This window comes from Manacus vitellinus, unplaced genomic scaffold (assembly GCF_001715985.3).
Source record: "Manacus vitellinus isolate BGI_N305 unplaced genomic scaffold, ASM171598v3 scaffold_39_pilon, whole genome shotgun sequence".
Lineage (NCBI taxonomy): Eukaryota > Metazoa > Chordata > Aves > Passeriformes > Pipridae > Manacus > Manacus vitellinus.
Window position 1 is genome coordinate 5,239,653 of NW_021940534.1, and position 72,089 is coordinate 5,311,741.

Below are 72,089 nucleotides of genomic sequence, written 5' to 3' on the forward strand. Positions count from 1 at the left end.
CATGTATCCATATCTAAAAATCTGCACTCTTCCTGTACACTGATTTTTTGTTCCTTTTTTTCCCCCAAGCTAACCCAGCAGGAGGTATTCTTGCTGAATATTTTACCTAATGCTGAGGTCTAATCTGCATCAGCTCCTCTGCATTGGGTTTTTTGGGGTTTTTTTCCAAATTTTGCTTGTCAAGAGAGCTCATTGTTAGAAGAGATATCTTTGGCATTAGCTGTATGTGGTGGGAGAGAGCTGGCATGTCTCAGTGCTTTACCTCTTCAACATGAGCTATGTGCTGGTGTTACCTGCTGCCAGATCCCAGCCTCCCCTGACATACTAGGCTGTGCTGGAGAAATCCTGGATTTCAGTTTGTTATCCTCTGCTGCCTCTCATACAGCAGCCATACACACCGCTGCAGGGAGGTCTCCCACCTATGGGCAATGGCATCTGTGACTGCACCCTGCCAGCTGTGGAAACACAAGGCAGCTTCACTACATCCTATCCTGAGTTCAGACCTTCCCATGCTCGAGTGTGACCTGCCACACATAGCAGATCAGACACTGTCTGCTTTAACTTTAGCTATTCCTACAGCCTCTGGCAGAGGCTTTCTTCCCTTTCTCTTCCCTCTTCCCCAGCCCTTGGGAAGGGGGAGGCTCTATACACTGTCAGAGATGACATGTAGGAGGGTGAGATTCAGAGATAGTTGACAGGGAATTAGCACTCAGGCTAGTCTGGTGAAAGGCATATTTTAAAGCAACCAAGAAAAAAGGAAGAAGATAAAGTACATTGCTTCATACTGTGGGGGGCATTTGGACAGAGATCTGTAACAGGCCCAGTGAACCAGGATTGTTCCAGTTCAAGAAATGGGAAAGCAAAACTTCCCCTTCCAGATGCATCATGAACTCCAGGAAGGGAAGACTATAAATTATAAATCCTGGACATATGCTGGAAATAAAAACGTAAGTCTAGTGCAGAGAGTGCACTGTTCAAATGGAGTGTCAGTCACAGCCCTACACTCTTTAATAGCCCCACCGCTGCTATTTATAACACCACAAGCACTCTTGGAGCTACACAAAGTCCAAACACCACTGGGACAAGTATTTTCCCACCCATGAGAGGAGAGAACCTGTTTGTGCAATGGCAGTGACTCAGCAGTGGCTGGGGCTGTTCCATTGCCTGTTCGCAGAGTGATGGCAGGAGAGAGACCTTGTGTGCACCAACCTGCAGTTCCACAAAGTACAACATCTTGTATATAGACTTATAGAGCAGTTTTATTCTAAGCACTAGAAAGTAATCAATTTTTTTTCAGGGGATTTTCAATTTAAAAAAATGATCGTGGGAGAATTTCTGAATAGAAACCTGTCCAGAAAACTATTTCTGCTGTTTGATGATCAGTCATCTACTGTCTGTATTTGTGACAGGAGCTTTTAGAGGTTTGTCCCTTTCTTTAGGAAAAATTCTGTCTCCTTGCACCCTGAGGTTGCGTGCCCTTGAATATTCCCAAACAAAATACTATCTTGTGGCTTTGCCGAGAATTTTGTTTGGCCACTTCGAATTTACCATTTCATGTGCTCCAGTCAAGGGGTTTATATGCAAATTCTCCTGTAAGTTTCAACCTTTAGGAGTAGCAGTAACACTCTTGGCACTGGAAGTATTCAGTAAGCAAGCCTACTTCTTTGGTGCGAAGGGGTGCACAACCATGTATGAAGTTGAGCCCTTCTGAGAAAGTCTTCTAATTCTCTTCCTCTAAACTCTAGAATGTGTGGTTCATCTGAACATGTCTAGAAGATATCTAATGCTTGAGGACGAGAGGATTTATGTGGCTGAGCTTTGTGCCTTTTGGAAAGTTTCAGCTGTTGCAGAAAACAGAGTGAGTGGTGGTGTGCAACTATGACTTTTTTTTTCCTGCTGGGACCAAAAGTCAGGATTTTGTTTGGTATACGGAGATTTTGTTTTAAACAGGGATAGCACCTAAGAGGAAATAAAATTCCTGCTCCAATCTTAATGTCAAATTAAAACATGTAATCTCTACTTCTTGAGAGCACCTTGACAAGGTAGAGCCACCACCACATTTCGGAGTAAGTGTGTAGGTACACCTACCTGCCAGGGACAGTGACTTAGGAAACTAATCTTCAACTGCAGAAACCACAACCTCCAGCTCTTGCCCCTTGGGGTCAAATTGTGTAAAGAGAAAAAGGCAAATGTCACATTTCCCTGCCAGCAAAGCTCCCAACCACCCAGAAGGCTATTCAGCTCAGAGAGAGGCAAGCAGTTTTTTACGCAGTTTCTGTAATATCTCCTCTCAACCCCATTTATACACCCACCAGGCCTCTACAGGCGACTAACGGACTTTGGGGGGGTCTCACAACATTGCCCATGGTGACAGGCCTTACAGAAACCCATAACAAGAGGTAATACTTCTCCTGAGGAGCACCAGAGCCTAAACAGAGAGAGGAAAAGAGAAGCCCATCTCAGTGTGCCCAGGATGACTCAGTCCAGCAGTTAAAGAGAGGACAGATCAGACATAGAATCATAGAATCGTTTAGTTTGGAAAACACCTTTAAGATCATCAAGTCCAATAGTAAACCTAACACTGACAAGTCCATTGTTAAACTATCTCTCGTTTCAGTGATCCTCGTGTGTTTTTATATTTTTTCCTGGATCCATTTGTCTCTGACTGTCTACAAACCACACTGAGGTGGACAGGACAGGGGCAAGGTAAAATGAAGCTGTGTTTTCTGTGGCTTTTTTGGCATGGCCTCTTCCTCTGTGCATTATATGGGCATTTACCTGCTTTTCTGGTCTTGACCCAAGCCTGATCTGAAGCTTATCATCCTCAACACAAAGGAAAGCAGCTCTCATTCTGGCAGAAAGGCACATTCCAGTAGACAGGCTCACTTCAACTTCCCTCTCCAAATCAGGCAGATTGGGGATTTCAACATGGGCCTTCCCTAGTGATGCCTGAACCACAGGGCTGACGGCTGTTCTGACTTAAGGTTCAGTGTTTCCAGTTTGAGCTGTTCCACTTTGTGACAAACAATTAAGTGTGAACAAACCTGATTCAGTCATTCTCATGAAGCTTAAGGAAGAATAGGACAAGAGAAGAGTTTTCATGAAGACAGTCATGAACCACATCACGTCATGTCACTAGGAGAAGCTGCAAATTTCCTCCACATTAAAAAAAGGAACTGAAGTGGAAAGCACAAACCCTGGACAACCTGTCTTGGTCCAACCGCAGAGTGAAACAGAAACAAACACAATTTAAGGAGGAAGTGATGTGGCAAGCATAATGTCGCGTCAGCACTTCTGGTCTGGAAACCTCCTAACCCAGGTCTGCCTGCCTGTGGAAGGAAGAAAGCTGAATGAGGCAGTGGAGAAAGACAGAAAATTTCTGCTTGCTCTGCTTGACCTCAGCTCAGAAAGGTTTCTGAAAAATTCCTGGTACAGTCTGGATGTGCACATCTATTGGCATCCATGGCCTTGCTCGGGGAAAACTCTCTCAGATGTTTAAGATCTGAGCAAATTTCTCAGGGATGCAGAGAAATCAAATGATATGGGGATGGCCCTGGCAAGGGGAAAATGTAGTAGTTTGAAAACTACTCCCTCACACAACTCAGTTTAACGTAATCTGTCTCCTTGAAGATCTGTGTCTTGTGGTTGATTTCAAGCTCCTGGGGGAGCTTTTCCTGTGGTTGGGAAATTTATAAAGTCTCTCTTTCATGTGGGTATTCCAGCAGTTAACAGCATCTGTGATCATGTTGCAGACATTGCCTGAACTGAGGCACAAATTTTGCCTTTTGTTTTTTTATTTTTATTTTATGGGGCTCTAATTTTCACATGACTGATGGAATTTATTAATGCCTCAGACTTTTCCACCTCTGAAAAATGTGCTTAAAAATGACCAAGAGTTTCAAACACTGAGAGGTTCAAGCCAGGCAGCCAACATGATTGCATAAGACTTGATTCCTAAGGAAAACCACTCCAGAAAATAATGAAATTCCAAGTAGCTGCTTTTCTGTTCTCTCAATTCTCTAATTCTAACGAACTAGTCTGCCAATAGGATTGGAAAATTTTTCATTCACAGAAGTCATACAGTCTTTATTTGTAAGATCCTAGGGATTCAAGGCCTTTGCCTCAATTTATGGGTGCCCTGTGTTCTACAGAGATATGGAAATCAATCCTTTGTTTAGCAAAACCTTCCCTTGTTTGTCTCTTTCTTCTGATGAGGATTATTTATGTAAAGTCTGTTGACTATTTTCACACACCAGTTGAAAACCATATACAAATCTGTACAAAACTGAGCAGGCTTCTCTTCAAAATATTCTCTTCTCAAGAAAAAAAATATTAAAAAGCAAAAAAAATGTTGGTTGGTGGTGTTCAACAGTCTATATAGCTGAGGTGAGAAAAACAGATCGCTTACAGACTGGCACTGTTTTGAAAAAGTGGAAGATGACAAGGCAAGGGAAAGGACCATGTTCCATACCTACCATATAATACTCAGAGAAGGTGGACCTGCTTCCTCTGAAGAATCTCAGACAAATGCCACAGAAGCACCTGGGGGAGTGGGACTGTGTTGATTTTTCAGGGGACCATCCCTACAGTGTTGGACAGCCTAGCTGGTATTTCCCACACCACTTACAGCCTCATCACCGCTCAGAGGCGTTCCTCTGAGCGAGGCATGATGCACATGTGTTGCTGGCATAACAAGAGACATGGCTGCAGGTCCAGCACAGCCCAGGCTGGCAGATAATGCCAGCCTCCCTCCCTGGGGGCTGGGAGCACAGACATTTGGGAGGAGGAGGAGAAAGAGGAAGGTGGTGTCAGTGACATCTCACACCAGGTGTGGCAGCAACCGCAGCAGTTGAGAAGGTTCCTATGCCAGGAAAGTGGATTGCAGATAATTGTGAGAGGTTTCTCCTAGGTATTGTGGGTCTATAAAACTCCATGTGGGTGGGTTATCTGCCTGGGAACATGCCCTGTCCCTTGACTGAACTGGGCCAGTAGCCCATCATATCCACTCGTACCCATCTTTACATTAAGAAGCAACTTGTGGTTTGAAAAGTGACTCTGTCATCCTATATATAAATAACAGACACAGCACAAGATGTATCACGTCTAACTGGAGGACAATAATAGCTTCTATAGATTTATTGTTGAATGTGTACACACTAGTATGAAAATACTTTTTTAGAAGTCTGAATGCAGTACATGTTTTCTCAGTTTGTGTTCTTAAATTGATAAAATACATCTGCTCTGAAGAGCTATTACAGCTTATCACAGAAATTTGGATCTAATTTATTGCCAGCGAAAAGCTTTCTTAAAGCCTCTCTTTCTTTTTCAGATGCTCTACCATAAAACATGATAATTCACATTAAGAATGCATTTAAACACTGCTGAAAAGACAACTTGTCCTGAATAAAAGGCAGCATTCAGGGTGATGGTTAGGATAAAACATAGCCAAGATTGGAAATGCAGGCTTTAGTGATTTGGAATACTTCGAGTCTTGCCTAATGACCCTTATATAGCCGAAGTGGTCTAGAGCCTGCTGAAAACCATTGGTCCTTAACTCAGCTCCCTTTTGAGTCCTCAGAATCACCCACCAAACTTTTGAGAAAACCAGACCCATTGCTTTCACCCAGAATACTCTCTTTATCCTCTTTAGTGGCTTTGGGAATGCATCCACCAGGGACAGGCAAAACTTGTTGCTCCTCAGAGGTTTTAAAATCAAATCAAATCAGAGGGGGCACAATACCAAGTATGTGCTAACTGACTGTGGCCATAAACTGAGGATAGGCGCACTGATGGGTAATCTGAGCCCTCCTCTGCCCCAGGGTTGAGCAGATACCACTGTGCTTCCAGGGAAGGTTAGGAGGAAGAGCTTACAGAAAGAGCCTGAGGGGTCAGTAGGGTATACATGAAGCAGTCCTGATGGTCCCTAGACCAGTCTTACCTGGCCCTTTGAGGGGTCCCTACCCACCAGGGGATGCTGCCATAGCTCATAGGTGTTCCACGATGTTCACCCAAGTTCCTCTTCATTCTTCACAGATTTTTTTACCCTCATCACGCATTCTCCACCCATCCCTTGGCTCTTTCAGTTTCCTTCCCTCTGTGGATAGTGGGGTGAGCACAGAGCAGTTGCTGTGGAAAGGTGATGTAAAAACACCCCTGGCATTCCTGAGCAGCATATAATTCCCTAAGCAAATTGTGTTACAGCAGCCATTCTCCTTTTGCTCCTGCATCAGGGATGTCCTCCAGCTCGAGCACCTTTCTGCAATGGCTTTGCTGAATTTGGACAGGGAGGGCTGAACTTGCCTGCTCCAGCTGGTGCTTGTTCATCTGTCCAGGTCTTCTCCTCAGGTCCTTTCTCAGTGCTTGTGCCATGAGTGCCATACCCTAGAGCTATGGGGTAGAAACTCTCTCTTTCCCAAAGAGAGAGGCTGAGAGTGAATGGTTAATGGCCAGTCTCTATCCTATGGTGTCAGGACAGATCCAACTTTCTTGATGATCTCAGGGATTTCCAGGCAGCTGGCAGCTTTTTTGCATCCCTGTCTTAGACAGCGGTACCTGCTTGCATACAGAAATGAACCACTCACCCCAGGAAACACGCAGTGCTGAGGTGTTGTCCTTGCACCATGTACACTTTGATGAGTGGATCCCTTTTCCTGTCCAATGCTCCCCTATCGAAGGTGCTGGGGCAGGACAACCCAATGTGCGTGAGACCACTGGGACTCACCTGATGGATGGCTAAGGAGATGCTGAGCAGTGTCATCCTCTTACTCCAAACCTACTTTCAGAGCATTCGACAATCTCCCTCCCTATCAACCATCGGCAGAGCAAAACAACCACCCTGCTGTGGCCTCTTGAAGACCTGGTAAGACCGGAGTATTGGGCTTGGCCACACTTGTAAGTTTGTTTCTGCTTCTGTGTTAGCTCCGTTAGCCCAACAGCTGCTGTTCAGACAGACATAGCTTTGCTTTTTTATCTCACTGACAGCATCAAATAGCTCCAACGCCTCTGCTCGGTGCCACTGGCAGATGCACTTTTGTGCAAGACTATCCTGCTAACATCAGTGCTTCTCTGAGCACCACCAGCAAACCACAGCTGCACACAAGCAAGGAGGCTGTAGGAGACGAGTAGATGTTTCACGTTAGAAGTGCAACTCCATGAATCAGCAAAAAGAAGGGGGAAAAAAACCCCAAACCACCACATAGGTAACTTTGTTCCCTCAAAAGGAACGAATTCACTGCAGATTCAGAAGTTTTAAAGCGACCAATGCCCTTGCATTATTGCTTGAACAACTTGGCCCGATCTTCCTCCCTCTGAGCACAGCTCAGACTTTCCTGGAGATGTCTCTGCAGCCATAGGTGAATCCTAGTTTTTCGTCATTACTTAACCATCACTGGGGATCTCTTCATGCATTCAGCTATCATGCAAGAACACCATCAAAGTCTCCAGTGCTAAGCACATAGCAAAAACTGTGGACATCTATGTTATATGCTTTGGAAATGCCACTGTGGAGCATGCTCCTCCAGACACCGACTGCCTGCCATTAGAAAAGGGTCTGCTCAGCCCAACACCCGCAAATCCAGAGTGTTGTGCAATAATGCAGCATTGTTCACTTTCTTTTTGCAATTAAAAAAAAAAAACAGATTTCATTGCTTCTTTGTGTGTTACAGTTGTTTAAATGAAAGACTTTGCTTCAAATTTTCCTGCAGTCATTTTCTGTCTTATTTCTGTTATGCTTCCAAATAACAGGCATTCACTTGGGAAACACAAGAAAAAGGAAAATGTTGAAAAGCTATTGATCTGCCAGGTGGAAAACTCTACATTTCATTTCCAGGGCTTTTTTTTTTTTTTTCAGCTTGGGAAACAACACATTATCCCTTTGGTAAAATTCTGGAATCAAAAAATTGTTTTATAACAAGAACAATCACATAGACAGTTGTTCTTTGAATTTTGCTTTCAAAGATCCTGCACATTTATTGTATGCCATGCTTATGTGTATAAGTCAGTTGTGAATACAGTTTTTTGGGACTTGTTCACAGTGCTGATTACAACCAGAAAAGAAAAAACTGCTAGCAAAGCTGACATTCATTTTTATGGAAAAAGCATCTCCCTAAAATAACTACTCATGTGCCATGGAAGATGCCAAACTAGAGTACCTCCCTTTCCATTAGTCATTCCACAACACTGTTCCCTGTTGCCACATCTCATACTTCCCCCAGCAAGAAAGCAAAGGCACCACCAGACTCTCCACTATCCTTAACTGACAGATTAAAAATATTTCCTTTTTTTTGGTCTTTTAGGAAAAGGAGGAAATGGGCCATTCATAAGGTTAGAAAAGAGTTTGAGGTGCTGCAGTTCTAGACTTCTACAAAACATTTATTTACAGAACTGTGAGAACCAAGAATTCTTTGCTTTTAGGGGGGTTTCAACTTTTCACCCATGCTTCAGATATTTTCTCCAACTATATCTCAGCTTATTGTGTCACTTCTCTCCAAAAAAAAGTGCCTGCCCTGCACTGTCTTTGGCAAAGCCTACTCTAATGTCTCCCAGGCCTTCAACAAACACAGAAGCAGCAGCAGGTTCCCGGTGATTACCTACCTAAGCCATTGTTCTTGTCAGACCTAAGGGGGCTGACATGACGTCTTTCTCTAACTTAATGAACCGTGTGTGCACTGCAAAGGTCAGAGGAACCCTAAACAGACAGCATCTGATGTTGTAAAAAAGCTTTAAAAAAAAAAAAAAGTCAAAATCTTGCTTTTCTGTATTTGCTCCAGAGTGGGTAAAGTTGCAGACAAACAGCTTTTTAAGGAACGAAGTGGATTCTGGCATGTGTCTCCCTTTTGTGTTCCAAGCTTTGGGTTGGAAAAGACTGCACTGAGGGTGGAATTGTTTGTTAGTTTAGTTGTGCTGCTAGACATATATTTAATCTTTTTCCCTGATATTCCTGTTATGAGAAGTCTCAGCCAGAGTTAGGGAGACATTTATCAATAGAGAAAGCACACACACAATTACTACAGCATGGTCTAAAACAAAGAGAATTCACTTTTCATTACTCTAAGGCATTGAAAAGGCTCTGCTGTTCTTCGCTTATTATTCTCTCTCTGTCTTTCCAATATTAAGTTTTTGGAAACTGGCACCCACCATTTTCCAATGAAGACATGGACTCCTCACAAGCTTTAAGTGAAAACTCTGGAGGTGGACCACATCAACCTGGTTGAGGTGAGAAGGGACCTGTGGAGATCATCTGGTCAAGCTCCTCTGACCAAGCAGGGTCACCCAGAGGTAGTTGCCCAGGACCATGTCCGGAAGACTTCTGAGTATCTCTAAAAATGGATACCTGTGCACTTAGAAGCCTTCGTTTTCCTCATGTAAATGCACAAAAGTGTTTTATTTTCCCCAAACCATCCTTCCACAAAAAAAAAAAAAAATCCTGTAGATGATGGATAGGTCCCCATGTAAGGGAAGATCAAGCAAGCCTGAAGATACTGCATGGTCCCATGACACCAATCAATCCTTTCACTTCTTATGACAGAAACAAATAATTCCACTTTCTCTTTCCTCGACCCTTTATCTTTTTGCCTCTCCACACACCCACACTTTGCCTGTGGCACTGGGCCTTCAAAGGGGATTACCAAGACGGAGGGATCCCTTTTCTAGGATGCCCAATAACAGCACAGACAACTTTCTAAATATCCCATCATGAGGATTGTAAGGATGACAGACCTGGAAATTTTACATGGGTCAGATGGGTGGTTTTGTGGACAAAGGAGTGACTAAGCAAGTTTCACTTCAGCCAGCTTGCTGCTCTTCCCCTGGGGAAATACAATCCCATGTATGAATGAAGAACTGGTTAAGTATGGGATTACCTGACCAGATCTCTCACCAGTCTTCAACACATAGGAGTTCTTTCAGTTACCCTAACACACATTTCTGAAGTTTGATAACATACAATAGCGCATTTCTGCATATTCTTGTTAATTAAGTAACTATTCTGTGACTGGTTTTTTTTTGGGGGGGGGGGTTGGTGTGGAACTTTTTGTAGTTGGGTTTTTTGGTTTGTTTGGGGTTTTGTTTGCTCGAGGTTTTGTGGTGTGTTTTTTTGTCTTGTTTTGTTTTGTTTTTAATTGAAGCTTACTATCTTTTGGACTTTACTGGCTTGTGGTGGTTACAAGCTTTGTAAAAAATTGCCTCATATTTAGGAAACCTTTTTCAGCATATGTACAACAAAGTACTCTTTGGAAGCTAGTACAGATTCCCCAGAACTTTCCAATTTTCCTTTTAGGTGTAATAACATCCCTGTTCCAGGATCAGTGGAAATAATTAAGAGCCATCCCTCTGGGCTTCAGCAGGCTGAGAATGAAGTCTCCAATTTTGTCTCTGAGACTTTTGGTAAAAGCATACCATAATGAGCTAACCTGAGGTGTGAGTGAGTCTTCCTCAAGAAAGTGGCTGAGGCAGCAGGGGACTGAAATTATGAGTTTCTCATGAAGGACTGGGGGCTCCTGGTCTTATTGCTAGCAGTGAGATCTACAGTGCTGTGTCACTCTGGTGATTGCACCTTTTAAACAATCTTGTCTTGTATTACAGGTTTGCTTATCCTGATTGCTACCATATATAATTCGTCATCAGAAGGATGGTGTGACTTTAAGAGCCCAAACAAATGAGCTAATAATAAATGTACTGGCTGATGTTAATGATTGAAAATCCTATTAATGAAAAAAAACCCAGCATCATCCTTTAGGTTTGTGTCAGCTTATACTTTTCATTTGCTTTGTATCTCAGATTGGATAATCAAGTTTATTTCATTTTTATGCATAGTTAAGTTTCACTGGTGGAATCAATTGCAAAGGCTGAAGCAGGGAGGGGACAGAGCCCTGTATGAAAACCAGCTGCTGACATTGGAATTTAAAAAGAAAAAAAGAGAGAGAGAAACCTCTTTTTCATTTCTTTGCCTATCATTGCCTAATTTGTGGCAAATCACAGACACATTCCTACGGATGCAGATGATGACAGTGTAAGAAGACTCATTGTTCTGGAGGTCACAGGAAGTCAATGGCAATTGGAGAACCCAGGATTTCCCTACAAAGATATTTCTAGTGTTTTTAGGATTTTTCCATAACAGAAAGCTAGGGTGAAATTTAATTTGACAAAACTACTTCAAAATTAATGCTTTGGCAAAGATATTGTGTATGCTTTCATTCCTACCATATACATTTGATTGCTATGTCAGGTTGTTTTCAGACTTTTTCCACAAATTGCGCCAAAGCATGAAATTCTCAATTAACTGTGCAGTCAATGCTGTAAGCAATCCAAGTCCAACTCACAGCATTACTCTTGTCCTTAAACCTTTAAAATACATTAGAAAGTCTGAATTAAGGTTTTTCAAACTAGCTCATACCTTAGAGATGGGCTTGGGCTGCGATACATTAATATCATACATAAAATATCCCTGCTTCATGACACTAACCAGCCGAGGGGCACGAGTGAGCAACACAACAGTCATGCACACATATGCAATGAGCCGGAGGGGAATTGCAGTAAGGCATAGACACAGAATTTGTCTGCCTCTACTGGGAAAAAATACAACCTACAGCCAAATCTCAGGGGTGCTAAAATGCTTCACTGCAAGGAAAGGCCATCCCAGGAAAGAAGTCAGGCAGACACTGGTAAAGCACCCCACTAACAACCCAGTGAGAGTACCTCAGCCATACTTTAAATAACACACCTTTTAACCCACCTCACCCAGCTCTGAGTGTAGCACCATAATGTTTACATCTTTGTCCTGAGGTCAGCAAAGAAGCTGTGGATGCCCCATCCACACATGCATCCATTACTTGCCTCCAGGTATTCAAGGCCAAGTTGGATGGGGTTTTGAGCAACCTGGTCTACTGGAAGGTGTCCCTGATTGTGACAGGGGGTTGAAACCAGGTTATCTTTACAGTCTCTGTCCAACACAAACCATTCTGTGATTCCATGACTTAGTGCTTTCATATTCACTCTTGGTCTATCATTGATTTAGTTTCACATTCTGATGAAGTCCTGCATTTTACTGGCTCTCACCTACCAACTCAGTTTTGTTTCTTTAATCAGGCCATTGCTTCTCTCTGATTCAGCAAGCCGGTTTCTAATTCCTAGTTCCACTTGATTAACCATCAGCTTTATATACTTAAGGCTGTTTGTTTTACTCCTGTAATTTCAAGATGCCAGTGACATTTTCACTAGCTCTGCCTGCCTCTCTGGGCTGCATTTGGCAGCAACATGAGGAGATACAAGACACAAGCAGACCAAATAGGCTGTAGCTACACAGCTACTGGGAGGCAGTTCTGCAGTGTAGAAGCAGATACCAGGTTCTGACACCTTAACTTTGAAGGGAAATGGCTCCCCCTTAAATGTTACCCAGCAAAAACTCAATGGCTATTGCTGAAAAATTAAGACCTGAACATCTTGGAATCAAATTCAGAAAAGAATAAATTATCCATAGGAAATTATGGCAAGTATTCCTTCACACCCATCACTTTCTCTGTTTGCAGATTGTCCACCAACATGTCCCAACTTTTAGACATGTGTTGTCTGACATAATTCATCAAATAACTTAATCTACATGATAAAAATTATGCACATAATTTGTTAGCAGACTCCACAAACATTTAATATTCAAAATCCAAGCTGTGGTGATTAGTCATGATTGAACACACGAATCAGCCAGTGTCTTACTGCATTTGAATGAATAACTTGTTTTTTTTGGAAAAACACCCACACTTATGCTTATGATGAATTCAGAATGTGCTTTTTTGGGACTATTCTGATATTTGCTTGTGATTTTATGCTCCCTCCCCTTTTTTTGGTTTTAATTCTATAGTTCTCCCACCAGCCAACCCATTTGCAGACAGTAAACAGAAAATGGGGATGTATTCCTGGAGATTTTGGTAGAAATCTGGAAATTACTTTTACAAAAGCTTTCTGCAACACTTGCTCTGACCTCTGATTTTTCAGGCAACTAATGAGTTCATGCTGATGAACAGTGGACATTCTGCTGTCACCAGGTCAAAAGTGCTTTAGAATTATTTTTCTTCCTCCAGTCTGTCTTTCTTTCCTAGGATCAGATCAGTACATGTGAAAGACCATAATCTGTGTGTCTTCATTTCACTATTTTCAGTGGAACATCTTGAAAGTTTCCTTTCTCCTTCTTAAGATGAAAAGTTCTTTTGAACTCCTTGGCACTTCAGTGCTAGTAATGAGATCAAAATGAAAGGTTTCTTACTTCTCCCTCTCAGTGAACACCTGAGAGGTGTTCTGGAAGAACACCAGAGGTTATCTGATATTCTGAATATCTGCCAGATTTCTTCTGGTGGCAGATGTTCTCTTCGTCCTCAGACACTGCTGTCCTTTACTACACTTAGAAGCCCACAGACAAGGAAGAATGCTCTAGAACAAAAAAAATCAATTACTGGAATGCAAACATCAGTATAATTACCCTACTACCAGCCTTATTTTAATCGGCTTTATTGTATTGTTCCAGCAAAATACACAATTCACCTCCATGTGGGAGATGACTGAAGCAGTAAGTATCCAGTAAAAGAAAACCACCATGGGAAGAGCACAAGTTCCCCTGGAAAACAGCCTTCCAGCAAAATCAGAGAAGCACAAAATCATGCCAAGACATCAAGTTTTGATGACATTTTGTTTTGGAAATAACATCAAAAAGTAATTGTTGTCAATACCAAAAAGGAATCTGATAGCAGTATTTACAGTTTCAGTGTACTAAAATAAAGTTGTTTAACTTCATTTCAAAGCCACCTTTGCTTCAAATTTCAGTCAATCAGGTATCATGACTCAATAGATACAATCCCTACCTATACTGTCAAGAAAAAGAGTGGGATGGAAATGCTTCAGTTACTCTGAAGCATGCCAGGAGGAGGATTTGGGATAAGTTTTATTATTGCAATTATTTTGGGCAAGAATACTGCAATTTGGGAATCTTATTTCGAATTAACATGAAATCATACCCAGAAAAAGAATTCAGAAGTGATGGTGAAAGAGCACCTCAATCTGGCACTCAGCTCCTCCTGCGACAGCAGGGGGAAAGTTGTTCAGATGCTGCACATATTCAACATCTTTCCTTTGCCTTGCATGGAAGATCTAAGGATCTTTTGGATTTTGAAGTTTTTACCCAAGGGGGAAGGAGATGCTCAGCCTCCTACTGCCAATGACAGAGCAACCATGGGGCAGGGACCTCTGCGACAGAAACCTCAAAAGGGCAGAAAGGGTAGCAAGAAAGTTGGTGGGTGTGTGGGAAAGGGAAGGGCAAAGAGGGCAGCTGCTTCTGGGTATAAAGATGTTTCACCAAGATTTCTGCAGGAGGGAGTTCCCCAGCAGCTATTTATTGACATTTCTGACTTAAGAAGACAGGACTTGGGGAAATACAGCACATGGGTAAATGACACTGAGAAATACGTAACTCTCCATCTCCCATTTCTCCTTCAGATGAGGAAACTAACCGGAGCCTGCTTCTGTTCTTCCAAGCAGCTGCATCAAACACATACACAGGCTTTATATACATCTTTTATGCATCTTTTCTCATGCCCAGGAGGAGGACAGGGAAAGGGGAATGATTTCATTTACAGAGATTTGCCTAGATTTGTTTCCTGGGAAGAGCAAGGTGAAGTCAGACAAGGTGCAAATTGGCAGAACTATGCCTGTTTATGCTACAGAAAATTTTTTGCAGATCTGAAGGGGAATCCCAGTTTCAAAGTGAGCTTTATCCTACAAACAGGAGCTATCTTATGATGAGGAGCTCATCTCATGAGTGCTTGTAGGTAAGTAAGAGTCACAACACTCCCCAGGAAAGAGATGCCTCCAAAACTCAGGGAGCTGCAAGGAGAAGAAGGGGTTCCACTCCATCCTGAGGGTTCCTAACAAACACTACAAGATCGAGCATGGATGGGACCCTGTGCTGCCACCATCATGCTCAGTTAAAGGATGGTACCCAGCAGTGTTACTACAGCATCCTTTTAGGATGTTAAATCCCAAACCAGCCACTTTTCACCTCCCTTGGAGAGATAGGGCTATACTGTAGCCAGGGATGGGGGTGCTCTTTCCCACGGCAAAGGCAGAGCCTTTCTCCCAGAACAGTCATTTCATACACTGAGCAACCAGATGGCAAAGCTCAAATGTCATGTTAGCCTGTTTCAGAAAAAAAAAAAACACAACCCAGGACAAAACTGGCAGACCAGAGGGAGCATACCACGTGAGCACACACACCCACTCACCAAAACACAGCTGGCTGGGATTATTTTTAGAGCTGATTTGACAGGGTCCCTTTAAATTTCACTGGCTTTTTTTCAGTTTGTATCACAGAGCTAACGTTGTTTAAACAGAACACATTATTTTTGGCCCATGAATCACAGGACCCGCTCAGCAGCCTTTTCATGCAAACCACCAAGAGGCCTCTGTTTTCGCTGCACCAGATTATTGCAAAAAAACCCCTTAATCACCAGGTACAGTGATTGGCTTCAAAGATTTGCAAATGAGGAGTAAGCTATCAAATAGCTTCCTAGGGGCTGTGTGCCACACAAATCCCATTGCCATTAATGAGGGCTTATGCCACTAAATAATATCTTTCTATGTATGCACACACACACACATATATATATATATATACACACATACACAGTGTACAGCTGTAGAGGAGACACGTGGGATTTCCCCAATGTAGAATTCTTGCTAAACCTAACTGGCAGACAAGCGGGGAGATCTCCCTGGGACCCTTCACTGATCCCTCCGGGAGCCAGCACCCTGGGAGCAGCAGTGGTAATTGCTTATCTGCAGTTTTAAGGGAGATGCTGGCAGAGGAGCTGTGGGAGTGTTATGAAGGAGGGGGAAGCACCAGGGGACTTTTAAGTATTGCAGGAGGAAAAAAAAAAAAGGAAAATCAAGGGAAAGCAGTTTGTTTTTCAACTGTATTCCCAAAGACCTTTACAAATACGTGTGCCTTGTGCCTAACTACTGTCAGTGGTGATGGGGATCTTCCTGGCTCCTCTGTGGCGGGAGGAGAAACATCCCCATCCCTGAGCTCGACGCCTATGTAGGATCATGGTTCCCCAGTCACACCGGGCTGCGGGCAGCCCTCCTTCTGCCATGGAGCACCACCAGCACACTGACTCACAAGCTGCTGGGGCTAGATGCCTCGGCCAACAGACTGCAGCCTGCACAATGCTTGGGGAAAGCAAAACAAAAACAAGCCAGATGCTCCCCTCCCCTCCGACCCAAAGATGGGTTTGAGATTATTTGCAGCTGTTGCACAAAACCATCAACTTTCAGATGCATCAGCCCCTTCACAGTGCCCGAGGGACAGGAGGGCAAATGGAAAGCAAAGCCCCGAGGACAACATAGCTCTGGGAAACTCATTCCTCCTGCTGAGCCATCCCAGTTTTACTGGCTTTCCCCAGCTTGTGCACATTAAAACTCACTATTTTAGAATGGCAGGATTATCCAAATCATGACATATGTGTGAAAATGAAAGGAATGCAAGTGTTTGGGTGGGTTGTTGGTTTTTTTGTTGTTGTTGGTGGTGGGTTTTTTTGTTTGGTTGGTTTTGGTTTTTTGTTATTTTTACTTGGATCTGGAGATTTGCTTCTATTGTAAATGAAAAGTGGAGAAGGAAAAGAAAAAACATGTAGCTTGCATGTCCCAGGTTGAAATAAAATAATGAGTTTGCTCTTTTCCACTGGGAATTTCCAGGCTCTTTATTCCTCCACGAGGACCAGCCCCATCAACACTGCTGGTCTCCCTGGCACAGCTGGGGCCTGTGTCAGGGCCCGGGCAAAGGGCAGGGGACCAGTGGGCTGTCTCCAAAATAAACTCAACTATGACCACATTTACTCCTCACTGCCCTTTCTGTGACAAGTCAGAAGCCCTGCCCAACCCTGTCTAGCCCAATTTTTCTTAACCAAGGCAAGCTCTACCACAGTTTGTCCAAAAGGGGTAAAGGGAAGTTGGTGGGGAGGGATGTAGCAGAGCCCACAAAACAATGGAGGCTGGGAGGGACAAGAAGCAGAATTAAAACAGCAACAATCATTCCCAGAATAAAACTGGTAGTTCCTGAGAAATGCTGGCTTGGAGAGATGCCAGACAGATGCAGACCCTCAGAACTTCCTATTTCTTTATTAAAAAAAAAAAGGAAAAAAAGAAAACAGAAGGAGAAGCCTTGCCTAGCCCTCTTCATTTTAAAGACCACTTTCCCAGTGTGGCAGCAGCAGTCATTATCTTCACTGGCTGAACAGCCCTGCAGAGGAGGCACTTAATACCACACCACAGCAACATGTCCAAGCACAGCTCCTCTTCTCATCCATTTCAATTTACACAATCATTCAAGCATCCAAAATTCAACCATTCCAGAAGAGCCCAACACATAGGGCAGCACCTCCACAATACCCGTTGTGGGAAGATCAGGACAGGGTGGCCTGAGGTTGGAGGTGAGGCACTGGCCCTACCACACACAGGTCACATCACATCACCTTTCCTCACTCTCCCCACCACAAATGGTGAACTAAATAAATACGTTCAAGTCTCAGAGGAAATTCTGTAACAAGTACTTGTCAAGGGCTCAAAGCGACAGTAAGAAGAGGTGCATGAAAACAAGTTCAGAGTTCAGATGGTTGGTTCTTTCCCCAGAGCAAACATTCTATTTTGTTCACCCTCTGATGATGCTTTCTTACTTTGTACAGTAATCTTGGAATCTTGGCCCTCTTCAGCATCTTCCTTGCAAGACATATCATCATCTGGGACTTGAGGATAACTTATCCACTTACCAAAATACATATTACATAAAATTACCACTGTAGCTTAATAGGGATTGTATTCTCTCCAAAATAAACATGTTGGGCCATTGAGCTTCAAGTGACTTTCAAACAAGGTTTACCAAAACAGAAACAAAACCACGCTTACTTTCTGTATCCCAACCCTTCAAATAAAACAGATTTTTCCCCAATGAAATATTCTACCAGAAGCAAGGAAAGATAGGATTACATGGAGAGAACAAAGCCTCCTTCATTGGGGAGGGTGGTGGTGGGGTCTATTTAGAGGGAGGAAAAGACTGATTACTATCTGCTATTTCATATCAACAGTTGAGAAACAAGAAAGGAAATGAGTTAGTTTTGCCATTGAGGACACATAGAGCTTAGCAGGTTCCAGGGAGTAACAACAAGAGAACTTCCCATGAGGTCCTTGGGGAAACAACAGAGCAAGTGAGGGCAAAGGAATTAACACAGAGCAAGCATCCACACATGCAGCTGCTAGGATCATCTAATTTTGGGGGCAGGTCAGGTTATGGGTTTGGGGATAAGGCTGATAAATGTATGCTTTATCATTTTCATTAAAATCTAAGAGCTCCCAGTTACAGCTACAGATCCCAATCAGCACATTGGAAATATACTGGATTTACTCAAGCTTTCAATTCATCCTGCTTTGGGTAGGGGCTTAAGCACAGTATAAGCAACCTACAGGCTAAATGTGGGTTCTGACTGAAGAGTGGTTATCACCACGGTCTCATACAGAAGTCCAATACAGACTCTTCCTTCCATCATAGCACTCTTCCAACAGAGATGAAGCAATCCATGTAAGGCCATTCATCATATTTTCACCAACATTTTGTATATATATATATATGCACATGCACAGACATTATATGTTAAAATAAATAAATTTTAACATATGCCCCTCGGTGCTTCACTAAGCCTTAGCAGTATATCCTCCTTTAAGGAGTCAATGTCCAAATGTAACAAGGCCACTCTGAACCGATGTAGATACCTACGTGCACTGGTGATCTACTACATTTGAAAAGCAAAACAGATTGAAAAAGTTATGCTCCGGCTTCCTGGAAACTGTTTACTGTTTCTTCTTTCTATTCCTTCAGTCTACTTTCCCCCTTGCCCTCCTACTTTCTTCCCATAGTTCGTATGATATTTTTCATTCCTTGACTTCACCTTTTTTTACCAGCCAAACTTCTCTGAGTGACCTAAATGCGAAGCTGACCATTGAGGTTCATTGAAAGAGAAGGTACACTCAATGAAACCATTTACACAGAACAGATGGTTTATCTCTCCACTGCAGAAATACCCTTCAAGTAACTTTTTAAGGGTCCATACATGTCCCACAGAATTACGTGGCTAGCTTCAGATTTGCAACAACAATCCTCAAACTCATCATTTAAAGATGCCCAGACCACTGCACTAGTGAGTCAGTTCAGAGCTCACTTAAATCTATGTCCTCCTAATTGTTTCCATATGAATTTCTGGCATTTTTTTCATAATTTCTACAATATATCTAGAACAAAAAGCCAAAGAGTAAACAAGATATCCTATTTACTGTTAACTGTATGTATTTAAAGTCACAACATTGAAGTACAAGGCTCCTGTTGTAGACTGAAAGGAGGAATTCTGTTCTTGTATCTTGTTTTCTCCCCACTGTACGAGGCTTTTTTGGCAAAATCTGTTATCTTCTCTCTCCTGTAAGCTGGAGCCGGTATTGGAGTGGCTTCTGCAAGTCTAGCATAGCCATGAATTTTGTGGAGTCACTTGGAAGCCACAAAAACTAGTTTTGTTGAAGGAACAGTTTTGGGGCACTTAGCTTTTTTTTTTTTTTTTTTTTAAATTATCTGATTATTCCGCATAGATGACATTTTCAATAATCTATAGCAAAGTCCTCACGTGCCCTGACTTTTGTGTTGTTGGGAAACAAGCTCCTATTCCATGAAGGTGCAAGACATCTTTGTTGCAGATCAGATCTGCTCAGTATTCTACACTTTAATTTCACCCTGCTCAAGATCTGCTCTGCAACAGGCTTCCACCAGAACTAGGCAAAGCTGCACTAGTCAATCCCTCTGCCAGCTTCGGGTCCTAAACCTTCAAGCTATCCTGGGTAGGAGCCCTTCTGGACCTTTGAAGGACTTTTCATAATTGACTATTGCTAAGCTCATGGAAACTGTCTCCTGTATGATCCAGCCTTTGCTATTTCCACTCTGTTTTGCCTGTGTGCACACATACCATCACAATGTATTTCATGGCTCCACTGGAATGAGACTCAGGCACGTGACAGGAGGGAAGTTAAATAGCAAGCCTCATCTAGATAGCCAAGAGAGCAGGGCTGTGGAGTGCACCACAGTTACTACCTCCCACACAGTACAGATGCAGCCCAGATGCAGGTGGCTCAGTCTTTATTACTGCACTGATGGAGAAGCTTTAAGGAATGCAGCTTTGGACAGCCTGAAAGTCATTATCCCAGTGCACTGTCTTTAGAATAGCGTTCTGCCTTGAAGAAGACTCTCTGAAAATGTAAACAGCCTAACTCTTATGCTTTAATAAGTGAAATACAACTTTGCCAAAAAATAGCAGTTGCCGGGGTATATAGATTACTCTTTGAGGGGAATACACATCTGCTGAACTACAAGAACTTGTGGAAAGTCAAAATGCTCTGCTCGAGGTTGTTACTTAATATCTGCAAAGAACCACAGGGGCCTAACCTCATTCAGCACAGACCTTCGTTGTGCTGTGCAGACAGCAATATTCACGTGATACTTGGCCTTCCTGAATTGCATGTTTTACAGCTCATGTTTGTTGTTTTTGTTTTTAAGAAAAAATAAAAGCAGAAAAGGCACTTCAAAGCATCCTTGGCATGTGCTGCAGTCATGTGCAACATCCTAGCTACAGCTAGGGGGATTGAACTAGACATTTTCAGCAGACAGTAGTTTGATCCAGTCACCGGCATTCTCAGCAAAGTCTTTTATTCTAGCAGAGCATCAGCTTGCTTCAGCACCAAGCTAGCTAGCAGATTACAAAACTTACAGCCCTTTATACATTAAGAGTATATTTTTCCATTTTCCAGTCACATACAGAGCAAAACTTCTTTCCCCTTTGAGTGTCTTAAAATAATATTAGCTTTTAAATTTGGGAATTTACATACCAATGGAGAGGAGTGCAAGACAGAGAAAAGGGTAAGAGAGGAAAATATGTGAAAATGGAAAGGCAGTCTCTGTCCCTGCCATTCTGATGTGAGCCGTAAGTCCCTTCCTTTAACCAGTTACATTTGCTATTTGGTTATTCCTCAGTTTTCATTCACTACTACAGCCTGTGTGGATTCTCCACTGTTTTGTTCCTGGTTTAGTCATGAAGAAGTACTGTCCAGTTTCCTAACACCAAGCCCACTTAGCTGACAACATTACCTTTCATTGCAGCCAGGGTAGACTGAAGCAGGCTGTTCTATTCCATAATGACTACAACGCATAATTAGAAGAGCATTGGCATCTGGATTCATGCTTATTGTACGACTGCACCAGCAGACATGAGGAAAGAAACACAGACTATGCTTACTTACACTGATGTAAATGAAAGCTTCTGCCACCAAAGTCAGTTAAAGCTAAAACCAAGGGCACAGGCAAGCTCCAGGCTCTCAGTAGCTGTGCAGCATCACCTACTTTTTCCCCTGTGCTTTCTGCTTTCTGCATACATGCTGGGCTGAACTCCAGGGATTAATTTACCACCCACTGTGCAGTTTTGCAGAGGAGGAAGGGATCAAAGACTAGTTCAACAACATGAAGTTGTCACTAGTGACGCAGAGGCCCTTATTTCCTCTTGGCAGCCCCAAATGCAGAGAAAGGTGGCGCTGGCACTTCATTAGGTGACACCAGCACCGCTTCCATGCCAGCATGGCACCACTGGAAGGCAGCAGTACCCAGCCTCAGATACATTTGGCTGCAAAAAAGGCTCCAGGCTTGGCACGCTGGAAAATCACCACCTCGGCTTGCATGGCTGGTGCTGATGGTTCCCAGGGAAAGCCTTATCCAGATCTGGATGAGGTGAGGCTTTTTCACTCTCGTCCTTTTTTCCCCCCATGTATTTTCCTGCCTTGATCACCAACACTGAAAGGAGTCATCACAAGTAGACTCCCACTGTCAGACATCTGCAGCAGCACCACTCAGCATCAATGCATGTTAGTGTGGGGCAACATTTGGGAAGAAACAGAACTCTCTGAACTCCAGACTGTTCTTTGTCTTTTTACCAGCTTCCGTCTAACGTATTGGAACCAGCACCCCTGCACTGCTTGTCTAGAAACTCAGGTTTCCTTCTTCAAAGCAAGGGCAATGATACCCTCCCTCTTTAAAAGGTCTCGAAACATGAAAGTAGAAAGCAGTATGGCACATCGCCACTGAGTGTTACGATTAAACACCAGCCGAAAACTTCTGAAGAAAACAAGGCAGCTCTGTCCTGCACTCTGCAGATGAACTCAAACTCACTGCCAAACACAGGCAGTTCTTTTGCTGTGTGAATTGTAAACAGTAGGATTAGCTGATAACCAGCATCTTGAATTTGGCTAGGGCCCATTTTTTTCCCACCCCCACTTTTAGGAAGCAAGAATGCATGAAAACTCCAAGCCTTTGAGATGGGAAGCTAACAGCAAACACTGCCTCCCCCTACCAGTTGATCCCAGAAACATAAAGGTGTACAAACCGCCTATGTTTTCACTAAGCAGCTAAAGCATATGACTGAGAAAGTTCAGATCCTGCAAACACATTTAGTGTTAATGAAGCACAACATGCTTTCAGAGGGCAGGGAGAAGGAGACAGCAAAAGAGTTTCATGGCAAATGGCCTTATTCCAACCTCAAATTCCTCACAAATACATCTGATTATCTGACCAGTAACCAAATGAAGTGTTGCAAAAGCTGGAGGCACTTTTCCTGAGCACTGAAAATAGCTGTAAGTAAAGGAAATGTGCCAATGAGCATCATGTAATGGAATTGACAGTGGCAGAAGGAAAGTTTAGGTGGATGAAAAAGTGTTGAGGATTTGTGGGGAATTTTTTTTCTTTTTTTTTTCCTTCCTCTCCCCCTCACTCAAGTTCATTTCTACATAGGGTAAGTTTTTGCTATAGGAGACAGCCATTCTTGTAAACTGCTATGGGAAAATGCCCTGTCAGAAGCCACCACTAAATCAATCTAGTCCAGGAAATTGTGACATGCTACATCAAATAAAGAGGTCCTGGCTGCAGATGCAAAATTAAGTCACAGATGCTACAGGAAGCACAGGGCTCCCAGTAGCATCTCACTCCCTTGCAGAGGGCAAGCTAAAGGTGTGTCCCAAGGACAGCCTGCAAACAGAGAGAGATGGTCTCAGAACCAGAAAGGAAGTGCTTTTACTGCCACCTCCATCACCTGCAGCACTGCTAGAGCACCAGCATACTGCAGAGAGGTGCTGTGTCAGAACTGGGTAATGCCTGGCACAGCTCTTTGAGCCACACTCATTTCACCACAGCACTTTGAGGAGGTAGGAAAAGCCACCCAGGGAGGAAGGTCTGTGCAAATTAGGAACTACAGTGAGCAGGTATACAAGTGACAGCTAAGAGAAAGCTGGGGGAAGTGGACTGACCTCCTTGCAAAAGTGATAGTGTTGGGAAACATCTTTATCCAGGGGTTGGTCCTGGTGATCAGGACAAAAAGAAACGGGAAAGGGGGAGCAGGCCACTTCAGCTTGAGGAATCAGAGCAGGGCTTGCCCCTTCCCCATCCCGTCTTCACCACAGAGACAAGAAAATTCAGACAGAACTTCCCAGGGTAAAGGGTAATAGGGGGCAATCTGCCAGCTCTTCACAGTCACAGAAGTGTGGTGAAGAACAGCAGCCAAGACACTGAGATACCATTGGTTTCACACACAGCTTCTGTTGAGGGATTTGGTCTTTTGTTTGAGAAGGAGGAGATGAAGAGCAGCATTCACTTGGTAAACTAGACACTTGCCTGCTGACATTGCCCCGTGAGAGTCTAATTGCCACAGCAATGCCTCACAGCAGAGCTGAGCAGGGGATTTAGGCTGTGGCTGAGCCTGAACAGTCCTTTGAGTAAACCCTGTTCCAGCAAGGACCAACTAGCAACTGACTGCTCAGTACACAAGCAGGGTTCAGATCCATAAGCTGTGTCAGACACTGCCGATATCTTTTGTGAAGACTCCAGCAATGGTATGTCTGCTCTTAGGTAGGAAACCCGCTCTCTGCCCCCATTGCTAGACCAACAATCTAACCAACCCACTACTTTGAACTTTCTTATTCTGTTAACATGTTGTCAGTGTCACTAAAACATTGCAACCTCTGCTTTTACCCCGCCTTTGACAGACTGAAAAATTTACTTTGTTCTTCAGTGTCTGGTAGGGAGCAGGAACTGGGCAGGGGTTTGATGCACAAAGGATATTAGTGTACCCACAGAGAGGAGATGTTTGTACTTGCTACTCTGGCCAACTTGCAAGGTCCCTAGCACCTAGCAGAGTTTAGGAAGCTCTTGGGATTCTGACATGTTTTATAACCCATTGAGTTACCTATCAAGATGACACCAGTGGTGGGAAGCAAACCAGCACCTCTTCGATATCTCTTGCAGAATTACATCCTTCCTTCCAATGTGCTTTACATGTCACCAGGACTTCAGGAGAATAATCATTAATTTATGTTTCAGCAGAGGCTTTCAATGTGACTGGGACACCATTTCACTGTTTTGGGTTGTACTTCTCCATGCACATGACAGGGATAAGCAGTTATATCCTCTGCCCAGCATTTGTTGCAATCTAAGTATCAAAGATTATGACAACAGATTTAGGTACTATACTAATACAGACTATAGATAGGGCTTTATCTTATTATCTAATACCTAATCTAATATTACCTAAGGTAGATTTGCACATAAACTATTATCTAAGTTAGAATTTGCACATAAACTACACCTTTTCAGCAAGCACTGATTAGTGGGGTCAGTGCTGGATCTCTTTTGCCTTGTATTTGGAATAGTTATTTATGATTTTAAATAGACTATGTTAAGAATAAGCTATGCTAGATCTGCTATCTTCTGAACAGCAAGTGGAAAAAAAGTTGCCAGTGATGTCTCCTTAGACTCACGAAAATGTGACTTCTGCGGTTTTCCTACTCTGCCTCTTCCAGTTCTTATCCCATGAGTCCAGCAAGGTGCTTTCTGTGTCACAATTCTTTATGAAACTCTTCTGTCATAGAGTTATTGTGTGTTGCCCTAGAAGTTCCTGAGTTTCAGTGGTAGATGAGGAAACCTCACACAAAATCAAAACATTTTGATATTCAGTATGTTATCAAACATGCATCTCTTTACAAGACTAGTTTCTTGGCTCCCTCTAGAAAGGGTAAAGCAAAAAAAAATAATGTAAATACATATTTAACTTGTCCAACACGATTATCTAGCAGGAAGGAGTCTAATGAGAACCAGTCATACTTTGTGTATCTGGATTTAAAAAATACCCTAGCATTTCTTCCCTAATACACTGTGGTATAACTGCTTTTTTCACTCTGAACTTCAAGTTGTTTGTGGACAATCTGTCTAAAAAGTTAAATATTAATTTTACCTCTCTGACAGAAAAGGTAAAAGGGAAAATTAGGAAGCAACTTACAGATCTCTTCAAAAAGTATGTAAGTTCTTGGAAGCTGTTGAAAATAAGTGAAAACCATGCCTTTTATTTCTAAGCAATATTCAGCTTGCCAAGAGAAAACACACTTTTAGGGTTTGGTGATAAGGTAAACAGTTACTAATTTCTCCTATGAGTAGGAGATAATGAGATAGGCAAGCACTTTTCTGATCAAATGTTTTTTAATTTCAGCATATCTACTTTTAGAATCCAAGTCGTTAGATGAAAAGGTTTTGTTTTGAATAATGTCATAATTTTCATTCATTTTAAAGAGTCAGAAATGTCAAATCATTGTTACACAGGAAGTTTTGGTTTCGGATCAAAGTGACATTTCATTTAGCAGTCTGAATAAACATACAGTTTAAAAGCCAATGAAACTCAATGAGAAGGAAAAACTCCGAAATTGAGCAAGTACTTTAAACTACTGAATCCGGATTCTTCTTGTACCCAAGTCATCCCTTTGGGACTGAAAAATCCCTCTGAATTTTGGCATTTTGAAACAACCATTTAAATTCAATTCAGAACAAAAATACCAAGATGATGTAAGCCACTTCCTGCCTTCTCCTTAAAAATATGTAATAAAAAAAATTATCTCACACAAGATAAGGAGGAGAGGCCTATGCAAGAGGATGCATAAGCTTACAATTGTATAACTTTCCTGCTTGCCACAGACATCAGGTAGATGTTACAGCATTGCCACTTCTCAGATTTGTAGTGAAATCTCTCAGGATATTTTTATCGATTTTCATTACCTAGTGCTGTCCCTGCTGCATTGCTGGGCTTTTAGCAGCAGTTAAAGCGTTTTTACATTTGTCACTCACACAGCTGCAAAGAAAAGTTCCAAAAATCAGATAGAAGCTACTAAAGCCCAAGACAAATAAAACCAAGGAGAATTAAGTCTCGTGAATTACACTAACCACATGATTTGGGGGAGTTTGTCTCAGGATTTGAGGATGCCTGGAGCAGACTATGCCAAGCTTGTAATTTTGCCAATTATGTTTCATTTTATACATCAAGACTGTCATAGAACACATTGTTATTATAGATATCCCTAGAGACATAGAACTCAGGCAGCCTCACACTGTGTGCTAAAAAGCTTTCTCAGATAATGCTTATCAGAAAATGCATCTTCCACCCAGACCCCTGCACTACCTGCAACTAATCCAGATTGCAGCAGAGGCAGAGTCTCTGGACACACTCATGTAGTGTACAGAAGATGCTGTACAAGAGCAGCCCTGGACCCCTCTTTCAAGGGATGGTACTTTTAATGTAAGCCAGCTTACAATAGCAGTAAATTAAAAATAACTAAATTAGGACATCCACATGTGAGATATCAGAACTGCATCAAGGACACAAGCATCAGAAAACTGGAAGAAAAACATACTTGGCTACTTTTAGTTTTTTCACCCTATAAAATTTTTCTGAGGGAGGCAAGATCCTATTCTGTATCAGTCCCTTATTCTCAGATGGTGCCTAGGAAAGACAGCTAAGTACAAAAACCCAGTTTTCTTTTTAGGTCCCCAAACCTTTCCCAAGTTTTTGCTTGGTTTTAAATCCCTTCCTTCCACCTGGCCTTAACTGCTATCACCTGCCAATAATTTCCTGCCTTGCTCTTGCTTATTTTGCCATCACTGGATGCTACTCTGGCAGAGAGGAAATCTTGCCAGGCCAAAAATACTGGACAATATTTGAAAGGCACCGAACTAGTGCCTTTCTCTAAATGAATTGTCAGCTTCGAGGAGACAAGAATATTTATTTCTACAAGCTGCTTCAGTAGTGACAGACTGAGGTGGTTTATTAAACGCTACATGGTAATGATGGATTTCACTGGGGACTTCTTGATAGCCTGGAAATACCATGCCCACTAGTGAAGACATGCAATCACCTAAGATATTACCATTTTACACTGCTTGCTGTCATGTCTGTACCTGAACCATACTAATAATATGAGTGAGTCAAACCCATTTTGGTGCAAAGTCAAGCAAGATGGCCTAAGTCAGTCCCATAGAACAGGGCATAAGCGGAGGAGCTTTAGTGGAAGCAAGGTGATTTAAAGCCCCAGTTACTTGTTACGATCCTTCAGCTGAACCATAGTTAATGGATTAACGGGGAGCTCCCACTTTACTTCATCACAAAGTCAGCTATCGCTGCTCAAATCAGATGCGACCCTGAAGCAGACTAGGAGCATTGGCAGAGCGTGTGAATGTGGCTCATCTCCAGGGGAGAAGCAGATGTGAGCTGGGCTGTGGTACCAAGAAGATAGAAAATAGTGTTTCCCTAAACCATACCACTAGACCTGCAGCAGCACATCTGCCTGTGCCCCAGTGTGCTCCTTCTTCCTTTTCTCCTCTCACTGCACAAAGATTTGGGCTGAATTTTCTATTTCATTGAACCTTCATACCCATGGAGACATGGCATAAAATACGACCTGTACAGTGTATTTGCTTGCTACATCACACTGGCTGTGAAATAAGAAAGACTCCATGAAGTGTGGAGTGTTAGATTTCGGATCCTATTTGCGATGTTTCTGCATCCAAACTTCATCCTGTATCTAGGCTGAAGGGTATGTATCTTCCTTCCTGCATATGGGAAAAGAAAGCAGATGGTCTCAGTCTGAGGGACAGATGTCCACATCAGAAAACTGTCACCGCACTTGACACCTTCCCAGCCACACTGGCCAAGATGCTCCGGAAATTAAAAACATACCTTGCCATTTTGCATACATTTACATTCATTTGCATGCATCCAAGCACCTACTGAACAGAATGCTCAGCCTTCCATTTTTAAAGTTGTACTACAGCAAAACCTCAGAAAGACTAGTGTGAAGATAACTTGCTAAAGGTGCTGACTGCCTGGTGCCTTTGGTATGCAAACTACTAATAAAAAGGGCCCTTCGATGCCACAGTCCTGTTCTCTTCCTGCCTTTTGTCAAGCCATGAGTCTTGACAAGGTGGAGCAGCTCATAAAGCACTGCCCCTCCCCAGAAATATTTCTGCTAGATTTTCTAGGACATGAGCAAAGCATTGACACTGTCCCACATGATATCCTTGTCTCTAAACCAGAGAGATATGGATTTGACAGATGTACCACTCAGTGGATAAGGAATTGGCTGGATGGTTGCACTGAAAGAGTTGTGGTTAACAGCTCAATGTCCAAGTGGAATGCAGTGACAAGTAGTGCTCCTCAGGGGTCTGTACTGGGACCAGTGCTGTTTAACATCTTTGTTGGTGACATGGACTGTGGAACTGAGTGCACCCCCAGAATTTTGCTGATCTGACTGAGCTGTGTGGTGCAGTCAACATCCTGGAGGGAAGGGATGCCATCCAGAAAGACCTGGACAGGCTTGAGAGATAGGCCTGGGCAAATCTCATGCAGTTCAACAAGGCAAACATAAGGTCCTGCACCTGGATCAGGGCAATCCCAAGCACAGATACAGGCTGGGGGAGAATGGATGGAGAGCAGCCCTTAGGGGAAGGACCTGGGGGGTCTTGATGAGAAATTCAGCATGACCCAGCAATCTGCATTCACAGCCCAGAAAGCAAGTCGTTTCTGAGGCTGCATCAAAAGCAGAGTGGCCAGCAGTCTGAGGGAGGTAATTCTGCCCCTCTGTTCTGCCCTTGTGAGACACCACCTCCAGCTCTGGGGCCACCAACATAAGAAGGACATGGACTTGTTGTAGCAAGTCCAGAGAAGGTCCATGAAGATAATCAGAGGGCTGCAGCACCTCTCTTATAAGACTGGCTGAGAGAGTTGAGGTTGTTCAGCCTGGAGAAGAGAGTGCCCTGGGGACACCTTAGAGCAGCCTTCCAGTACCTAAAGAGGGCCTGCAAGAAAGCTGGAGAGGGTCTTTTTACAAAGGCATGTAGTGACAGGATAGGGGGTAATGGCTTTAAACTGTCAGAGGGTGAGTTTAGATTAGATATTAGAAAGAAATTCTTCACTGTGAGGGTGATGAGGCACTAGAACAGGTTGATCAGACAAGCTATGGGTCACTCATCCCTAGAAGTGTTCAAGGCCAGGTTGGATGGGGCTTTGAGCAGCCTGGTCTGGTGGAAAGTGACCCTGCCCATGACAGGGGGGTTGCAACCAGATGATCTGTAAGGTCCTGTCCAACCCAAACCATTCTAGGATTCTAGGATTCTATGAAAAGACTGCTGACACTGTCCAAGTACAAAAAAACATAATCCCATCTTTTTTCCCTTTTTTTTTTTTTTTCTGGCAAGGGGTTTTCTCCTCTAGTCTCAAATAACCACAAAAGGCTCTACATCTATTTTTCCTAAGTGGAGCAGTAATATTTCATGGGGATTGTGATGGCTGGAATGCCTGGGGAATCTGGATGCAGGCAATCTGAATTAGGGGAAAAGTCAATGAAACACGGGAGAATATTGAAGTGTCTTAGTGCGAGGTCTGTTTCCCAACATTCATGCACATTGCTCTCTGAGTTTATAGGAAATTATCCCATGTGGAGCATTACGTCCAGTACAAGGGGAAAAAAAAACAGAGAAAAAACAAACCAAACCAAAACATAGCAGATTGCTCAATGCTGCCTGTAGGCCAGTTAGAAGGGGAAAAAACGAGATCCTTTAATGCTTGGCTGAAACCCAGCCCTTCACCTTGGGGCAACCTCTGCAGGGATGGGAAGAGCATCCCATCTTCCCATCCTGCATGGAGAAGGGCCAGCTGTGGACTGGGACATGATACCCACTCCCTGTCAAGGCCCACATGAAACACTCAGGTGGCAATTACTGCTGACAACACAGCAATTATGGGAACTCTGGGAAATGCTGTGTGTATTTTCCAGGGCTAATTAGGGCTGCTTGGTGAGGTAGGTGGGGTGGGAAACACGAGCATTTCCAGGGGATTTTTTTTATTTGCTTCATTTTAGGGTCACTGTGTGTTGGTTCTTCTCTTCTTCAGCCCAGCCCCAATGGTGACATAACGTTGTGCTAGGGAAGATGGGATGTCTGAAGGTAAATGGCAGCAAGTAAAGAAGCAGGGGGGTAAGGCATGCTGCTCAGCACTTCATGTTTGCAATCTAAGGCCTTTGCCCTGTGTTTCCATCCCTGTCAAAGCTTCAAAGTAGCTTTGGGTTTGTCCAGCCTGCCAGGTATGGCTGTGATGAATCCCAGCAGTGGGGAGCCCTGTAAAGGCAGCAGAGCCTTTTCCCACAACAAAATGTTAACACTCACAGTGGTTTTCAACCCCAAGGACCTTTGCCTAGGAATCATATCAGCTTCCTTGCCACCTCCATAGCCTATCAACAAATCAACTAGGTTTTCCTTTCATAGACCATTACGTTTCCCACTTCTTCATTTGGCACAAGGAAAAAATAGTCACAGAGGCTTCCCAAGCTGAGCTGGAGTCATGGCTGCACCACAGCTACGAGTGAAAATGCCACTTGTTTTCACTTACTACCCAACATATGACAGCCTGTTACACAAAATCAGCAGCAAAACTCCCCCCACTTTTGCAAAAAAATAAACCAACCCAAAACTTACATAACTCTGCAACTAATCTTTGTTAATCTTGAGCAAGGCATTTAAATCCGGGGAATAAGCCTATTCTTCTCATCCCCTGCCCCCCCCCTGCAGCCTATCTGTACAGTGAAAAGGGAAACAAACAGAAGCAAAGTTCACGGCCTTATGATTTTTCCGTTTGACAAGAGTAAAGTGGCATCGTGTCCCGAGTCTGCTCTGAAGTAAAACTTCCTGCCCTGCCATATCCCATGCACAGCAACCGAGGACCTTAAGAGAAAAGCTGCTTGTGGACCAATTATCTCAGCTAAAGCATGGAAATCTCTACTCTCGCCACATACCATTGCCTTGCTTTCGTCTGGTACTTTTTTGTAGCCTATTCCATCGTATACATCAGAACAGAAGAGCAGCCATCTGAAGTGTTCCTTTACGGTGGGCAGTGGAAATATTTGACAGTCCTCAATCTGGTAAGCAAATCGTGTTGTACAGTGATACCAATATGTCTATTTGTTTGTCTGCCATCTGCGCCTCAAGACACATGCAGCTGGTATATTTGCTGCTGTTAAACTGCTTCCTTTAACAGTTTATACACCAAAGGAAACTAAGGAGGGATCTGTGCTTGTGTTGTGAAATGTATTCACAGGTTTCCTGCAGAAAGAATATTGGCTGGTGAGCTTCTTGGCTTTCAGTAGGTACTTTGAAGCTAGCTGCCTCCCTGTAAAAGAGACAAGCTGTCATTGAGGAGACGGACAGAAAAGTATAGGTATGTCCAGCCAGTACACATGCAAGTTTGGTGCCTGTTTTCTAACCTTTAATTCAATGCATTACAATGCTGCTTGGAGTTTTACTTCAAATTTTTAATAGAATTTTATGTCCTGTAAATTACAGAAAAGGTAAAACAAAACAGCACAGTGCTAATTTAGCCATTCAGAGTACATGCTTAGTTTGTCAATCAGTTGAGAACATCAGGGAAAGAAGTTCCACCCTGTAGAGAGAGGTGCTTGTGACATTATTACATGAGTTTCAGCCGTGCTATCAACTGGTTGCTACATTTCCTAAAAGTACACAGAAAAACATAGACTGTGATGTGTTCTGGTTCCCTTAATATGCTGACATTTCCCAGGATAGAAATCAAAGTGAAAGCATGTGAGATACGCCAGGGGACAAGGCTGGTTCAGAGCCCAAAGGGTTCATCATCAGCCCAAAGGGTGGTGCAGTGGAAAGACCAGGCTTGTGGAGAGTTTTCCTATAAAGGAAAAATTTCAGGGACACTTGCTAATTTGAAGGATGACCGCAGGGACCTCCGTAGCCTTTCATCCGTCTGTGTGACTGTCAGAGCTAAACATCAGTGGGAGGTCTGGTCCAGGGTACGTTTCTACTTTTACTCTCCAGAATGTAACACCTCATGGTGGAGTTCAGTGGAAGCCTAAAGGGTCCCCAACTTCAAGAGGGGCTTTTGGAGACCCTGTCAACCATTCTGTGACTCTGTGAAACATTTGCAATGAAAGAGATGCTTAATGGCATGTGAACAACAACCTGGGGTTCTGGAAGCCACAGCGGTCTTCTCAGTGGCCAAGCCAGCTGTGGAAGGATGAGGACATATATATCGCCACAGTCAGGGTGGCATTTGTATTGTTAATTGCTATGTTGTCTGGTATCAGTATATCTATTTATTGGGGATAGCTGGCCCCACTAAAGTATTAGCCATATTTTCAGGCAAAACAGCATCTCCACTCCCACACTCTGGCACCATCATAATGAGATCTACCGTCCAGTATATCACACAGCTCTGAAGCAGGAGATCAAGAGGACAAAGCAAGTAACCCACCTCCCAGTATTTTGGGATGTAGAAATAGTCATTGAAATTATCATCCACCTTCCATTAATGACCAGCAGTGGATGATCAGGGAAAGGCTGCACAAGACATGAGCATGTACATGCATAAAATGAACTTTCCATGGCTCTATCATCCCACTAGCATGCTGACTAACCCAGACAGAATATAAATCCAGCCCAAGGTAGCTAATACACACTCAAAGCCTTCCCTTCATCTATCTAAAGGAAAAACATACCTTTTCATATTTCTGGTACTTTTCCTATCCTGTGTGCCACGAGGCATGTGTGCCTTTGGTGAAAGAGCAGTTCATTTTGCTGGTGTAAACCTGCTTCCTGACAACTGAACTGGGTGCTTCATTACTTCCATATTGTAATTTAATCATCCATCCCTGTTCATGTTTTCTTTGCCACTCATTAGAGACCTTTACCAGATTTTCCTCTCATTAGTCTTTTCTGTAAACTGGAAGTCCAAGGTTTTTTCATCTCTCTTCACAAAGGGTTACTTTTTTCATTAAAGCATCCTTGCCGCCCTTTGCAGCAGTTTTTCTAGTTTCAAGAGGGAGTAACTAGGGCAGGCTGCTGTCATTGAGTTATGAGATATGAGATGGATTTATACAGTGGCTAAAGGTGTTTCCTTGTTTGTTGTTTATCTGTTCTTGACAGGTCTTAAATCTCTATTTGTCTTTTTTGATCACTGGTAGGCAAGAAGACAGCAAATTGAGACAGCTATCCACAGTGAGTCCAACATTTCTTTCCTGGATGGTGATAGCTAATTTAGAACCCACAGTTGAGAAATATATAACTGTAGCTGCTTTTTCTTTCTGGAAAGCATTACTTTGCATTCATCAACACTGATTTTTGCCTAGTATTTGATCTCTCAGGCACTCAGTATCCTGAGATTCTTTGGCAGTTTTACAGTCAGGCTTCACTTTGACCAAAAAAAAAAAAAAATTCACAAAGGTTTACCACCTCAGTATTTGCTCCCTTTGCCAGCTCATTTCCAGATCTGCCAAATAGCTTACTTCTTATTAAATCTCCATGAGTGAGGGCCCTTGCTCCAGTTCCCCAGTCTCACATCTTTTAACCACTCATTGATCTGATCCCAATGCTAAAATGGAGTTGTCAGCCAACAGAGAGATGGTTTGGGTTGATGTTGCCTATCTCTCATGCAGAAAACGTGGCAATGGGATAGGGTGTGCAAAATAATTCCTTCATGGCTAGTAATCCTTCTTCTACAGAGATGTGGGTTTTTTTCAAGAAAGGATTACCAAAAAAGGGAAGAGGATTGGGGAAATAAATGCCCTCAGCCCACCTTCTCCCACTGAACTGGATAGCATTTGTTGGTAAAATGGTGGCAAAAGATTCTTGATCTGCTATATAAGACAGGAAGAGGATGAGAAGACAATATGTCCCAGAATGCCGTGGTGCTCTCTGTGGGGCTCCGCAGGACCCAAAAGAGTTGTCCCATGATTTGGCATTAAGGCCCTCCCTCTTGCTGCTGAGGGACATCAAAGAAAAAGAGGTGGCTGTCAACCACACAAATCCATCAGGGGCACATTCAATGCATTAAATTTCTGCCAGTTTGGAAGCAGTCCCAGGAAACACCTTGGAAAGTTGGGAGGTATAGTCATGGGGAAGAAGAGCAAGCAAAAGCTTCACATTGGGCTGTTCTGGTTCGGTGGATCCGCTGTGCTGGACAGGGCTGGGTAGTGCCTTGGAGGCTTCCCCAAAGCCAGGCACTCAGAGCCTTTGTCCAGCTCTTCTGCCTGTGTCCTGCAAGACTGTGATTGCCTGGTTTCTGGCACTGGATGTCTGAATCACTTGGAAATTTTCCCTCCAAAATTTCTCTTATCTCCTTGGAATTGCATTTAAAAACTTCCCTCTGTGGAAAGCTGCTGTGGCCAGCTCACTCTGATCTGAAATGGAAATACTGGGAAAAGTGGCATTTTCTGGGGACGGAAATGCCACTTGTCTCCTAGCTCTGCTGGAGGGATGCTGGAAAATATGACCCTCTTCTAGCACCTCATTCAATTCCTTCCTAATCATGTGGTTCTCCCAAGAGAGCTACAGCTGACATTATTTCAGATTCATCTTCTTAATGATCATAGCAATCAAGATTCAGAAAGGAAATGTTTTTGTAGGGGGGGAAGATAAGTGGGTTTTGTATCAAAGGAGTTCATTGACTGATTATTGAACAAGCAGAAATGACAGATAAAAACAGTTTTGTGTTCATTTGTCTGTGACACAAAACAGTACAAGCTGAATCATTCATTGCCTGAAATATCCAAGCTCATAAAAATCTGCTCACTGCTGTAAATCTATTAGTAAATCGCTGCACAATGAGCACACTGCACCTTTAAAAACTATTAATTGCATTCCTGCCCCAGTTTATTCCTTGCGCTTTTGTCTTTCATAATGGAAATACTGTTCAATTCTCCTGAAATCTGTTTTGCATTTATTTAAAAATAGGCCCAGTATTTAGCATAGATATTTTCCAGGACACTCATATGAATGGATGTGCGTCCACACTAAATGTTGACTGTTAACTCTAATAACTTGCTCAGAATATTGGAGTTATTCGTCCCTTAAGGGCAGAGCTTGGAGCCGATTTATTTGTACTAGTTGAAGATTTTCAATATACACATATGGCAAGATCTTATACACAAAAGTAAATCATGTCAGGTTAGTTAAACAGAAACACCCTTTTGATCACTGCAGCAGATAAAAATTGAGGTTTGTCTTTGTCATGATGAGTCTCAGTTTGGAAAATTGATCTGGCCAAATTAAATGTTTGTACAGCACCTAGCACCATGGAACTCTGCAGGGTATAGAGGGAAAAGCAGCCTCTCTCCAGCAGGGATAATCATATCCATATTCTCCTCTTTGGGTTAATTGTTAGCTTTCTAAATCTTCCAGTCTTCCTTCTGTTCGTGTGGGAATACTTTAGGGAATCCTCTCTATTTACAGCCAGATTTATATTCCATGAGCGACTGAAATGGATTTGTGAGCGCCAGTACTTCTGCTTGAGAAATTCACAGGACAGGACATCTGGAATAATTTGATGTTTTCATGCCTTTTTTTTTTTTTTTAATGTCAACATTTTCCCTTTAGTGAAGGGCTGCAATATTTGGATGCACCCTTCTTATAGGAATAACCTGTGTGGGTTTGGAGCTCTGACTCGAATCTACCAGGGGTGCACAGTGCCAGACTGAGCATTACTAGGGATGATTCTAGATAAGTTCAGTTTTCTGGCTTGAAAATTACTTGTACAATCTTCTATTGCTTCTGGAAATACACAGTGATCACTGAAATGTCTGAAACCCCTTTGAAACTACGGTGATGAACAAGGGTAGAGCTACAGCAGCACACATCCAAGCTTCTGAGACTGAGTTCAAACTTCTTCAGGAGTTGTTCTTCATGCTCAGCCAGAGAAATGGGTCAGGTTACATGTTCAGATAAGCATTTTCCATACAGAAGATAACATTGTCCTCCCCTGTGTATGAAGAAATATTTACCAGGCTGAGAACGTGGCTGTTTTGGGACTGTTTCTTTTCAGAAATGTTTGTTTTAGTTAATTTTGAAGCGGGGAAAGACACAGCCTATCCCTGTCCCATGATTAATGGAAGGCTGACCATGAACAAGATAATAATAGCCTCATCCTCTGGGAACCAGACCTCTCCCTAATTGCTTTATTGGCAATTAGTCACCATGTGTCACCAGACTGTCAGCACCCTCATGTTAATTTTTTATGCTTTTTACAGAAAGTTGCTGCTGACTCTACAGGGCGTAACAAGAGCTTCTGTTTATTACCAGGCTTTTCTTAGCTCTTCAAGGACTTGGTATTGGTGCCCTGGTGAGGCCAAGGACTGGGCCTTGAACATGTGTTTGTGTCTGAGTATGCTGCATCCCAGCATGGACTTTTCTGAACCAGACCCATGACTTAGAGGGCTGAATCCCTACTGACTGAGATAGTGCCTGCAGTTACAGAGGCTAATGGTAATAATGGGGAGAGAAAAACAACACGTTTAAAAGAGCTGGTTTGGGTGCCTCAGAATTGAACAGAACCATATGTGGGTTCTGATGAAGCTGCTTGGGCTTTTTTTTTTTATATAAAATTGGGGCTGTTCAACCAATGCCTTGATAGGGAACATGGGGCTTTGCAGCTGAACCAGGTGATGCATGACCTCTGATACCTTGTCCTCGGTGACCCTGGGCCAGTTACCCAGCTTGTATCAGCTCCTCTCTACCTCTGTTGTTGCGGGTCTGCACAGGGAGGGGAGACACTCCACCAGTGGCACCTGGATACAGTCTACTGTGGTGACTCTCTGGACTGCGGAAAGGATAGGGCAGGAAGAATGTATCTTTCCCTTTGCTGAGAACACACAAAATGGATGGGGATTGTAGATAACTGCAAACTATGGTCATTTAGCTGCCCAGGAAGACTCAGCCTCTCCAGACTAAACCTCGCGGAAGTACTTGTTTGACAACATCCATGGTGAAAACATAGTCCCCTCCTCCCCTCAGATACTTTGATAAAAAAGGAATTTCTCATGGAAAAGCATTGCACTAATCCTTTCCCCTCCCAAGCACCACCCTTCTCAGCTTCTTCAGAAACTGATGAAGTAACCAGCCACAACTTCAGACACTTTGCTTTAAATAAGTATCTGATTCACAGTGGAGATCATGGCAAAAGAGATCTCATCCTGAAAGCTGTAACCATCTTTCCATTTAAGTATCACTAGCTGGTCTCGTGTTTGCAGTAGTCTGTGTTTCCCATATTGCATCACTCTGGGAGAATCTAGCCTTAAAAAGAAGGGGCCACCCTGTGAGTTAACCAAACTGAACTGACTCGGTGGGGAATGCAAGGCAGTGGGAGAAGTATTTTTCTGCAAAGCTCTGCCTTTGTGCATCTGACAAACTGGGTTCGTCTCGATCTGCTGTGTAGTGTTAGGAGAGAAAATGAAGCAATCAGAAAAGCAATATTGCCTTAAACCACAATGTTCTGACAATTTCACACATAATTTGCGGAGTTCTGTTTTGTGTGCACTTGCCTAATTCTTTACCAAATCCTCCTAGCACCCTCCCCAAACAATCCCTCCCTCATTGCTTGTAAATGATGTAAAGAAAGAAAAAAAAAAAAAACCTGAACCCAAAACACAACCTCTCATCCCTAAAATTCATTAGTTATAAATAGTTCTATGTAAACTTAACTAAAACTTCAGTGGTCTGGATCTCTGCTCCTAAACACTTGAAATCCTTTATTGAATTTGAGTTCAGCAAAAGAGGTTCTGTTTTGGATAACTTCTGCACCTAATTCTCATATTAGAGCATTTTGAACTACTTGACAGTGATATCAACTGCACTGTGAGTCCCTGGAAAGAACCTGTGTTGGCTAAATGGTGGGAAAATCCATCTAGCAATTGCTTTACAGAAAACATTTCCTGGTGTATTTTATTCTCTCCTGCTCAGATACATCCAACGTCAACAATTAACATAGGAAGTGTGAGGGAGCTGGCTTTCAACATCTGAATCACTTCACCCATCTGAATCACATCACACATCTCTGTTTAGTCTGTTAACTGAGATATTGTTAAAGTTATCTCCTGAACAACTTTCTTTAATCAGTTTCAGCTAGTAAAAAAAGATTTAGCCAACAGCTATTTCCCTCACGCAGGCTTGCAACTCATGAACAAAACAGCTCCCTGAAGAGCAAGGACAGATTTCATTGAGGTGTGTGCTAATGAAAGCTGTATGAGTTTTCCTCATTAGGTGTAATTACTTTAGATTTTGCAGGCCGTCTTCTATGGGGTGTCCTTCCTGGCTGATGTGTTGAGACTAATTAAGAAACTGCGATGTGCTAAGTGCGTAATTTCCAGCAGAGACCTTCTTTTCAGTGTCCTGGCTTTCCCAGTGTCCACAGTAAGTAACCTTTGTCTCTGTACGAGAAAATAACATTTGCATAAATGCTTAAGGGTATATAGCATACCATGTATGTGTATAAAAGAGATAAGAACTAAGGGCTCTCTTTTACCCTTGAATTTGCAGTGGATTTGGACTGTTTAGAAGAAGAAACAATGCTGAGCCTGTCATGGTTGAAAGCAAAGCCTCTTGCACAAATGTTAGGGTTACTGTCCTTGAGTGGACACAGATTGACCCCAAAGGGTGAATGAGGTGTAACCTCTCCGTTAATCTCATGGTTCAAATAGCTGTGGCTTTATTAACTTAGGGCTTTTCTCTAAAGGGCAGAACAGGTCGGGAGGACATGAGAGGGTACCTAAGACACAATAAAACCTCACATCTCCTTCTCTAAAGCCAGTGTGGCTTTAAATGAGCACTGGAGAGAAACAGATTCATGGAAAAATAATTATAGTCACAGCTTATGTCAGATTCATCATGTATCACCTACTCCCTCACAGACAATGCTGTTTATCAAAACACCGTGGGTTGGACAGGAACTGATGGGTTATTTATACATGTAAGTGCACTCTTTGAGAGTGATGCCTGCAGCCACCTCTGAATCTCAAAGGGCTGAGAAGCACTGCTTAAACATGGTCCACAAGCTAGCTGGTTCAGTAAAAATGTCCTGACAGGGATGGAGTCAGAGAGACTGGATAATTTGTCTTCCCTGCACAGCAGTATTCACAATGCTGCTGTCATATCCCCCCAGGGATCCCCACCATGCAAGCTGGACAGAGGCTCTGTCTCCTTCTTCCAGCATCTCACACTCCTGATTTCCAACCCTAACCACAAAGTGTGCTCAAATACAAAGCCAGGCCAAACAAAATGCAAATCAGCTTCCAGGTATCAGTAACTGATACCAGGGATCATTTCCTCCAGTTAAGTTCTCCCACTGTAAATCCTACTCTGTTGGGAAAAAAAGGGGGGCCAAAGTACAGCTTTCACCTGCAGTTTCTGAATTAGGTTTATGAATTGTGAAGATAAGGGTAAGACTATGTGAACTCTCTTACTAAGATCTGTTTTTACTTTGTCACTGAGCAAAACACAGGCTTGACAGACAGTCCCTTGAGGAGAACTCCTGGACCATCAAAAGATCCCATCCGCAAAGGGAAAGGGAAAGGGAAAAAAGAAGAAGCAGCTAATCTTGGATTCCACAGAAAATGTCAGTGTTGGCACTTTATAAAGGAGGTTTTTTCTCCCAGTATCAACACAGAACACTGCATCTCAGAGTAAATGTGAGATAACATGAGTTCATCTGGCAGTGTCATCATTTTTCATGGAGAAAATGTTTTGCCTTCTCAGAAATGAAAGCACTAACCAAATCCTATCCTAATTATGTTTGTCTTTCTTTTCTAAATTTCTTTTATTTTGTGTTTGTGTTCCAGTTTGTGTGTATATCCTTTTGGACACTGTATTCCTACAATCGAGAGCTGGTTTATCCCAGAAGCCTTGATAGAGTGATCCCATTCTGGTTAAACCACGCTATGGTGAGTAAGAAACACCTTGGCCTCTTGCAGAGAAGAGGGAGACTTTGCAACGTCCCATCAATGCATTGTGTCACTTTCCAGAAGAGTTTCACAGCTTCTTCTTTCTCACCTCCTCCTTCCTGCTTGTCTGAATCTGATGTTGAGCTGTACACAGCAAGCAGATGCATGTGCTTGAAGCTGCCTCAAGAAGCCTTTTATCACACAAGGATGTCAGTGAATTGGTGCTTGTCAAACCTCTGAAGTCAATGAAATGATGTGTAGTCAGAAGGAAAAAAATCTCGCTTATTGTAGCTCAAGAAAGAAATTGTCTCTGCTAACAGAAGTCTCTAAAATACAAAACGGCTGGGAGTATAACAAAGCAGCTCTTAATTTTTTAAAAAAGGTGAAATAACCAAAGAAAATCTGACAGGTCTATAGCTAATAAGCTAATGTGTGCACAGCTTTGAATAGCTGGATTGCAATGATTGTTTACAGATTTTCTGTAAATACTTTCCAGATTTCTCCTTCATTTGCTCTGGCCGTTTTTATGATGTGTTGAATAATCACATATTTCTCATCAGTCAAGTGTAAGGAGGCTGACAGTAACATAGAAACTGTGGGTGGATTGCAAGGTCAGGGAGGCCTCATGGGGCTAATGGGAAGGGGGATAGAAGGGAGAGGTTCAGTGCTAGGCTGAATCAGAGGAGCCAAAAACTATGAAATAATCACATAGAAGACTCATTTCTCTCCAGACTTAATTTCTTAAGAATAGCGCTTTGCAACCCACTGCAGCAGTTCATGACGGGTGTTGGAGGAAAATGTGGGAGGTTTTGGGGTGTCTGGTTGAAGACAGTTGCTGGAGGTTTGAGCAGCCACTTGATTTGGACAGGCATATTCAGAGATGTGTGACTGGAATCCAAACACACATAGGCATGTCTGCATTGCTGATACCCGAGTGATAAACCACAGCCATCACACACTTTTAACCTCATCACCAGCTCTCTGTCCACCAATTCATCTCAACCAGAGCCTTTTTGTGGCTGTCCAAAACTCTGTGAAAGGGTGCAAGAGGACACCACTCCCTCTCAAAATCATCATCCACAAAAATGACAAATTCTTCATGTCCTCAGCATCATGCTGGTTTCAGGGCCAGGATGCAATACGGGCAACTGGTTTAAAATCTTCACAGTGGTGGAGGTGCTGGGGAAGGGGAGGGTACATAGTGGAGCTGAGAGGATATAGGCTTTGCTGCTTGTTTTAATCCCAGCACACAGCTGAGAATTTGCCCTTTCCATTTCCACATTTCTTTACGACATGGTAAGGTTGAGAGGCGCCAGGACATACCATTTTATTTCATATGCAAGAACTCTTTGCAGGAATCTCTCAAACATATTAGTTATAACTCCTGTCTTACCCTACCTATATCTACATTTCATAACAGAGTCATTCTGACAACAACAAAAAGCTTTTCCATATCAAAAATGTCAAAAACAGGTGATAAAAAAAGGAAAAACAATTCTTCCTGAAAATTATTTTGACGAGATAGAAACTTCGCATAAAGCAAACCTCTATCACAACCTAGTATTTTATTTCTGAAGCTCTTAATACACTGCAGACATCTTGCGCTTGACAGTTCCTGGGTGGGAAATTTTCCTTCCAGTCAATATCAAGTGTAAAACATGTGCCGCCAGCATAGACTGATCCCTGCTATTGACAATCCTTGTGTTTTGGCACACCTTCCAACAGGTGCCTTCAGGCTTCACTGAGGCATTTCTTTCTTCCAACACCACCACTGGAAACACTAGGGAGCTGCAGGGAGATACCAACACTTTAAGGGACAATCTCCAAATTCTGATTGCCAAGCGGACACTTTTTCTTTGGGTTCATTTTCTTGCACATTGCTATACATTACGGCTCTGAGATTCCAGACATTTCATGGCAGATTGAGGCAGCATGTAGCTGACTTTGGTGGAAAAAGACACTGGTCTATCAGTAGTAAATGTCAGTGCCATATAATTTGCAGCGGGAGTACTTTTTTTTTAAATTGTGGTCTATTTTAATATTGTAAATAGAGAAAGCATATGTTGTTATGTAACTGTAGAACACGCACGCAAAATCACTTCAGGATACTGAGCTGCTTGTGGTGATGCTGCAGCACCTTCCTTGCAAAAATGAACTGGCCATTTTTTTCCCTCACATGGACTGCTCTTACAGTGGGAAAGTGTTGTTGGCCACCAGGTAGCCCAGAGTTGTGGAGAGAGCACTACAGTTTAGGCATGTTTTTGCAGTCTGAGCAGAAATATCCTCTGTTTTGCGGAAAGGATGGCTAATGTAGAAAGGAATTTTGCTAATATTTGAAGAGGCCAAATATTCCAGACTATCTGGGTTTCTCTCTGCTTTTTTCCTGAGTTTAATCCAAAGGTTGACCCTCAGTTTCCACTTCTGTTTACCTGTGATAATTATGTTTTACCATCTCTATACAAAACTTTGAGCTTCATGGATGAAAAAAAACCCACCCTACTTATGTCTCAAGCACAATTATTTTATTTGAACAAGATTTTTGAAGTGGAAGATGGCTGAGACAAAAGATATGCTGGCCAATTTGTCAAGGGAATTTGTTTATTTCTTTCCCAGTCATCTCTTTCCAAGCAACATCTGGATACCCTCCAGAAGGCAACTAACTGCTGGAGACAGTTGTGTTAAACCATATGCACATATTTTTCAACTTCATGGCAGTATTGGGGAATGTTACATTTTGAAGGGTCTGACAGAATTGAACACTAAACAAAGAGGAGCGGTGGTGGTTCAGAAGAGATAACTAAAAAACATTTTAATCTATAACAAAAGATACACATCAGCCTTGACCACATGTGTTCACAAAAAATGGTAGCAGTAGAATTGTATTTTTGTAAAAAAAGGTTTATATTTTCAGTCTGTAGGGTAGTTCTTGTAAAAAACAAAATTTTCTCTGTTTCCAGGCTGCAGCTAAGTTTAGTTCAGCCATCTCTTTTTCTAATTTACTCTTTAGCCGTGTTACCCACTCACCTTTACAAAAATCAGCATTTTAGTGTCCTAGGCACTTTACTGTTGTTGTGAATAATGCATGTTCAGAGGACTTTGTAAGCTAAAAAGCTGAGAATAGAAAAGGAGGGATGGTAAATGGAGACACAGAAGAAACACGTCTTACCTGGTAGATTTTCAGCAAAGATGACGAGTCCAAATGGCCTGAGCCTCTGAATCTCCTTTGAACCTTGACCTGATGCACGTAAGCAGTATCTGAATGTATAAAAGAAAATGCAAGGGAGCGAGAGAACAAGCTGTGTGCATACAAGTAATTTTCCTTCACTGAAGCAAGCCACTGATGTCCTGACAGTAAGAATACCAGCAAGACTCACAATGTTCCCTCTCATCTTGGAGCTTCTTGGTATATACAAGCTGCTTGTGTTCTGCCTACATAGTTAAGCCTTACCTTCCCCAGTGTGTACACAACTACATCAACAGAAATGGTATTTTGGATCAATGTGATTTACTTCCATCTGGAAAATAATAAGTTCTATGAATATAAATTACTACAGCTATTTTAGGAAGCTGCTGCATCACTAACCAAAAAAGGGGGTGCAAAATCAGTTCATAGAGCAAAACCCACTTGTTCAGGCCACTCTAACTGGACCATTACTCCAGGTGTGTACACAAGAACAACCTCAGGTTCATCTTTGACAATCTTAAATTATTCTCTTTGCAAGTGGTATTTAATGCTTAATAATTCTTGCACATTTATACCAGAGAGAAACATTTCCATTTGTTTGCATTTCACATTATCTCAATTTTAAGCTGTCTGGCAACAATGGACACTCATAGGCTTTCAACTACATTCAGCTTTTGGCAAAGAAGAATGTATGTGTGAGGGATATGGCACACAAAATTAATCACCCCACACATTTAAGAGCAAAAATCCTTAGCTTTTCCCAGTACTACATAGATTTTTTTGAAGTTTCCATTTTTTGTTGACATAAGCCCATTTCCTCAGGGAGAAAGTATGTGTTTTACAGACAAATGTTATGGCAGGGAATCCTCCCGGGCTGCTGCTACCCCAGTGTGCACAGGTGCAGCCTCCGTAACCCACCCCGCAAAGGAACAGCTGGAGACAAATATTCCACAGCAAAGGATGTGTCACTTCAGTCTCATGTCAGCCTCCAGCTGCAATGCAACATCAGTTTCTTAGACTACATATCTAATGTCAGGGTGAAATGCAATTAAAATTCTGGCATTGACATTGAGACAAAACATTTGCTAGTAAGCAATAGGATATTCAGCCAGGGCCTTATTACCAAAAATGCATGCATGCAAGAAAGAAACTTTATCTCTGAAACTCTTTTACCTTTGATCACACAATTGGTCTGATGTTTCATCCATTTTTCACAACAATGCTCCAGAACTACCTATGTATCTAAGAAAAAAAAAATGTTGGTTTACAGATGAGCATGAATGGACCTGGAAAGGGCAGAGAGAGTAGCTGAAGGTTCAGAGAGGAGTGCTGCTGGAATTAAACTGAGCAATAGCTTCCTGACTAATTTGCCACCACACCTGCTCAGTAACAGGACTCCTTGTACATCCCACTCTATCCATAAAATAAATCTGTGTTTCCCTGGAAATGCACTGATGGCTGAGAATATAAAAGACGTAAAATATGTAGTAACTCTAAGAGAGAATTATTTCTTTAACTAAACATGGCAATGTACTAGTTAAAGAAATAAAATGAACAATAATGCTTAAGCCATTTCCACCCCGAAAATTAAAGAGAGGTTAAGAGAGTAAGAAAAACGTATAAGGATATATTGGAAAAGACAATTTTGAAGGAGGCATTTGAATGAAGGCAAAATAACAGCAAAATAAATCAAAAGTGGGGATTTGTTCGAAAATTAGGACAAAAAAGGAAAGAGCATACAGAGATTCAGAAAATTATGAGTATAAAACTAAACAGAGGTCATCATGACAGGAAGCCATTTAGTTTTATTATGCTCAGATAACACAGGCTGTGTTTATGAAAGAATCTGACTGAAGGAAATTTCCATAGACAAGGGGATGTTTCCCAACAAAGAGCTGAATATCTGAGTAAACACCTCAAGGGTCAACCAATGAACACTGGCTTACAAGCCTCATAAGGCAGCACCAAAGTGGGGTTTTGCTTTTTCTTTGCAGTAACATACTGATGGAGAAGATAGAAGCATGAGTGTTGGCCATGAGTGGTTGTCAGCACACAGTCTCTGTGGGGAATTTGTCTGAAAGGAGAAACACAGGCAGTTTTTCAAAAGCACTTGATGGTCTCCAACTGTGCCCTGTGGAGTTTAGGTTGGCCAGCGGTAACTGTTTGTGAAAAAAATCCCTCCCTAAAGTCTCACATGTTAATGGAAAGCAGACATGGAGGGTATGTAAATGCAGACAAATTAGAAACAAACAGCTATGGTCAACCGAGGCATCATTTCCTTCACTCTGGAGTCAAACAAGGTCAAACCGAGTCAACTGCAACACACGCGTTAGGCGTACGAGTGATCTCAGCAGCTCTGGGGAGATTATTCATGGGCTTAAAACTCAGCCTAGGCTGGAGCCTGCAGCTGAACACAAACTCTACCCAAACCCTGTCTTCTCGACCCCAGGAAACTTGCTTGTGCTTGTATTCTCAATGGTGAAACGAGGATATAGCATTAAATAAACGCACAAATTACTCAAAACATGGGAAGTAAAGATTCCATATGGACTGACCAAACAGTGGAAAAAATATTCAGAGAGGACTATTTATCTCAGTTTAAACTGATGAACCTGAAACGTATCCTGGGAAACAAAAAGTAAAGAAGGAAAAGAATGTTCTTCTCTGCAGGATATGAGTTAACATGCCAATGTTTCAGATAAAGTTCAACATATGTTTAAGAAACTTTCTTTCCCCTGTATTCATATGCCAGAGTTTATGAGCTACAAAAATAAATTTGCAATTTTTTAACTAGTTCAGATTCACCTGAGTTTGTAAGGAAAGAAGCAAAGAAACCAAACACAAGTTAAAAATCATAATAAGTGCCAAAAAGAGACACAAAGGATTTTAAAATTGAATGTTTGGAAGCAGAATTCAGATTAAAAGTGTGATTAGCTAACCAAAGGCCTCTGACAATTTGGAAAGTCCCATAACTTTTACCTTTTCATTATAGAAATACATAAAAAACCCCAGCTTTTAAAATACTTTACTCTTGCAAAATTTGTAAGCTGAAAGCTTCCCTCAACAAACAGAGGTTGTTAGACAAGTAAATACATTAATATTTCAAAGAACATAAAAATAAGTACTAACAGGATTCCTGCCAAGAGTCAAAAAAAGCTCTCTGATTCACTTTGGTTCATTGATAGCCTGATCAGTACACAGAGCTATTGTTTTAGCTTGTTTTCCTTACTTTGGAGTGAAATAGGTTTTTTTCTCCCTCTGTGATAATTACTTTTGACAGTTTCACTGTTTATATGTGAAACCGAGAAACTGTTAATTGAAATAAAAAATGAGTCACTGTTTCCAGCAATTTTTGCCAATATTTTGATCTATGTCAATCTGAGCTTAATTATTAAGTTTTCTTTAAAGGAGGAGGCAAAACTGTATATTTTAATTTGGCCCCATACAAATACTGCACCCCTCAGATATACATCAGTTTAAGGATATGAAGCTCAGCTAAATAGGGTTGAAAATATATTTAATGACTATGCACTAGAGACCTATGGTTAAAAATAACTTGAATTAGAAAATACTTTTTTTTATTTTTTTTATTGAGAAGGATATGAGAAGACTTTAAAGCCTTTCAGTAGATATGATTAACCATGACATATGGTCTATCACTAACGATGTTGCCAAAGTCAACGTCCCTCTGCTGCGAGAGGAAAATCGTGTGGAAATCCAGCTGTGTGTCGCAGGCAAAGGGTAAGCTTTGCACCCTGTAGCCATCCTCGTGTTCCTCTGGTGTCTGCTGTATAAATACACATCTGCTGTCATAAACATGCTCAGATATTCGACAGAAATACCTCTGTGATTTTACTGTTAATGGACAAATTTGGCTTGGTAGAAATACGTGAAACCACCAGTGGACTCTGGGACAGCAGAAATGCAAGAGAAGATTTTCCCACATGGTTACTGGCCTGGGGTGTATGTGTACATGAGAAGGAGTTGTGGACAAAAAGAAAAAACCTTTATATTCACAAAGGAAACATGATAAATGAACTCAGGAATCACTTGTACTGATACAAGACCTATGTGATCAACTAAGCGGGTTGTAGAGCTGAAGAATATCTTTGTGAAAGAAAACAGAAGGAAATCTCAATGCCAGTGAGTGAGAGAAACTGGAACATCAAATAAATCTTTTCTATCTCTTTTCTCTGAAAAAAATGATAACGAAGGCGAAAGGGTTATTTTGATAGTAGGACAGCCAGGTATGAATAGCAGCTCTCAGGGGTGTTGGGAGGGCTGAAGGAGGACATGCAGCTTCCAGGGAGTTGTCACTTGGCAGCAGCAGACAAAAATGGATGTCTGTCTCAAACAAATAGGTAAAGACTGTTTTCATGCATAATATATATAGCTCAATGTGCATTTAAGGAATTTAATGTGTATTTGTGACAACTTATACTATAAATATGCAGCAAGAAAACTTTGACACCATACTATCATATCAGATACTCAGCAAAGTCTCTGACAGACACATACATTGAAAGTATTACATCATTTCCTTAGGACAAGAGGAAACTTCATACCATACATCCAGCAGGTTGTGCCTTTAGGGAAAAATACAAAAGAAATCCTTAGTTTCACATTTTTTCTGTTTAAAAGTCTATCTTACTCTGTTGCCCTCCTCCCATACCTCCCTCTATCTACCCATGAAAATATTTCCTTAATTAATAGGAATTTAACCAACTAGTCAGCTACAGTTGCTTTAGTTTTCACCTTTGCATCTCATTGACTGTTTTTGCTGTGTTGTTCCTCAACATTGTTTAAGCCATCTCTCCTAGGTATTGCAACTTGAAGTCGTTTGTTTGCACAGGGAAAATTACCAAACTTTCAGTGTGGAAATTTCACCAAAACAAATTATTTTCTGAAATTGGTACAAATCAGTCAACAAGTTGAGGCATTAGCATCCCAAGAGTCCCTACACTGTCCATTCAACATCTGAGAGCAGAAGGCCTTCTGCTGCGCTCCCAACATCCCCACCTCCTCTTGGAGGCAGCTGCTCACCACAAAACAGTCAGTGCCACCAAATTGTCTGCACAGTGCTAAAAATCCTCCGTGCTCAGACAGTTATCATAAAAGTCTTTGAAACTGAATCTACTTAATACAATACAAACTCTTTGACCAAAAAAAAAAAAGAAGAAAAACACGCTTCTCCAGCAATCTAACTCCTTTCTAACTCTTAAATAAGCTTTTCTGAAGTTCCTTCATCATCTTCAATCACAGCTAACTGAAGTCCTCTGTATGTTTACCACCCCATTTTTCAGTTTAAAAAGAGAAGCACAACACACTGCAATTGCACTGGAGTAAGTAATAAATGACAATATACAAAATACAATAGTGACTTGAAGAGAACAAAAAGGCAATCCAACAATTGCTTAATGAGTTCAAGGAGCAGACTTTTTACATCCTCAAGTGCACATTACAATAGAGTTCAATAACTTCTGTACTCTAATGGGAATTAACAAAAAAATTATTGCATTAAAAATGCAAAAGGAGAGCTCATCTATTATAAAGTAACGCAGATCACGCTACAGGCAAACCTCATTACAGTACCTTTTACATCATACTAACAAGAAAATTTTTGTGCTCATTACTGTAGGGGTACTTCTTCACTATGAAAAAAACCAAGTATGCACATTTGTATACAATTATACTCAGTATTGTTAAATAACCCTTTGCTTATAGGCAGGTGCTTGAGCTTTGTGATCAGCAATAACTGAAGGTGAGGCACTGCAATCGGTCAGTGACAGACTCTCTTTTTTCCTCAGCACACAGCTGTATTGCCATTTGCTCTCCTGGAAATCCTTGCCTTGCCACACCGTTACCCAGCAAAGAGGAAGGGATTGATTCTATTGGGATTTGTCGCTTTTCTGTATATCAGTTGGTAAGAATGATGTATTTTAAAACATTTTCTTCAAGTGATCTACTTTGTAAAACAAGGCCAATTGCTGTACTTAGATCTAAGTTCTCGCCCAGGTACATGGAAGACAACAGTCTGTTCTGTGGAGAAATCATTTAAACTTCAGCTGAGACCCACGGAAACTATTTCCAGATGTAGGTAGACGAGGTTTCTTCAAACACAGTACAGGTACTGATACCTTACACAGTATCTTCTGCTCTTCTAAGGCCTCTTATAGAAAAGCAACTAAATTGCCATAAACTCCAAGTACTCTGAGTTATTTATGCTGGACTGGATTTTTTATTTCTACCAGTACCATCAAATTTACCTCCATTTGCTCTCTTGCTCACTGCAAAACCACCAAATCTCAAAAGGTCTAGGGGTCATGGAAGCAGGGGAGGAGTAAAATTCAGTTCAGTATTTGGCAGGGAAACACATGGCTGGGTTTAGAAACTTGAGACAGAAAATGATACTCAGAGCCAGGTGCAACCCAATGGGTAGCAAGGAGGTGTCTGCCCCACTAGCACCTCCTACTCCACCTGTGGACACCGCCTACATTTCCAACAATGTACCACAGTTGATCCCCAACACACTGGAGAACAATCTTGAGAGAATAAACTCTATCTAATCAGCACGCTCACTCCAGCCCATAGCCATCTGTGTACCTCCTGTGTGTGCGTCATGCACCCCTGGAGCTGGGTTTGCATCTGTTGCATCCTGGTCTGGAGGCACTACCACTCCATATAACCATGGACAGCTGCCAACACTTCAAAATACTCTGAGGATGCCTCATGTTGAGACTCTGCTCAGGAAGGGGTCTGTATAATTTCAGGGTATGCTGTGATATCACTTTCCAGAGCTGAGGAAACATCCAGGCCTTAGGGTGGAGGATACAGAAGAGGATAACAACAAGAGGATACAGGTCTGCAGGGAAGTGACCTGTCTTCATGCAAAGATTTCTGAGAAGTCACTGGGACTGTGAGGGAACCCATCATTCCCATTCCTACCCACCAGTTCGCACTATCAGCTAGAGACTACCTTCAGCCCACCAAATGAACATTTGGAATAGAAAATGAACTGCACAGACAAAAGTCACACATGTGACTTGAAACACATCAGTCTGTGTAAGAGAGACTGTGGAAGCAGGGGACTTCACTGTTACATTACATAAGGAACTTAAGAGCCATTTATCCTAATCCAACCCAGAGCCTAATAGGATTACAACCACGTCTTCCTGAATTCCTTTTCTATGTTCTCATTTACCCAGTTGCTTAACACCAGCTTTGTTTTGCTTGTCTTCTGACATTTGAGTTTTACTGTCTTTGAGACCAGACTGCTCTTCCAGCAACTAGTACAGCCATGTGTGCCATGTCTTCCCCTAAATTTCCTATCAGCTGAGCAATTTCACCCTTCAGGAGACACAATTCATATCAGGATCTGAATCCACACCAAAGGATGAGGATTAACACAAGCATCAACACAATTGAGCCCTCCCAGTATCTTCTGTGAGTTGGTGCTGCATGGTGCTGCCAGGGTCCTGAGTGGAAGGTGGTACCTTAGAATGCTTGGCCCCTTTGTCCCAGGGCCCTGATGACTGGATAGAAATATTAGGATTTCAATACTGCTCCCAAGTCAGCAAGGAACCTCCTATTTGCTTTCTTCTGGCCTCCTCTTCTTGATTCCCTGCAACCACAGACAACAGCTTTCAACTAACATAAAGAATTTCAGGCCTGTGCACTGAAGTCTTAACGTAGGTACATATTTTACTGTTGGTGCTGCAACCTGGTGATTTAATAGTCCCATTGAGGCACTGTATGCATCAAAAGCAACAGAGTCCTTCCTAAAAGCCTCTCCTTGAACTGCCACTGCCATTGCTGCAGTGTCAATGGGCTGAGAGCTGGTCCCTGCAAGGTAACAGAGAAACTAAGCACCAGCGATGGCTTGCACCAGGCACCTGCCTCTGAGCAGGGTTTCACTGTAGCTCTGAATACCCTGCATAGTCATTTATTTGGGTTTGAGAACACAAGGTGGAGTGCTTCATATGAGACACACCAGCTGGCCAAATTGCATCAAGATAATCTAGCTCCTCGTTATATAAAATAAAGGCAGTTTTCATTCTCTGTTTTACTGTTTGAGACACAATACAGAAAGAGTAGTCCTGTGCAGTGAAGAACACATGCTGATATTTGCACAGGCTCCAGTTAGCACCTGGTCTTCAGTATTTCTGCTCAGCCTCTCAGTGGCCTTTTTTGCAGGCTTTTATTTTTTTAATTACTTCTGTGTTTCACAGCCCTGTTTGTTTGATGAAAGAACCTTAAATCATGAAAATAAGTCTCTATATTTAAACATTTCTGTGCTCAGTCCAGAAAGCTCCACTACCAATCCCTTCCATTTCTCCACTCTATCCCTTTGATGAGGATTAGTAAATCTCAATTTACAGGCAGGGTAAAAATCCACCTTTTTTATGCCCCACTCTTTCCTTCTCTAACTAGAGAAAGGAAGAATCATCTTTTCAAACTTTTTTTTTGTCCTTAGAACTCTCCCATTGCTCAGTGTCAGGACACAGCTGCAAGATGGTAGGGCAGCCTGTTTGTCACTTCTCTTTGAGGAATGATGCTCAGCATAAGGTAGCAGGCTGGTTGCCATCAGAAAGAGTGGGATTGCATTCCCATGTTAGCACTGATGGTGGAAAGTATGGCATTCACCTTATATGTGGGGTTTTTTTAATCAAGAATTAAACCTTTTAGCATCTTTTGGACCCAAAGCTTTGTTTTAGGGAAGTGCTGTCCATCGTTAGAATGGCAGAATCTTACAACAATCACTGGAGACCAACCCTATTTCTTATATTCTTTACATATTCAACACAAATATATATAATTTTAGTCACAAAAATTGTATTTTTTCCTATATTTAGTACATAAAGACCACTTTTATATTCTTAAGTTCAGGTGTTTTCTACAAACCACTTTTATGAGCCATAAACAATGAGAATAGTACCAGTGAACTGATAGGCACTACAACATGTTTTCTGAAAGAAGAAAAAAGCAGAAAGAGAGGGCCTAAGTGGAAGAAAATAAACCCTATAAAGCAGGCATATTAATCTTTTTCCTTTTCCTTCTTTTCCAAACTATGCTTTACAAAGAGTTCTGGAAAAAAGGAGTGAAGCAGCTGCATCTGTTTCCTATCTACCCATTCCTCTTCTCTTCCTCTTCTTAGACCAAAAGAAAAGATGCTGGAGAATTGTCCTTGCCCTCTTGCCTCCTGAAAACTTCTTTCCACTCCTCAAAACAGTGGTCAACAGCAGCAGGATTGAGGCAGGGAGAAGCAGCACTGTCTCCACAAGCCCTTGAGATCTGGATAGGGGCTGAAAAGCTGTTGTAAATAGAGAGCAAACACATGTGAGAGCTTATTTGAATAAGCTTCACTTAGCATATACAAGGGCACATTCCTGTTCAGGAACATTTTGCTGTTTTAGTGTTATTTTACTGCTGTTAATAGCCAATGTCACCAGGGTGACAGCAGAACATTTTGTGCATTTCAACCTGCACTGAAACCCATTTAATTTGGCAGCAGCTTAAGTGTGCTTCACAGCAAATAGCCCAAGTGCTGAGGAGATGTATAGACAGCTGATCTAATTTTCTCTGTATCAAGACCATTTTGATAACTTGGCCTTTCAGGAGTTAGAAATAGTTAAGTGGTTCTTCTAACTGAATGGTCCTAACCAAAGGTGATTTCTCTCCTTCCTTGCCTAGGGTCCTGTGGATTTATTCTGTAACAGGAGAGTGGGTATATCCTCTCTTTGCTTTGTTCAGCCCACCTGGACTAGCAGCCTTTTTTGCCGGTAGCCTTGCTGTCATCGTCTCTTTCTACAATTTTGGAGAGTTCCTCAACCGTATGATATGGGGTCAGTCCAAGTTTTGTTTATTACTTCTATCCATATGAAAACAAATCAAAAATTAATTGCTGTGATTGCTTAGGCAGGCAGGGAGAGGAAGGGGGCACTAGTACACTGACGGGGGGTGATGGCATTTTGGGTATCTGATAGCGATTGCCAAGTCCTGCCCACTTACTAACAAAGGGAGAACAAATTGAAGCAAGGATCCCAACCCTACCAGAAAAAAGGCCAGGCCAGCTTTCTCAAATGTGGCTAAAGAAGCGTCTCTTACAAACATAATCACTGGTTTTGAATTCCTACTCAAAGAAGGGTCCAGAGAAGACTTGTCTCCCTGGCTAAAACTCTTACACCTGCCTCACGTGGTGTTTGTCAGACTAGGGAACAGCACTGTTTACTGACAATTTATAGAAATGCATTACTGTATCCAAGCAAAAGCATCGTGGCAGCAGCTCCATGAATAAAACAGTACTTCAGAAAGTTTTACAAACTCTTGAGAATTTCTCCCTTCTGCTTTGGTAGTGTTATAACTGGTAGTGATTTAAGGAAAATGAAAGACAGCTTTCTTGGACAAATGGGCAGTTGGGAAAAAATAGTTTAGGAGGACACATTCAACAGTTGGAGGAAAGAGAGAACTGAGGAAGCACCTTTGGGTGTTTGGCATTGGATATTATCATTATTGTTGTTGTTACTGTTGTTTTTGTCATCATTATCCCTTCTGGTTTCCTCTTTCCCTTTTAATTCAAGATTAAGTTTTTGAGGATGAAAGTGTTTCTGTCAGAAAAATGTGTATATTTTATTTAGGACAAATGTGTGAACATTTGCAATTTCTTAAACTGGCTTTCTGATGAAAGAAAAAACACTGCAAAAACACCTCTGAAAATAAATAAGACAACCTCCCTCTGTTCTCAGGGAACATTTGATGCCTGATCCATTTTGCAAAGTCTCACATGCCTGTCAAGCCAAAGTAGAGTGTCTGTAGCTAGTCTCTCACCATCCATACTCAGCTACCTAAAAGCAGCAGATTGACTTTCAAATGTGCTGAATAACCAACTTCACCGCTTGATACCTTTGCAAATAGGATGCTTGGTCTGCATGTTGATGTTTGGAAATTCTGGCTGCATTCTATTCTGCATAAACATGATATGAGATGAGGACTGCTGGTAAATGAAAACTGACTTGCAGCCTTTCTGCACTAGTTCCGGTTTCAGATGTATCACATAAATAGTAACTATTACCAATCAAAGACCACATCATCACTACAAGATGGTGTGAGTCTTTATATGAGATATCTGATACATCTAGGTATCAGATTTTTTTCATGTCAGAGTATAGTAATTTCAGGCCTAGAGTATGCCTGATGCATACATTGGAGATAATCAGAATTAAAATAATTTGATTTCCAATGTGTTAATTGATTGGACAAAAGGTCATACTAAGCAGAGATCAAATTAAGTGCAAAAACACATTTCGAACAGCTGACTAAATAAACTGGGGCAAGCACTCAACTTTTCAGTGCACACAAAAAGGCTGAAAAGCACCCCCAGTTGTGGTAGCATGAATGCAACCTCAGAGTATGTATATGAACACAGCATATATGATATTCTCCACTGATACATGGTGTGCTCTTGTGATCCCTGGAGGCCTCTTGTGTGTGGTGGGTCTGCCTCTCCATGTATACTTGATATTTTTCAAAGGAGCCGTAAAATCCTGGCCTTAACAATTACATGGTGTTTTCACCCATGTGCAAGATATTTCCCTTGAGCTACAGTTCCCCATGTTGGTACAAAGTCTTTTTCCCAATTCATTTCCCAGCTGTGTCCACTCAAGAGAAAGCTAAGACTTCCTTAAGCTGGTGTCGATAACAAGGTCCCAATAAGCATTGAAGCACAGCCACAGGGAAGCTATTCCAAATTACAGTGTGCCAAATTCTTAATATGTTCCTGATTGAGACAAATCTTTGGCTCAGCACTACCAGAATAAAAAGAGCTGCAAACTGAATGAAGACACAATTCCAGCATACCTTTGTTCCCCCAGAAAAAATGGCTCCATGTACCTTTTTTCATCCTACCCTTTCCCGTCTCACCTTCCCATCACAATAAGGCAGATGATGCAGTTAAAATGACCCTACAGAAAACCAAACCAAACAAAAACCAACCCCCCCCCACAAAGTAAAACTGTCTGTGGTGGTAGAGGACAGATCTCTTCATCTTTCTGTGCTCTCTACTCTGCCCACCTCCCGCTTCCCTGAAAAGAAAATGTACATGGAAGGGCACTTTTGATCTCTCTTTTGCTTCCTGCTCAGTCCCCCAAAGGCCCAGTTTGGGTTACAGAGCAATGTAATTATCCACTAGGTTCCTATAGGCACATCTGAAAACACCTTCTTCAATAACACCTGTAGCCACTGAGCAATTAGACCTGATACCGGTGGGATCTGACGAGGCAGAGCGCCCTGTCCTGGCTGCTGGCACCAGGATCCTCCCCAAAGGAAAAAAACTTTAGGGCTGTTGCTGCTTTTTCTTTCTTTCCCACTCAAAGGAAGAACGGTTGCTGAGTTTGTGCCCAGATGTGTTTACTCGAAGGTGCAAGAAATAATTAACAAATAGCTCCAACAGAGTGGCAAGCCTGATTTCCTTCTGGACATAGATTGTGTGGCAGACTGTAGGCTGCAAATGAAGCTTGTCCCACAGCATAGCATGCTTCTTATGGACTCTTCCCCATTCCTTTATAACTCCGAGCCACTATTACTTTTCCTAAAACCAGCTACATAAATATTTACTCTTTTTCACACTTAGTTAGTTCCAACTTATTCCAAAGACTACAGATGGCAGCTTTCTGCTTCAAGCAAGTAATTGTCCTGTGCTTGACCAAAAGGATAGAGTATCACTTCTGAGAGCTAGAAAATCCAGGTTGTAGAATAATATAACCTTGTTTTTCCTTTTCAGAACAACCAGAAGATGACATACCCTAAATTAATTTTATTATTTATAGACAAACTGCTTCATACAGTATTGGAGGTTTTAAAAATGTATTCTCTCTCATGTGCCTCTCCCTCCCCTTGCACAGTTGGATTGGTGGTAACTAAGGCAACCCAGCTGCACAGCCTGAGAGGCACAGAAAATAGTACCAGTAATGACTTCTTTTTGTTTTAAATCCCAGAGTTTCTAGAGTACAAGACAATGTTGAGCAATACAGAAACTCCAAAGAGGATAATTTGAAACAATGAGCTGATTCTTTTACTGCCATAAATTTACCTCAGTCAACAATCTGGCTGCAGGGTCTGAGTACCAAGGATCAACCACGTGATAGCTTCTCCCATTCCTGATGGGTGGAAAACATCACATAGGCAACTGATCTCATGTTCCTTTGACCAGTCAAACTAGAATCCTCAAAAATAAAGCAAAGCAGTGTTCCTTCGGGTTTTGCTCTTGTCGAGACAACCAGATCCTTGGGAGAAATTTGGATCAAACTTCTCCACATCAGACAGAGCAGCATTTCAACTGAGATTTCTTCTCTAGAACCAGCATTTGAGGATGGAGCAGATTCATTTGTCTTCCAATATATCTAAAAAAAACCCCAAAACAACATTCATCAGCTGCTTCATTTCAATACTTTGAAATGTAGGTGGAGAGAAGCTATAGCTAGCAACAACTACCTGCTCCACTAGGGATTGAAATGCCTTCTGAGGGATACCAGGCAAACCCCTGGCAAGGTTTTACAACCACAAAGCCTCTACCAAGTCCAGAGGGATGCTCATCCCTAGGTGGTGGAACTGTCCTTTGGGAGAGAAACAAGGCAGAAAGGGAGGAAGGGAGGCTGACTGTCAGAGCAGGCAGCAGTTCCCACAGACCCAGCTGTATGTTTGCTGTATTCCAAAAGGGAAAGCTTTGGCCAGCAGCTGGCTGAGGAACATCAGCAAGGGCAAAGCCAAAATTGAAGATATTATAAAGCAAGGGATAAGGCAGCACAACAAGAATAAGCCATTGCTCTCAGGAAAGAGAGAAAACTTATGGTGAAGTAACTTTCTCATGCTCAGTGCACAGATGCACGTGCTCCTCCAGATCTTCTACGAGCTCTTGAATATCTTGGAAAGACAGTGCTACATCATATTTATGTATTTATTTAAGGCTGAACTAAAGTTAGGCAGCAATCTTCTCATTAACCTGTTTTTCCTCTTCTTTTCTGGAGCACTTTCGCATTAAATGCACTTTCCAGAAACATGTAACATGATTATTTTCTCTGAGTATTATTTTTGTATTTATGCGCTTTTGAAACCAAGTTCTCTTGACACCCTGTTGCCAGCTATTGGGAAATCCAGCCTATGTGGCACCACACAAATCTCTGTAATGCAAGGCAATACTATAAAAAGATTGAATTCTTGATGCTCTCATTCTTCTGAACAGACCTTGAGACTGCAGAAACTCAAATGGCAAATAAAGGGATGCAAAGGGCTACTGTGTGGGGTATAAAGTTGTGTTACCAGTGTACTGGTACAGGTTTATGAACAACAGTTTTTGTATGCATGTTAAAATGTTGATGTTCTGCAGATAGTTATCACTCCAGGCACTAGTTACACCCTTAGTTATTGCAGTATCCAGAAGAGATTCTTAAACTCAGACCCCTTTCCAGAAGATATCTTAATTTGTTGTATCATACCTTTAAAAAAAAAAAGAATGAGTCCAAGTCTATCTCTTCCTTTCAGTGAACAAAAGATGTTTATATCTGTAATTTCACCATATTGCTGGTGATGAACGGAACTCAAATTTAAGAGGATTTAAATCCCAGAGTTTGCAAATATGAGTATTTACTTTGGTCTCATCCATTCGTCGTAGTTGTGCCACAAACCTGTGATGGCATATTTATATCTTTCATCTTTGTCATTCCCCCAAGCTGCAGCTTACCCCTCAGGTAGAGACAACTGGCTGTTTAAAGGAAATCTGCACTACCTCTTACATGTCCTGCTCTTGGTGATAACCTTATCTGATGATCCACTGGAGGCAGACCAGATCAGAAGCTGTGGCAACCCAGGGCTTATGATTTCATCAGTGGAGGCCAGGCATTAACAGGTGCTGGTTAACATGCTGGCCCTGGCCTAAGAGGCTATTTTTTTTCTTTGTGGTCTTCAAAATATCTGTTTGGTCTGTACAAAATACAGGATCATTTCGGAAGGAATAAATGCCAAGATTCTGTTCCGTATCAGGTCAATCGCCAAACGCTATGCAGGCTGGAGAGAAATAAAATACAGCAATTAGTGTTTCAGAGCCTCAGAGATCTATGGACATGGAAGGAACATATAAAAGAGAGTCACATGTGAGTGAATGATCATCAGCAGGGAAGAAGAGAGGCTGAGACAGTGTGTTAGATAATGTACCCAAATATATTTGATTATTGCCACATGTGGTGCCCCACAGTAGCACAACTGGGCCCTAAGTGGTGCTTCAGAAAGCTGTGGGATTTCAGTAGGTCCTGTGTTGTCCTGACCAGCCATGTGAGGATTCTCCAGATATCCAAGTGCAAGGATTAATCTATCTGCTGTTTTTCCAGACAAACTTTATTTTTAAAGTTTTTCACATACTCTCACCCCAAGCTAGGTTTGTTTGGTGGTAGATACTTTCTCCCACTGGCAAAGCACAATTATTCTCAATGGATGAGGCCCATGGTACATTTCAAATCATTCTTCAGTAGTTGAGTAATAGGTTACTTGCTGGGGACATCCCAGGCTCATTTGACTTCTGCAGCACTTTAGCATTAGCAGCTGTTCCAAGACATGCACTCGTAGTTTACTCCCACTCCCAGACGGGTAGAGTTCCCCAGGGATGTTGGGAGGCTGGGCCAGGTTCACATCCTCCTCCTAATGGGCCTTCCCCCACCCTCTATATCCTGCCCCCCCAATAATATCTTCTTCTCTGTGTCCAAACAGGAGATTCAATAGTAATACTGGACCACAAATGGAGAAGCAAGTGAATCCTTCTCTTGAAGCCAAACGATCTCTCCATGAATGCTGAAGCCATGAAGTAGAGGAAAATAAATGCAGCTGTGATAAATCCTTTCTCCAATGCATTGCAGCTTCTGGTGAAGCCATTATGACATCAGACATATGGAAAACTGGTGGAAAAAATGAAATGTTTGCCTCTTACATGATAACTCTGAAACTGCTATGAATAAGAAAATTGTGTTCATCTGTTTACACAGATTTCTCATCTCTTGCACAATGTACGTGAGGATGTGTCCATGGTTAAAACTCGTCACTGGTAAATGCACTCCCTCATGAGCTTGGCACCACTCTGTGAAAGACCTGTGAAAGCAAGCCAACTCTTGTTTGGATTGCCCTTCATCAAGTCTGGAAAAAATTAAGAGGAGAGATAATTTTAACAGTGCTGTGACTTCCAAGCTAGCTAGATAACAAATTGGGCTAACAAGGACTGTAATTAGAAATGTCTGCTCAGAAAGTTCACCATGAAGCCAAGTTCTTCTAATAAGAAACTTTCTGTAATATTAATATGCTTAATATCTCCCCTTCATTTTAACAGGAAATCTGAGGGCAACACTTTCTTCATTTTTCTTGGTTTCAGTTAATCTCACAGCAAAAGTAACCTAATTATACTGACTGTATGATTGCTTTGACAGAAAGCATGTTAATTTAAAGCACTGTTTAACATAAAGCTGCCTGCCATATAATTACACTCCATTCACATGTTTACTAATCTTTCTCAATATAGTTGATTTCTGTTATTAGCCTCAACATCTTGTTAACATCTAAAACACTGGAGATCTGCTTTGCAAACTCCAATAAACAGGCAAGCCTGAAAGTACATAAGTGTTCCATAATGGTCAATGCGAAAAAGAAAAATCTTTGTTATTATTCCTGCATTTAAAGAGGATTTGAAACTAGTTGCAGTACTTAAATGTCTAACTCCATGCTCATTGCCAAAACCCTCGCTTAGAGCTACTGTGCATGCAGTTCACCGGGGTGTTATTTTCACCTTTCGAATGCTGCTGGAGCTTAGTAAAAATGAAACACATTGTAAGCTGCCTGTGAGCAATAAAAGATAATGTGTATACATAAGATTGTTCTTCTCATATGCTAAGCACCTGATAAAAATTCTAATCTGGGAAGTTAACATACTAGGCCTAGACTGTAAACTAAGTTAACTCAGTGAAAGACGTGCATGCATTCAGTATTTCCCAGCTTATCTAGATAACTCGCTCTAGCTGAGTTTGCAAGGGGAATGTAAACTGTTACACATCCCCGCACACAAACACACCCCTCCCTCCTTTTCTGTTGAAGCTAAAGGAGAAACGAAAGAATTCAGCTGGAAGATGCTGGTGAGAGGAAAGAGAGAGAGAAGAAAAAACATGAAGGGAATTAGGGAAGAAGAGAAAGTGTAGGTTTGTTGTGCATTTTTATCTCTTTCTCTCTCTTTTTAATTCTTTTATTTTGTACTTATAGTCCAGTACAAACAGTTTAAATGTCAGAAACTCAAAACAAAGTCTGGTCCCCAGAACAGAGAGATAGGTCTTTCCACTTCCAACCAGAGGAGCTGAATGGCAGATTTCACCCTAAGCTCTTGCTCACACCAGAATACCTTTGGGATCTGATGTGGTGACTGTGCTGCTGGACTACAGGGCATTTAAGGAGGATTTGAAACTAGGGCTTTGAGGAGAATCACGGGAGATGTGGTTTCTTTCTTCGAAAGGGCTCAGAAGAGGCACTGTTCTCTGCTACATCCTGTATGGAGAGAAAGTGGATTCCAGTCATGCACTTTGGGAAAGCAATCAGGAATGCCTGTCCTCAGAACACAACTGCTGGGATCTTGGGCTTGTTTTGCTCCTTCCTCTGATGCCCTTGAAGCCCTGAAAGGAGGAAAGCATGTGTCATTGCTCACAAATCAACGTTTTCCCTGTGATTTCCAAAAGGCTTTACCTAAGTGTTCTGAGGGAGGATCTGCCCTTTACGACATTTACACCAGATTTCTCTTTCCAGCCCATTACCCTCTATCATTTTATTTTGAGTAAGTATGCAAAAGTCAGTCAGAACTGTTTATTTATAGCCGTAGATTTTCACGGCTGTATAAATTAGATGTTATTACTGAATGAGGTGCCCGCCCACTCACCCAGCGCAGCTGTACAGCAATCCTTTCATGCTGCTCCACGGTGCAGTCTCAATGGGGAGGGAAAGGATGTCCTCCCATTCAGACGGAGGGACCGCTGCTTAAACCCTTGGGCGAAAAAACAGCAGTTATTTTTTTCAACGGGGCACTCTGCAGTATGACAACCACAATTAACTAATACTATTTAGACCTGCCACTTGCAACTGGCAGAGAGAAAACGAAGGAACAAATTCACCAGAGGAAAAAACCCACCTAAACTAGAACCTACCCCTGGACTTTTGTTTTATAAGATTAAGTGGTTTTACTTCGGAGTGAGTGAGGGGGATGGGAATAGTAAGGGGAGGTAAAAGCAAAACTGGTTGTTAGTTGAGACAGAAAATAGGGACTCATCCCATACACACACACACACAGATGTTTCCAGCAGAAACAGCTGGACGGCAATATCCACCACCATTAGGAGCTTTCATCTTAACTCACACCTTTGTAACAGTTTACTCCCACAAAAAGCATAGGCAAGTGCTACTTTATTCCATCTCGTTTCCCACACAAATTTCTTGGTTTGGGTGCCTGCCAGAACTTCAGGGTCACAATCTGACCTCAATAACATAATTTAGGATTGTTCCAAGCCTTCAGTGGAACTACTGAGGATTTACTTTGATGGATAAGTAGCCAGGATCTGGCATGCAGAAAATACACATTTACATTCTACCAAAGTGTCTAAAATAGTTGCCCAGGGACACTGAAATTCAATTTGAGACCTTGTATTCACTTGGCAGAGCACATAATTAAATATTTTGTGCCACAAAATTAACCAGAGTCTCGGGGGTCTGGGTAAGAGAAGGCTTAGAATCAACCATGAGAGCCAAACTAAGACCTGCTTCCCAGGCAAGTTATTCAGTAAATACTGGAAAAAATAATACATTCATGTACGGGTTCATAATATTTCTTGTTAGTATTTAATCTTACTGATTATCTGTAATAACCTTTTACCTCAGAGGAAGAGGTTATTGGCTGGGTGGATTCATATGAATAACACCAATGTCAAGATGTGCTCTTGAACTAAAGCTCCTTCTTACAGCAAAGACCTGTTTGTCCTTGAGTTAACCATTTGGAAAAAAAAATCAGGTAAAAACCAAATACAATTCCAATAGGCCAGGGTTCGTAACAAGTGGTCCAAAGCTCCAAAGCAGATTTTTTGCCTTTTTTTAAGTCTCCAGAGGCCCTAACCTGCAAGGAGTTTAATGTTTCTGAAAAGCAAATCAAATACCTAAGGTGTTTGATGTCAATACACTTCAGTTTAACTTCCAAACACTGGTGTCGCTTTTAAAAGCAAGAGCTTGAGTTAAACCTCTAGGATATGGCCCAATAATAGTTCTGAGTTATAAAATTTAATCCTTGGTGTTTCAACTGTCACCTTCTATCAACTGTTCTCAAATCATTTAAGCAAACCTTCAAGTTCCTTTAGGCTTGAGAGGGTAATTTCCCTCGCTACCTGGAGAACAGCACATAGAAGAGAGAATAATGCTTTATTCTACACCCAAGACAAACAGAATTACCTCCTCCAAGTATGTAGAACAATATGATTTCACTGTTGGTATGGACTACGTTCCTTAAGGAGAGGAGATGGAAACCAATGTATACCAACACCAACCTGCTTTTCATTCTGAGACGCTAATTCAAGTTTGTGATATGGAACCACCCAGTGATGATGCCATCACCAGCTGGCAGGTGAAAGACAGATCCATCACTTAGTTTGCTAAAAGATCATGTGTTACAATACACCATCACTTCTGCCTGTGTTTGGAAACTCCAGGTTTTCCTTCTACTGCTCTGGTAGCAGCATCCCCTGGATCCGGCACAGAATGCAGGCACACAATATGTGCACGCGGGCAAAGGCCCATCTGTGGGGAGTGCAGGCCCCCAGTTGACAAACTGTGCTGCAGAGGTGGCTGGCCTCAGGCTTGGAGGTGACAGGGAGCGTTGAGCAGGCAGCACAACATTTTGCCTTGCTGGTGGAACTCTCACCCAGAGGTTTACAAGGGGCTGTTCTTGTTCAGGCCCATGAAGCACCCTTCCCTGCCTTGGCCAGCAGAAGGAACTCCCCATAACATGGGAGCGGTCTCAGTGCTGAGTCAGAACTCACACAGGCTGTGGTTATGTGACAGCCACATGCTCCCATGGCACGTCCACAGCTGGGCTCACTGTGTCCGGGCATCAGTGCCCAAGTGGGAAATAAGGACACATGTATATAAGAAGAGCTCCATGATTAAGGATTTCTTTTCATCAGGCTTTTCTAGATATGGACAGAGAGAAGAACAATTGTGGAAGTGTGCCTCAAAAAGGGAAGAACCACACTTTGAATCATAAGCTCATTAAGGTTGGAAAAGACCTCTAAGATGATTGAATTCAAACATTAACCCAGCACTGCCAAGTCCACCACCAAACCACATCTCCAAGTGCTACATCTACATGTCTTTTGAATGCTTCCAGGGACAGGGATTGCACCACTTCCATGGGCAGCCTGTTCCAGTGCCTGACAATTCTTTAACCCTTTCAGTGAAGAGATGCTTCCTAATATCCAATCTAAACCTCCTCTGGCACCATCTCTTCTCTGTGGTGACTAGTGACAGGACCCGAGGGAATAGCATGAAGTTGTGTCAGGGGAGGTCTAGGTTGGATATTAGAAAAAGATCCTTCACCCAGAGGGTGGCTAGGCACTGGAACAGGCTCCCCAGGGAAGTGGTCACAGTACCAAGACTGAGAGAGTTCAGGAAGTGTTTGAACAACACTCTCAAGCACAGAGTGTGACTCTTGGGGGCTAAGAGCTGGACTTGATGATCCTTGTGGGTCCCTTCCAAAATATTCTGTGATTGTGTGATACTCTGTGAACTCGAGGCTGTTTCCTCTTGTCCTGTCACTTATTACCTTGAAGAAGAGATCGACTCCCACCTGGCTACAACCTCCTTTCAGGCAGTCGTAGAGAGCAATAAGGCCTCCCTTGAGCATCCTTTTCTCCAGGCTAAACAACCCCAGGTCCTTCAGCTCCTCCCTATCAGACTCGTTCCCTAGACCCTTCACCAGCTCCTTTGTCCTCCTCTGGACAGGCTCCAGCACCGCAATGTCTTTGTTGCAGTGAGGGACCCAAAACCGAACACCGGACTCGAGGTGCGGCCCCACCAGTGCCCCTGTTTTCAACACTGAAGTGGGAATACCGCTGCCGCTGACTTCTCCCCCCCCCCCTCCCCAGAGAACCGAACCAGAACTCCGCCCCTCCGCTCCGCCCGGGGCTCAGAGGCCGTGACCGCTCCCTTCGCTGCCATTCCCGGCGACAGGAACCGCGGGCGGCGGAGCGCGGCCCCACAGCGCCGCCTGCCGGGTGCGCGGAGCACGGCGGGCACGGGCGGGCGCGGAGCTGCCGGCGGCACTCCCGGGGGAACCCTGCCACCCCCGCGCTCCGGGAAGGGCCGACTCCATCCCGGAAGCCTGCCGCCTGTCTCCCACAGCAGGTCGGTGCAGCGCTGTGTGCGGCTGTGGGCGATTTCAACGTTACCGGTGACGTTCCGGGACGCAGCGACCAGCGGTCGCTTCAAGATTATAAACAGTGTTAATTTAGTATTTCGTGACCAGACCCGACTCGTGAATTCCCACAGATGCACTAGCGTTTGCTCCTCAAGCACTGGGGAAGTCTTTTGGCACTGACCTTATTTCACTTGCACGCCTGTGAGTCCAACGCAGCCCCAGCCCAAAAGCAACCCCTGTCCCACGCCCCCGATGCTGTCCCACTGCGGCATCCCGTAACCAACCAACACCATCTTATCAAGTCGAAATCACAGGGAGAGGGAAAATAAATAGAAAGCTGGCAATTTTGATCAACACATGTAACAATTATGTGCAAGAGGAAAAAAACCAAACGTTAATACAGGACATTATTTTTACCCATTGTTTCAGGTTCGTGGTTGTTTTGCCCTTTTTCTTTTTTTTTTTTTCCTTTTTTTCCCTTCCATTTTTCTAAGTGTTGTTGAATCACACATACCTTAAAATGGCTCACAACCATTCAAGGAACAACCCCCAGGCTCTAAATCCTTACATCATTAATGCAGCCTCCTTGTTGCTAGCTTGCCAAACAATAGCCATTGTTCCTGTAGGATCTAGCCAAAATTAATATGATGTGTAACTGTCTTCCCACTGTTGTCTTTGCAAAGCTACTTATAAGTTCCAGAGATGCCTTTATGGATGGTGTACAGCACAAATAAACCCAAGAACAATTTGAAAAGCTTGTAGGAACATTGGAAGTGGGTGGAGTAGAAATAAGTAAGTGGTAGGGGATAGAAAAGAGAAAAACATTATGAGGAAGAATTTATATTAAGAGATAGTGAAGCATTTAGTCAAGCAGCTGTCTTCATGTTGTTGTATAAGTGAAAAGAAAACAAATATTTGAGTACTCCTGTCACTGAAACTTGCATATTATTTGTGAGCACAGTGGTTGTGCAATTGCACCTTAAATGATGCTTTTATGCAGTTCTGGTTTTAGAAAGAGTCAGTTTGAATGAGGATTTGTGAAGGAACATAAAATGACTATGCTTCCCACTGTGAGAAAACCCTCATCTGAAGAAGAAATATCTAAAAATCATAAGGATCATAGACTCACTAGGTATACATATAGCCTGTAGCTTATGGGCAGTCTGTATTGAATTCAAAACTGCAGAAAAACATAAAGGGAAAAAATGGAGTTATTTCAAACTGCCACCTTAATTATTGAATTTATTTCCGATGTGTAGTTCATAAAATACCAGTGAAGGATCACCTTAGCTTTTCTGCTGTCAATAGTCCAGGCCACAGCAGAGGCACTTTGGTCAACCAGTGGAACTTCAACCTGTTGTTCTCTGTGTTGTACATTTCCTGATAAAAAGATCATTCATCTTCCATCAGCAATACATTTATTGATAAAGAAAGCCCTGAAAGACAGGACAAATTCACATACATACTGTGCGTAGTGTGAAAATTGCCTTTCCAGTTTTCCATCACATTTCTACTTCTAATCATTGTTCTACTTAGTCATTGTAAGCCTCGGTTCTAGACTCTGACACAAATTCAGAGCTGAACTTTGACCTAAGTCCTGAATCAGTGTGTAGAAAAAACTAAGCAAGCAAAGAGAAGTCACTTCAAATATTTCAGATGAAAGCTAATTAAAAAAAAAAAAATAAAAAGGAATTTCTGGCAAATCCTGAAGCTGATATTTCCACAAAATGCAACCCAATCACAATGTATTTACTAATCACATCATATTTATTGCTAACAAAGTGTTGCAAGTCCTTGCTACAATGAGCCTCTGTTTAGCCATTACTGGCTATTTGATAAATGATCTGCAGTGTTAGAAGGTCACAGAAGAATGTTAGAGAAATACTGGAGGGAGAAAAGAGATAAAAAACAACCCGAACCTGAAGTGTCCTGCAAGACCAGATTGTGGGAGAGACTCAGATATGCTCTCTTTAAATATGACCATCCCTTATAAGGAAGAAAATCATTACCAACGTAAAGCACAGCCTGTAGGCAAAGCCTGTGCCATTCCGATGTATCCTCCAGTATATGTCCCTAGTGACGTGTCTATATACTCATCATAAAAGTATGTTCCACTGAATGTACAGCTGCAGCGACTTCCTCCTCGGGGGAAACAGCATCTATACGTCTAGAGAAACAAGCACGTGGGTCCAGGTCTGACCCTCTGACCTCCACATGTTGCAAGCTTCTTCCAGAGCCGACGGAAAGGAAACAACTCAGGAAACACATCATTCCATGAGTGCACTGTTGTGGTCAGCTGGAAAAAAAACAACAAGCAAAACAGTCATGACAGAAATTAGGTTGATCTGGTCAGAAAAAATGCCTTTCCTTTTATCGGTAGTGGTGCCTTTTAGGAGTTTCTGGTTTGTTTTGCTGAATTACTCAGGTTTGGAGTTTCCTGATTATCAGAGTGCTCACAGAGCACTCCTACGCTCTCTGTCTGTGCATGTCAGTGCCGTCTCCCATTCCCCAATGAGAAAGGCATTTTTGACAAATTGATAAGATGGAATTTTCCCATACACTCACTGTCAGGCAATCAGAGCACTGCATGGTATGTTAGAAACGAAAAAATGTGCTCTAACTTGGACTAGCCCTCCAGTTCCTCTCCCTTCTTCGTCTCAGGGTCAGAGGCAGATAGAGAAACATCTCCCAGGCTACAGCACTTTCATTACTGTAGCAAATGCCAGATACAGTCATGTGCCCTGGGTTTGGTCCTTTTGCCCACCTACCTTAACTGATGGGGAGTTTCAGTGAAGCAGGAGAAACAGTAGATGAAGGAATGAAAACATAGGCATTGTATCCAACATCGGCAACAAGCACACAAAACCCACATGGTGTATCTTACTTGTGTGTTGCCTCATACGCTTCCAGGAGCAATCAGTAAAGCATGATTTCCCTCATACAGACTGAAAATACCTGAAACCTGGGCTTGTAATGCAAACCACACTTACGCTGGGGTTTGTATGGGAGGGCTTTCCTATGGGAAACGAACAAGGGGCACAGGGGAATTCCTTGCTTGCTAAAATATCATCCCATGAAACACCTAAAATGCCCAAATTGTCGAAGAGGAGATTCAGGTTTGGGCAAGCAGTATGGTCACAGAATGATTTCATGATTAACGGAGGGGTTCCTTTGTTTGACGCCAGCTGCGATGAGCTTTCAGTTCTCCTCGGTGTCAGGAGCAGCCAGGACTTTCCAAGGGCAGGCAGCAGGAGGCAGCAAGCAGCAGGCCATATCTGCCAAAAAGGTGCTGCTATGAGCAGGCAGCGTGGGCCAGCTTAAGGACCTCTCTTCCTGCCATTGTTATCCCTGCAGCCCTGGAATTTCATCCAAATGGATATGACCCCTTGCTAAACAGTCCATGCATACTTCTCTGATTAGGGTATTCCTGTTCAAGGAAAGAAGGGAGTGGCATGGCGAAGGTGGAAGGAGAGCAGCTTTCTCCAATCCTGCCCAAGCAACAGGAGCATCCTGCCATGCACTGGGCTCCTGGATGGGCACATGGCTCTACAGAAAAACAGCTTGCCCATTGTCCGATGGGGAGCAGGTCTGTGCACCTTGGTTGTGCCCCACAAGCAGTCACTGCTAAAGGAAGAGAAAACAACACAAAGGATGTAGTTCTTCACCCACCTTGCATTTACTTGTGAAAGAAATTTGTTGGCCATTTAGGACCCAAGCTTTAGGAAAAGTGTGTTATTACTGCAATTTTTCAAGTCTGAAATGCACTGTACTTTTCTACAGTGCAGTTATCAGTCTGCCCTAATGTCTCGTCGTCCTTGCAAATAGCTTTTATTTCTGCACATATTGTATATTGATTTGGCACAGCATTCCCCTGTGCAAGCACTGGCCTTGGTTTCTCCCTTTACAGGAGGGGGGATTATATTTTTTTAATATTTTCTATCAATAGGATGATTTTTGTAACAGTTCACTGCCACTAAACCTTTGAAGTCTCAGACAATGTTCCAGTTCTGTACCTCAAGAATACGTCTCAGTGGTCTTTGCCTTGCAATTTGTTGCGTATAGGCACCCCAAGGATGACTGTTATTTTTATCTTTTTCTGAGCACCATACTCTTAAAAACTTTGTCTTGTTCTCAAACCTCTCCATCTGTTTTTCCCCTCATTTTTATACCAGCCTATACGCTGCTAAATTCCTTTTCCCTTACTAGACCTCAAAATTTCATATAACACAGAATAATCACCAATTAAGTATTACAATCTGCTTCCAGTTGTCCCACTTTGCTGTTCTACATTCTATTTCCCCAACCTTTCTACAAGTGAAACTTCACAATTTCTTCCATGACAAGGCTGCTGATGTCCAAGACAGGCCACTCACTGTTCCTACTTCAACTCTTATCACTCAACCTATACGTCTGCCCATAAATGAAAGCGTTTCTATAAGCCAAATTGGACTGCCCTTAAATAGATGAGCACATAAACCAAAAACTACTTTTAAAACACCTGAAACTAAAAGGTCTAGACAGAACACTCCAGACTTATCAAAAGAGGATCTGGGTCTTCTGGCTCCTGGCACAAGAGCCTCATTTCATTCCCTTTGTTTTTACTGAGCTTTGGATCAATGCATGCAAAAAATGTTTCCACTGGGCTTTCACTTTGGACATCCACTCAGCTATGCATTCCCGTACAGTCATGTGCTCTTATTACGGTTCTAATTATAAAGGTCACAGAGCTCTATTTATTGTCTCAGTAAAGCTTTGGCCACAAAGTTCACATGATCATACTGAGCCGAAAACTGAGGCAATCAAGTAATCAAGCTAAGCACATTTGTTGCAATTATAGCCCTTTATTCGTTTTATTCACACACACTAACCTTCTTCTCTGCCTTCCCTTCTCCCAAGCCCTGTTGGCACCACACCAGCTTGGAGCAGTGGTGTTGCTTTGTTGTGAGCAGTGACCCTGCATCATGTAGACAGCTGAATTAAGTCCTATCACTGCACTATTCTAAACTGACATTTTGACAGGAGTGACATAGGTGTGCCTTGGCAAAGACGTGGCAGTAAATGATGTTGCAGCAAAGATATACCACTTGAACGGACAAAGCACATTGAGTTAAACCTCAAGCCAGGTTGCTTGCAGCCAGTGGATCCAACTGCTGTAATTGATTGAGGGTTCTTCCTCTGCCAAAACAATAATGAGAGATAAAAAGGGATTTGGACATTGTTCGCCTTTCACTCTCATCCAGAATCTGAAGAAACAAACATCACACATGCACACAATCAGGTATTTTGAAACAAAAGTGCACACAAAAGATTGAAATTGCGGAACAAATTCTGTTCTTAGTATCACTGGCAGTAGTAGTGTAAACTACATCAAAATTTTGGTCCCTGCAATTCAACAGAGCTTTCATCTTCTACTGATCAAAAAGTTTATGTCTGATAACTTACAAGAAGTAATTATTATCTGATACATCTCTCTATGTGGCTGTTTTCTTATTTACCCATCTTATTTCACCCATCTTGGACTGTATGATTGAGTGAGACCATTTTACTTTTATATTCAGCCTGTCATTTTTTTTTGTTTTAGGAATTAGCATGAAGTAGTTGTGCTTGGATCACAGTGATGAATGCTGATGAATAGCTGAAAATGGCTTATTAATCAAATTAATTCAATACCTGGGAATTATTATATGGATAGTATTCCCTGTTTAAGCCTTGCTTGGTTTAGTTTAATTACGACTCTTAGAGATTCAGGTTACTAATAAGCCTGCTTTGCCACTGCACTCTGCTCTTCACTGCCTTTAAATGCCATGTTGAAAAACTGTGACGCTAAGAGTACTTCAACTGGAGTTGTTTCTGTTTTTATTCTGCCCAGCGACCCATTAAGCCCTAAGCTTTTCTCAGAAGCAAAATGAAGCCTAGAACCTCTTTTTCTGCCTTTTGTGCTCTGTTTATGAAAAATCAGATTTTGTGTCAATGAAGTGACAAAAGAGCAGTAGAGCCTAAACCAAGATGCAACCCCAATTCACAGTAAGAAAATTAGGGGTTTGCAACATGGTTATTGTACTCCATAAAAACACTCTGGTACACAGCCTGTTCTCAGCTCTTATGCTTGCACTGTCAAGGATGAGTAAGCCCACATTTGACCTGAGTTTAGTGGCAGCCTAAGACTGCACACATGATGAGGAACTCAGGTGACAGAGGTCAGTTGCTAAAGTCCTTGAGCATCTCTGAAAGGGAATCAAACCAGGCGACCCAAAGGTGCTACGCAGAGACCTGGTGTCTTCCTAGAAGCAACAGCCTCTTTCAAGATACCAACTTTTGTTCTTTAACTTCCCCCACTAGTTTATTCCTCAACAGCTTCTCTATATAGAGGAGCCTTAAATAACTCTCCTTGAGCTCTCTTTAGCTTGAGAGAAAAGGTTGCCAGCTATCCTCAAATATGGCAGTGATCCCTCCATCAAAACCTGTTTAAAACACCATTTATTTGTTGGCCCACAGGCCTATTGTTAGTCAAATACTTTGTGCCTGTAGTGGAGTGGTTACCTTCTTTCTCACAAATGCAACCACAGAAAAATCACGTTCAGTTTAATTAAATGGTAAGATTTATCTTTTTCTCAAGAATTAAAGGTGTTTCAAATACTGTGGCAAAAACAGACTTTTCTAGATCTCAGAGCAAATGAAGCCAAGTCCTTGGAGATAACTATTCTTGGAATCCCCAAAACAGAACATTAAGGAAAAAGATGCAGGCAATTTTTCAATCAGAGGTCAGATCTGATAGAGCAAACGGACAATTTTTGTTCTATCTCAAAAAAAATAAGGGTGACAATCTGGTCAGGATTCCTCAAAAAATTTGTGCAAGAACTAAGTTACTTTGGAACCAGAATGGTAATTAGTATCCCTCTTTCAGATATCTGTTTTGCTTTCCCATTTTTAAGCATAGTATTGATTAGCTTTGATTTAATGTACGTTCTCTTGTGACTACCCATAACAATGAAGACATTTCCTGCCTAAATGCAAATAAGAAGCGATAACATTTTAGAGCAGTAGGTATCAAACCATATGGTGGCTTGTGCCTGGAATTAAACAGTTCAGAAATTAAAAGAAAAAATATTGTTAATTCTTAATAAAACCAAGTTTAAATACTCCCTTTATTAATTTATTATTTATTTATTACTTTTTTAGTTCTCTCCCTGACTTTCACACCAATAAAGGCTGTAGCTATAATAAAGTCTGGGAAACTAA

General features: G+C 42.2%; 1 protein-coding gene across 1 annotated transcript; it reads left to right on the forward strand.

Moving 5' to 3' along the window:
• Positions 1-31,239: 31,239 nt before the first annotated feature.
• ADTRP (androgen dependent TFPI regulating protein) lies at positions 31,240-59,412 on the forward strand. The gene is made up of 6 exons (XM_008933472.2): positions 31,240-31,392; positions 38,546-38,680; positions 40,105-40,206; positions 49,198-49,313; positions 53,081-53,232; positions 59,141-59,412. Exons 1-6 carry the CDS (start codon positions 31,240-31,242, stop codon positions 59,182-59,184), a joined length of 702 nt encoding a protein of 233 aa, XP_008931720.1. The 3' UTR covers positions 59,185-59,412.
• Positions 59,413-72,089: the final 12,677 nt, after the last annotated feature.

Excerpts from the sequence above, each read along its gene's own strand:
- ADTRP (XM_008933472.2), top strand. The coding sequence starts at position 31,240 with ATGGAAATCTCTACTCTCGCCACATACCATTGCCTTGCTTTCGTCTGG. Across the intron at positions 31,393-38,545 it reads ATTTGACAGTCCTCAATCTG|ATTTTGCAGGCCGTCTTCTA; the intron begins GTAAGCAAATCG and ends TAATTACTTTAG. Across the intron at positions 40,207-49,197 it reads TCTGGTTAAACCACGCTATG|CACACAGCTGTATTGCCATT; the intron begins GTGAGTAAGAAA and ends TTTTTTCCTCAG.